General features: G+C 39.8%; 1 protein-coding gene across 1 annotated transcript; it reads left to right on the top strand.

Annotated features, from left to right (window-relative positions):
- Positions 1-37,547: 37,547 nt before the first annotated feature.
- SLC25A46 (solute carrier family 25 member 46) lies at positions 37,548-52,600 on the top strand. The gene is made up of 8 exons (XM_067315692.1): positions 37,548-37,916; positions 39,849-39,891; positions 41,864-41,921; positions 42,443-42,520; positions 43,292-43,392; positions 46,613-46,669; positions 47,231-47,288; positions 50,191-52,600. The coding sequence occupies exons 1-8, from the start codon at positions 37,664-37,666 to the stop codon at positions 50,767-50,769; spliced, it is 1,227 nt and encodes a 408-aa protein (XP_067171793.1). The 5' UTR covers positions 37,548-37,663; the 3' UTR covers positions 50,770-52,600.
- The last annotated feature ends 19,489 nt before the right edge of the window (positions 52,601-72,089 follow it).

Here is a 72,089-nt window from a genome sequence, read left to right as displayed (position 1 = left end):
GATGGCCCATGTCAGTTTTGCTCACCTTTGTGTCAGTGACAAAATCTCTCCCTGGTTTCAGTATGATCGGGACTAGGCACTCCTGTCCCTTTTCTTGCTGTTCATCCAGAATCTTGACACAAAGCCTTCAGAAGATGAATGGAGTTTCTGCTTTTGTACCTCAAACAGGAGACTGGGAGCACACCCCACTTCAAAGAGGCTACCTCATGTCTAGTATTAAAGCAAGAAATATCTGAGGAGCTCCAAACTTCTTCTGTTTTGGCTTGAAGAATTCAAATTACTAAAAAGAGAAATTTTGAGAAGGTAAATCTTTTTGCAGAATCCCTGGTAGATGCCTTTCATTGTAAATAAGATTTTCAGAGGAGGAAGAGATGTAAATTTACCAAATGACCAGCTGTTGGCCCTCATGGGCCCCTCTTACTGAAGTAAAAAAAAGAAAAAAAACAGGAAAGTGGAGAAATTTACTAAATGTATGTGTTGATCTTGCAGGCCTGAACCAACTTCTGTATGGAAGAAACTTAAGAGCTCACAAAATGAACAAGAGCTATATATCACAAATAAAGAGAATTGAGTGATCCCTCAACATTCTGGCAAATGGTATGTCTTACTGGAGTGTTTAGTAACCTCACAATCCACTGGAATTTTTACAGATTTTTTATCCTGGCAAAATAAATTTTCCATTTAATTTAGCATCGATGTATTCTGGAAATTTCAAGAGAGCTTCCCACTAATTTAAATCTAGCTGCCATAAATCAGTGGCTGATATTTTGACTGAAAAACAGTTTATCTGTAGCTGTCTATTTTCCATATAAAAATCTTCTCTTGAGATGAATTTTGCATGCTTGAGCAATGCTGAAAAGTGAGTATCTTTTTAAAGGCTTGGGTAAAATCCATTCAGTTTGAATAAACACATACTACACATGGAGCTTTCTCTCTGTATCTGTAGATAGATATAGAGAGACATACTTTATTTTCCATATTTTATTACTCAAAATAGATAACTCAGAAGTGGATGAACTTCAAACTTGACATATCTGAAAATTGTTCTTCCAGAGATGGGTGGGGACAGTAAATCTTTTTGTTGCAGATGACAAATAGAGAATAGCAGAACTTCTCTTGCCTAAACCTCCCCAAATAACACACAATTTAATGTTATTTAAATTATAAGCATAGTTTCAGTTTTAGGAAGCTTAATAGGTACTTAAAAAGAGAAGGTGCAGCAACACCCTATCAATGGTATGTCCTATTTTGAAAAAAGAAAAAAAGAGCATTTTTAATTGTTCATACAAGCCATTGAAGCAATCCTTGCTGGATTGTTTTTTTGTATTTCTTTATATTGCAGTTACCTGTCAAAAGAATCCTAAAGAATAATTTAGCAGGGAAAATGGAAAGATTCTGAGACTCAGGAAAAGATAAAGCGACACGTATAAGGTAAATCTTAAATTATGTTGGAATATTTGCTCAGATTTTAGAGGATGAAGGTCTCATTTGGATTAATCCCAAGTATATTGCCCCAGCATCATTCTTTCTGCTGAATGTATAGCCTTTTTGCTGCTGAATTTAAAAAAGGTATCTTGACATTCCATATCTCGATTATGGATAGTACAGATGGAAGAATAGAGTTCAAATGATTTACCAGGAAGGACTCATTAAACCAAGATAAAATCCATAGAGACAGTAGCATGCTTTAAGGTATCTTTCATATGTATTACTCTTCTAAATACTCTGTAAAAGAGGAATTTGTGTCTTTCCAGTATCTTTTTAGGATTCTAGGAATTTGAGTATGTAGCAGTATAGATAATAAATACATATTATAACATGAGCTAACAGTAACAAAAATCCAAAGTAGTCAAATGGAAGTACTCTAACAAATATGACTGGACTCTATTCACCTTATAAAAGTGTAAAGCCAGAGTAACTTCATAGGTTTCATAAAATCAGTATAAATTTGTCAATGTAGATAAGTATAACATATACTGGAAAATTAATGACAACTTTAAATATTACATAACCTTTGATAACTTGAGTTTGCAATATAAGTAAGCTTTCTATGCTGTATCATTGCAGATTTTAAAGTAGATTCTGCAATGAAAAGTAAAGCAGAGGTATGCTCTGAATTCGTTAGAGCATGGCCCAAAGAAACCAAAAGAATCCCCAAAGCTTCTAAAGTCGAAACACAATGGAAAATGAATTCATTAAGCTGACTCTTGAAATTGAATGCCTTGCGGTTTTATAGTACATATACACTATCCTCACTTCTCACAAAAATCAAATGCTTTCTAAATTATGAACAGGTAAAACAACAGGTTTCTGAAGTTCTCTCTCTGATAAACTGTATTGAACAATTACTGATTTTTTTTATGTTAAAGTGTTAAAAAATTTTATACAAAATTTTCTGAACATCAAAGAGTTTATTGAGAAGGTATAATAAAATCTGTTCTGAAGATAATGTCAACTTTCAAAAAGCTTGTGCAGTATCAATTTCTAATAGATGTACTGATTTTTCTACTATGTCAGTGAAAGCAGCCGTACAAAATTATGGCTGAAAAGGTAGGTTTGACTTTTATGGTTGAAAAGACAGTTAAATTGTTCTTTCAACTATTTTTTCTGAGAAAATAAATGATAGCTTTTCTCAGTTTTTGGCTAATAATTTGTGTGAATCTTATGTTCATTAAAGTGACAGATTTATAACTCTCACAGGCAAAATTTAGCCAGGCAGTTACTATGCAAATTTCCCCAAATTTGCCTGTCATTGTGCTTTAATCTTTACTTTATCTGTTTTATCTGCCAACTTCTCTGTAGGAAAAGAAATCACACACATTCTGCAAGGATGAGTGGAACCACAGCTCCACACAAATCTTCCAAGTTCAGCATATCATCTCCCCCGTCTTGATCATCCATATGTTATACGATGAAAGAATCAGTCTTTCTCCCAGTCAATTTCTCAACCTCCTCCACTTGTCACAAGAACATAAGAGTGCTATTATTATTTATAGCACAGTAGCACCTAGAGATCTCAAGTGAGATGGGAAGTCAGGGTGCAATTTATTTTGCTAAAAGTAGATTACTAGTACTGCCTTAGATGTTTTGTTTGGAAGTGTTTTATCTGGATTCCCCCTCTATATTCATGAAACGCATGCTATCTTCACCCATATAGGCCCCTACATTCAGATGTTCAAAATAAGAAACGTGTCTGGAGTGCTTCCCTTGCATAGACACTCCATACACACCCATGTTATTCTAAGCATTTAAACCATGGACAAAACCGGTCATGATTCATCTCTTGCTTACTAACGTCTACAATAAGCTTTTGCTCTTTACATAACCATTACTTTTCATCAGGCAAGGACCATTACCCACCAGTTGGGCATCTCTTGAGTGAGGTGCCTGTCAAGGTGATAGCAATCTATAAAGTATGCTCATTCAGGCACACCTGGCTTGGTGCCTGGATCAGCAACAGTGTGAGCAGCAAGAAAAAGGAAGAGAGAATGCCAGCAGACTTTTGTGAGAACTCTAGATCAGGTAAAAACAGAGAAAGCAAGAAAGGTTATACAGAGTTTGATGGGAGACAGTACTCAAGGGCAAGGCGAAGTTTCCATTTAGAGATGGACGTAGCTGGGCTAGCATGAGGGATGTGAGGTTCAGCTAAAAAAGCCTGGGCTAGTGAGCAGAAGCAGACTAATGTAGACTAGATAATGAAATGCTGGAGTCAGCCACCCAAAGCATGCCACCATGTTTGCCAGGCAATACATTCTTGTCATATCCCACTTGCAAGAAGAGAATGTGAACATTACACTCCAGGATGTCCTGCCCATGATCCACTGTTTTCAAACCCACTGACAAAGCCTGCATTGTGATTTCCCCCCTGCCCTCCTCTGAAACAGATCCATTCCTTCTCCTGACTTATCATCAGCATTGCCACCTCCATCAAGAAGAAAGTGAGCAAGAAGCATCATGAGCATCCTGGCGTTGTTTCCAAGATCATCTAGAATTTTGCCAGGGCTCTGGGAAAACTCTCAGTGTGTTTCGTTCACTTTTCAGTAGATCTGAAGCCCATAACCAGACCGTGTACCATTTCTCTCCAGGATAATAAAAGCAACAGACAACACAAATATCAATATCCACAGATAACTCTGTGAGTTCCATCTCTTCCATTAGAAAACTTCTGATACAAATTGATGGCTACTTTTAGCAACCAGCTGTTATCTAGAGATACATGTGCTGAGCTGCTTGGTCTGTTTACAATGCCAACGTATTGCAGTTCAGCATAGCAGAGATGAGATGGCTCCTGTAAGGATGCCCTGGCATGCCCATACCCATGCATACACCTTTCCTCCTTCAGCTAAGCTACAGGGACAGGTCTCAAAGATGTTGTTATGACCTGGTCTTTGTTAACACCAGACACAGTGGACTGACTGGGGTTACAGTGAAAGTGGTTTTTTTTTCCCTCTTCCCTATTTTTCCTTCCTCTTTAGGAGACTGTGCACTTATCCTGAAACCCTGATGTCTCACCTTCTTCTGGCACACTGAAGAGTGAAGCAGCACTAAAACTATTCACAATTGCCTATCCACTCCACAGTAGATCGCCTTTGGTAGCTTGAAAATATGGCTGTGTTTCTTGTGCTTGATTTTTAGGTACTAACTGTTGTTCCTGCAGGCCAAGAGGCTGAGGAAGGGCAGCCACCCTAAAGGAGGTTGAGGAAAAACTGGACTAGGGGTGAAGAGCATCTGTTCTGGAGCTTGAGGAAGATCCTGGAGTGGGGCATGTTAACCCATGGTTATACCAAGAGACAGCGTGGTGGATTTCCAGCGTTGCAGACACCAAAGGCACGACAGGTACTACAGTGCTATTGGGGCTCATCAGGTGCAAGATGTTGTCACATACTACTGCCCTAAGCAAGGGAACTCTGACTCAGTAGATGAAAAGGAAAGCACACATAGGTAAGTCTGATGAAAATAGAAAAGGATTTAATACGGGCTGAAAAGGTGAGGAAGAATGTAAAGAAGGGTTAAAACAGAAAAAAAAGAGAAAAAACAACCTAGAATTTAGGACTGCCTATTTATCTCTTCGGTCATTTGTTGTGCTGTCTTTTGAGATGGTCCTTCTCCTGGAGAAAGAGCCAGATGATAGGCCAAGCACAATTTCACCTACTTCAATGTAGTCTGGGCAGGCGCTTGTTCAGGGATAGTGTGGGGAAGGACTTTTCCTTTCTCACCTTATCTCCCTTTGCTTGACAAGCATGCCTGATAAGAGCCACAACATTAGTGGCATCATCAGGAGCTGCAGCGGCAGCAGGAATTCCTTCAAAGGTGACATTTGTAGTTTTAGTTTGTGCCAGTGTCATGCTGGTGTCAGTAATAGGAATCTCACCTGCAGGGTTTGTGCAATGAAGCTCTGAAAAGCCTTGTCTCTGACTGCTGGCAGACAGGGCCACTTGCCCCACACCAGAAGACATGGTAGACCAGCAGTCCTCTTTAAATAATTGCTAGAAATCATGAGCTCTCAGGAAATAAGTCTCTTGGACATACCTTCGAGTTCCTGCTAGTGCGACCACTGTACTTACCACTATTTAATGTAGCAGACATTGATAGATGGTCTAGCCAGGCACATGTATCTAGAGATTATATGTCAAGCTTTAAGCTGAATCACTTCCCTGGAAGATTTTCCGTTGCTGAGCTGATAACTTGGCCTGGGTGACGTAGCGCACCAAGGCTGCTCTGCACCTGTGCTCCTGTCTAGTGCCCAGGGCTCCATCTATGACATATGGAGCTAGAGGGAGAAGTGTTTGGTTGGTACAGCCATGGGCGCCTGTAGACCTCTGGACTGTTTGGGAAATGCAATTCAAGGAACTGCCTAGCTTGAGAATGGAGCACTCTTAACTGCATATAGGTATGCTGAATTCCCATGTCAGAATAGCCAGCTTTGATGACTGAGATGCTGAGAGTTAAAGGGATTCATGACAAATGTGAGGATACCTGACCTGACACACTCCATTCTAAGAAAGATGTGTCACAAGCCCAATATTTTGAAGTACACAGGGCACTCATCAGTTTCCTAAGTACCTCCATTTGAACCTGGAAGAGGCTCGCCATCTAGCAGAGAACTACTTGTGGCAACTATTATTATTGGCACAGTGCTGCCTGCATCAAAACATAACCTGGACTGGGATTTATCCTATGTCATCAATTGGGCAAAATCCAATTGGGGGCCTGAAGAAGGGGGACAACGAGGAAACAGAAGTTGGGGAAGCAGAGAGATGATGTTATTTTCTGGTGTGAGGCAAGATTTCACTGTCCTGTCCAAGAAAATGTCTGTATTACTACAGAAATCTGTCAATATTGTCCCTGATCTTTTTCCAATAAGTCACTTGAATGATGGTGTACTTCTCTGTAACATTATACACAGTCTCATTCTAGTAAAAGGTATGGGACATTTTTGATATGCTTAGGAATGTTGGAGATGGAGGCTTTGGCAGAGTTGCTGACTCTCCATCTCTTGTCCTAGCATTTCTCTTTAGACTGTGAAGAGCTGAGAAAGCATAGGTAGGTCGCTCTGCTCTTATTTCTGGTACAGTCCTAGCTACCCCACACAGCTCCTCTTATGTCCTGTGCCCTCAGCATTTCTTGGCCTCTTCCATAAATAAGCTCTCTATTCATGGCTCTATCTATATTAGCAAGTACTGTGACCCAATAGGAAGAGATCTGTAAAGCAAATTAGCTACTGCTGGGTACCAGATGTCAACTACATGTATTTCCATGCAAGCAGTTGGGTGTATGTGCAGGTACCTTGTGAAGGTGAATCACTTTGGAGAACTCAGTTGTTCAGATTGTCCCCTGCTGCATAAATGTGACAGATGAATTGAGACTCTGTTAGAAGCACTTTTTTAGGAGAGACCTTTAGCCTAAATATAGATGTCTACTCTTAGTCAGATGAATTGCACCCTCAGAGTTAGAACCACAGTACGAACTTACAATACAGTCCAAGCTTCAGTCTTGTGAACTCTGTATTACCTCCTAGGAGAAGATCTATAAAACTCTAATGTTCATTTCCTCTCCAAAATATCAATATGGAGGAAAAAAAAAAAAAAAGAATTCATCTTTGATTTCAAAATTATCTTAAAGCTTTCCCTGCACACAGCCACGGAAAGGAATGTTATTACTGAAAGATGGAATCAAGCTCCTGCACCTCCAAATAGGCATTATCTGCTTCAGGGGATTCTTAAGAGCAGAACATTTTTACAATTGCATATTCCTTTGTAGTCATGTGGCCTAAGAGACATTCATGCAGTTCACACCCAATGAACAAGTGACCAAAAATTGGATTTATGGCACAGTGAAAGCATACTGTTATTTTTTAAATGCATAATACATCTTTGTGGGCCCACAAAGATCAGATCCACTCTTTAGTTTGTTTTCAGAATTAATTTGAATTTAAAAGGTAGATAATTGCCTTGACAAGAAACAAGATCCATGTATTATCAACACAGTATTTCTTTCCGCCCCAATAAGATTTTAAAAAGGAGATGTCTGAGACCAATTACAAAAGTCTGTTTCACAGTACAATGGAAGTGTCCAAAAATTTCTACCATTAGTACAGTGTAATTATAAGTAAAAGAGAAATCCCTGAAATTCTTAAGTTTTACTCCAGATAAACAGATATCTTAACAATAATGTGACTTTTGTTCACCTGGGAGTCCAGTTTTTGTGTTTTCATCCTGAAGTTTTACAGCTATCAGTTTCAGTATTTTTTAAATGCGATACAATATTTTGAAAGCTTCCTCCTCAAATGTTTCTTTCCCGTAAGGCAGTAATTTTGCAGAGTATATATAAACAAATGCCACTCTGACTTGTCTTAGCTGACTCTGACTTACTGAATTTGACTTATTGATTATTTGATCACTTGCTGTAAACACATTTTTAATTTCATGCATGCTACTACTTTCTAAAAACAATAAAACTATCATAATCAAATACAGGTGTAGCTGAAGGACAAAAAGGCATTTTTCCAGTCCTACACTTCAGATTTTAGCATCTTACTCAAACCCTGCAAAACACTAGGAGAACAACATATGAGATTGCTCTGTATCACTAAACAAGGCAAAACAGAACAAAACATGAGGACAGAACTCCCTATTTAGATATTACTTTCACCATTGCACTATAGCTATATTTCCTTTTCTCTTATAGATTTTCTTTTTCATTTGCTTGAAGTACACTGAAAAATTAAACCTGTAGTAGAAAAGACTTTATGATTATGATTTTATAATGTAATAAGTGGGGAGAACATTTGTTTGTATTTACCATATCACAAGATGGCAAACCATCATTCCAAATGCAGACGTATTTGAAGTTCCATTTTACTTTGGAATGACCCCACATCTGAGACTAAAATAACACAGAGTACTATTTCTCCTACAGAATAAAAATAAAGTGACTTTGTTTTGTCCTACACATCAGCCTTGTGGACTATACATCGTAGATATTGTATATACATTCATCCATCATTTCTGTTTCCTACATACAGGAACAAATCATCCTTTTTTCAGTCCACCTATTGCGCTTCAGTTGCCAGAAAAGCAAAAGTATATATGAAGGCTGTTTTAAATTACTTAATAAAACTTTGCTTACATAAATCTTCTTCTAGGTAAAGTGCAATGTATAAATGAAGATGCTTTAGTGCGCAGGTAAGTGTATACCTTCTTCCCTTACTTGATTTTACCAGACCTGATTGAAACAATGTTTGTCTGAGAGTTATTCCATGAACAGCATAACAGGAAGCCTTGCTTTTTATGGATTTATGTTTTACATCTCCTAGCCACTTCCTCTATACCTGTAGTACCCTCCGCATCATCCTGTTGCCCTCACGTTTTCTTCATCACAGTATTTCCCTGCTGTTTCTCATGTCCCTGGCTGCTTGACTGAGTGATGGTCAGTATATGCTGGTTTTGGTTTGGAGTTAATGAAGAGCTGACCTATTAGCTGTTATGCACATGGTGACTGGCCATCTGACTCCTGCCTCTTAAAATGGATAGGGCTCTGAATTATAACTCTCCCTCAGTGCACACTGTAGTAAGGTCCATCTTCTTCAGCCAGCCACTGATTTTCACAAAACTTGTAAGAGCTTCATGTTATAAGACCTAAAGTTTGATTACAGCAGGTCACTGCATCCAGAAGTTTTTGAGGGGATAGCCAAATAGACATGATCACTGCATAATCATTTTTTGCTTGGAAAACCAAGCCAAAAAATAGTTAACATCTTTATTTTAAAAGCCTTCAAATGTAAGTCAATATTCTACATTTTTATTAATAAGACTAATTAAGAAAAAATAAAAACAAGATGTTATTTAAAGCATTTCAATTTGAGATCATTAAATTCTATTTTAATAATATTCTCTGTTATTACTGAGATAGGTTATAAGAAATGTTGCATAAAAAAGTGTAAGATGAAGAGTGCTTAAATGGAAATGATTTTGCAATTTAACAAATTAAACTTGAAAAGAGAAGGCTCCAATTAAAAATATAGCTACTTCATTGATAATGTCAGTATATTTTTCTAAAGTTTTGTTCTTCAAGTAGGATAGAAACCATTTTCATCTTGGCTTCATTCCAGATTTCATAGTTGAGAGCAATCAAGTTAGCTTTCACAGCTGAGTTGGAAAGGCTCAAAGTAATTAACAGAAATATAATTTAAGAAAATTGTACGTTCTTGAATATCACATTTGCACTGAGACAGCATAATGGCTTCATTCCAGGCTATTGGAAAATCCAGGTGTTTCCCAGAACCTAACATGCTAAGACCTAATTTTCTCTGGAAGGAAAATGGTAAAAGGGTAAAGAAAAGTTGAAAATTTTTTTGGCTCATTTAGCTGATGGTACCTCTTTCCCACAAGCAAAAACCACTTTATTTGAAGGAAAAGTGCATATTTTAGAGACAGCATTAGATGAGCTTGCTGATGCAAAACTCAACAGTAGGAGTTAATGAGACTTCAGTGCTAAATCTCTAGAGTTAACATTTAAGTAAGGACAAGCATTCATACCTATAATTATAGCCTTATTACCCATTTTAAATATCTACAACAAAAACACTTATTTACCACCTCTGGTAATGAAGATGTGACTTCAGTCACGTAGTGTTAGAATACTACACCAGCCTATGTAGCAATGAAATTGCTGGGAAATCTGAAAATGCATTACTCTGCATTATTTGGGGGTTTTGTTGTTGACATTTTTCTAGATCAAAACATTTTTTCTCAATAGATATATGTTTATGGAGTGTTTTGTTACCACATGGAATATTTTATAGTCAAAATGTTGGGTCATTTTTAGTCATTAAATGAGGAAAATATGTAATAATTAGATCTGTTAACATTTTGCACATATATAACAATTCCTGGGAAAAGTAGAAGCATCTGAATATTCTTTCCTTTCTATTATTATCCACGTTCAAGGACCTGGTAAGGACTGACACTATCAGCCAGATTTATGCACTAGTAATTCCCCCATTAAGGAATAAAATGAGCCTTTCCCTTCTCAACATTGGCACAGTTAATGAGATGGCAACACTTTTGGACACAGAAGATAGGACCAGCTGTAGGCTTAGAAAAACCACACAGCTGTCTACAGCAACAGCCTAACAACCTCGGGTAAAACTGTGCCAGCAAGGGGCAGACATGATCTTACTAATTTGTCAACACCAACGCCTCCAGAAGCTTGTCCTGCTGATGGTCCCAAGACAAAGATCTGACTGTGTGGAGTTAGGGCTACTGCTGGAGAAGGGCAGAAGTTTCACAGCAGCAGCACATCCTATTCCTAAGCCTCTCTACAGTAACGTAAAGAGTAGCTGCCCAGGACTTATTCATTTTATTCCCATCCTTAAGGCAGCAAAATTCAATTTTGTCTACACTGCTGAGAAGCTGTGAGCCACTTCCGACTCGAGATGGCAGAATTAACATTGTCAGTAAATGCACAATGCTGAGACTGTTATTTTCATCTCCCCATTCCTGTTCACTAAAGGAGGCTGCTTTTTTTACTACCAAATATTTTATAAAGCATTCTTCCAGTACTGACATGAATCCAGAGTTAATTCGGTCAAAAATGGATTGCTAAGTTCAAGCACAAGAAGAGCCAAACCTCACTAAGTTGCCCGTGCTAGGGTGCCAATTGTAAGAGGAGTTTGGGGGCTCTTTTAGCCAATGCTGCTTTCCTGCCAAGTTGAAGAACCACAGCACAAAAGATAACCCTCAAAATGAAAGACCATGACTTGTAAATAGGACCTAAGTGTGTTTCATAATGTCTGTATTTTCCATTTGGAACATAGGAGAAATTATATTAGCACCACAACCTTCTCTTTGGGGCTTATTAAATGCCAAGTATATTGCTTTTTTAATATCTTTTCAATCTGAATGACCACTCTGTTTCTACACATTATGTATTTTTGGCTTGGGAAGCCCACAAGGAATCATCTGAGGTCTCAAAATACAGTGTTTACTGTTTTCTCCTTTCAAAACAGTTGCAAAGATTTTAATGGAGAAAATAAAATGAAACATAAAATTCATCAAAGCAGCATTGCAGCTCGACTGCTTCTCATAATATTGCTAAAAATTCTCTTGCACCAACTTAGATTTATAGAACTATAAGCTAGTTAAAATCTGTGTATTTTTCCTGTTATATTTTAAAGGATTATTGAAGCATTAGGATTGGGACCTCAGATACAAAATTAGCCATTTGACTACATGTAAGCCATTTGCTGATTTGACATCTCATTATTATGCTGCGATAAGCTATATACTATTAAATCACACATATTTTCTAGTAGTCCCTCCTATACCCCAGAGCATTAAGATTGAAAAAGCTTGTGTTTTTTGTAAAACCTCACTCAAGCAGTGGTTTCATAGCAGTTTAAGCCAGTCACATTGCCGCAGTATCATCTTCTGAACAGGCCATGTATTCCCAGCCCCACCACTGCACTGAACACCTGCGACTGCATGGTAAACCAGTTCAGGAAGCTCATGTGAAAAATAACTCTAACAGAGGGGGGAAAAAAAAAGTGATTACTTCTCACACAGATCAGCTCCCTTCACCAGTTGAACCCCCATCTCACAAATGGTGGGGGAAGGCAAGAGTATCTAATACATGCCTGGGGGCAGAGGGGATGGTGGGACTCTGTGCCCAGGCTTAAATTAGCTACCTCTGCCACGAAACATCACCCCTTGTGCTCTTGGAGAGAAATGAAGCCTTTGAAACCTGGGGTAAAACCCTGGCCCTGCTGGCATCAGTCTGGGACCTCTGAGTTCTTTTTGGTGGTTGTAAGAAGTGTCCTGCCTTGATTGAGCTTGGAAGGACAAATTTTGCATTATGTGACAGTTTAGAGACAAAGCAGTAGATTGCTTGCTCTGCTTGCTGCTGATGTTAGATTATTGTAGATTGCTGGGTAAATAATGTGATGAGAAACACATAAACTCTAAAGATGTCTGATAGGCACAGTCTGAATTTGTTCGAATTTGAGGTCAAACTACACATGTATTCCTACCATAATAGGGTTGTGTCCACGCTGTGCATGGTACTGCTGCACTAAGGTGACACACTGGCTGAGAATGAGCTGCCTGTGGGACTGGAGACTGTTTTCGGCTTAACTAGCTCGGTGGTTGCTCTCCTTTCTGGCCTCTAGTTAGTGTCTCTGCAGGGCTCTGCACAATGTGGCTCACTTAGCACCAAGTCAGGTGTCTCATAATATTGTTGTGCTTTGCACAGTGGAGACATATCCCAGAAGCCTGTCGATTGATTTGACTGGGCTTCAGATGATCCCCTGTAAATACTAAGATAAATTTCAAAAGCAGACAATTCTAATTATGCCTGGCAGAAAAATTTCCTCTGATATCTAGGCACAACAATAGCATGCCTCACAATAAAAACTGTGAAAGAACTTATTAAGGAATAATGCCTTGCCTACCTCCCTGTAAGCAAGATCACAGCCTCATTTGATTTAGTTTCACTTATGTCACTACTTTTACTGTCTTAGCATTTTAATTATTAAAACTTTAAACCTTTTTTTCCTACTTGTATACAAAGAGTTGATGGATGTTGAAAACCACAAGGGAAAATAAATAAATAATGTATATGGTATGTAGATAGTACAGAAGTTGAGCTCTTCTTTCAGTACATACCTTGCAACTGGCAAAGCATATTTCTAGCTAGTTCTAGGAAGCATTCTTTATCCTCTGGACTTTCTGCCTGATGGAACTGCTGAATGAATTCTTTTGTTATTTCCAAGGTATACCTTGGAAAATATAGAAAATACAGCAAAAATGTAACTACAAAATTGCAGTTTTTATTTTTATTTCTTTTTGAATTAATTGCAGAGCACTTTGCATCATTGTTGAAAAAGCATTCTTATTCTCTTATTTAAAAATAAGATTTTAACTGAGATATGTCTTTCATAATGAAATTGTACTAAACAATGTAAATCTTCACAACATGCTTTATTTGAAAACCACTGCAAGGGAGAGCTGAAAAATGAACAAAGAATTAGTGTGTTGCTGAGGTATCACAGATATACACTCATTTCTATGGTATAGGAAATCCTCATCCTTAAGAAGTTTTACCATTATTTCCATAGGTCAGGATTTCCTCTCTTTTTCATGATATGGTAGTGGTTGGGAGATTAATAACATATACGAACTCGTAAATTGGCTCTTCCCACCGTAAGATCGTGTTATAGTGAGGTGTACCTTGCAGGGCAGTTAAAACTGCAGCAGTATTCAAATAATGCTGAAAACATGGTTCAAAGTACTGACTTCCTGAGCCTGCAGCCAGTCAGCAACAGTATCTCTGACAGACCTGTGAGTAGCTCTTTTTGCTTTGTGGTGTCAAATCTGTAACCTAACAACTTAGCTGAAATTCTAACAATATAATTTACTGTACTGAATGCCAGGAGACAGCCGAACCCAGGCCATCTCCTGAAAAGCAGAGCTTTGCCTCCACACAGCTCCAAGTGTAGATTCACCGTACACCTAAGCCAGTCTTACAGCCTGTGCCATGAAAAACGAGTCCACCCACACCTCCGGCCATGTGCTCTGCCTCCTGCCTGCACGCCTTATGAGTACCCTGGATATAAACTAGTAGAAGATTCTTCCCATTTTTTGTAAGTTTAGTCACGTGCTGATTTAGCTGCCCACTGTGCCTTGCCGTGGGGCTAGATGCATGCCAATGGTAACACAAGGGAAGAGGCAGGAGCACAAGGCTGGAGGTGGAAGGGGGGGAATGAGGGAGCACCACAGTCTTTCCAGTAGCAGCTGGTCCTTAGCTGTGTTGCAAAGCACACCCTCCATCCCTGCAGTGTTGGCTTTGTCAGCCTGTTTTCTTTGCCTTTAAAAGCTCCAAGCATCTCAGGTGCCCTCTGCTAGCTGCCACATCCATAGGTTTCCTCCTTTGACATCAAAGTATAGTCAGTACAAAGTTTTGTATCTCGTTAAATATTGCACTGCAGGGACAACACAACGAATTGTAATTTCACCCCCAGGTTAAAGAAAAAAAGAACACTGTACAGCTTGCAGTACTTTGCTTCATGTTTAATTCAATTAAAGTTTACATTTTAAATATAAATGAAATGGCCAAAAAGTTTCCAGTCTGCTGCACTAATGTCCCATGGAATTTAGGCCCCGCTTGTACACAGGGCTTTGATAATAACCAGAAGGTACATTTTGAAACGGAGCATTGAAATCAGCAGTTAAACAAAGTGGTGAATTGAAACTACTATCAATAAGTGAAAAGAGGCGGGAAATAATCAGCAAGTGGCAGAAGGAGAGATACATGCAAGGCAAAATCGAACCCAAAATCTGCTGGAAAAAAGGCATGTGGTATGTAACTTGGGATACAACAACATACACAAAAGCCTAGCTTATTCCCTGACCATCCCTAGGGCTGGAGAAACAAAAGGCTGGCACAAGGCTGGCCTTGGTCCTCTTACTTCACCTTTGTCTTCCATTGAGAGCAGCTTAGCTGCTTGGAGGAGATACCTTCTGGGTCCAAGAGGTTCATTATTAGTGATTATTCAGCACTGTGTCAGAAGCAGTTTATAATGTGAGGTGTGTCTACACTGCAGATAGAGAAGTGGTTTGAAAACACATGCAGCAAACCCTGAGCTAGCTTTAATTTCATTAGCCCAGGTGCCAGAGAGGGGTCAGCAGCATGGGCCGATCCTGGGAAATCAGTGAGACGGATGGCCCCATGGGCAGGTCTTTGCCAACGCACCTCCATATTGTTGCTGAGCCAAGCTCAGCTATGCCCACACACACTGCCTCCGTGCATCTTGCTGCAGCGTAGACACACGCTGTGAAACAAGTCTATGGGTGCATTAACATGCTAGCAACAAAGTAAGATATACTGGAGAAATCAAGAAAACTCGCTCTTTCCCATAGCAAAGCCATATTTACTGTCCTGCGATCACAGAGAATCGCTGAGGTTGGAAGGGACCTCTGGAGATCATCTAGTCCAACCCCCCTGCTCAAGCAGGGTCACCTAGAGCACATTGCACAGGATTGCATCCAGGCGCGTTTTGAATATCTCCAGAGAAGGAGACTCCACCACCTCTCTGGGCAACCTGTTCCAGTGCTCTGTCACCCTCACAGTGAAGAAGTTTTTCCTCATGTTCAGATGGAACTGCCTGTGTTTCAGTTTGTGCCCGTTGCCTCACGTCCTGTCACTGGGCACCACTGAAAAGAGTCTGGTCCCATCCTCTCGACACCCTCCCTTCAGATACTTGTACACATTGATAAGATCTCCTCTCAGCCTTCTCTTCTCCAAGCTAAACAGGCCCAGTTCTCTCAGCCTTCCCTCATAAGAGAGATGCTCCAGTCCCCCTAATCATCTTTGTGGCCCTTCGCTGGACTTGCTCCAGTAGTGCCACATCCCTCTTGTACTGGGGAGCCCAGAACTGGACACAGTACTCCAGATGTGGCCTCAGCAGGGCTGAGTAGAGGGGGAGAATCACCTCCCTCCACCTGCTGGCAGCACTCTTCCTGCTGCAGCTCAGGATACCATTGGCCTTCTTGGCCACAAGGGCACATTGCTGACTCATGCTTAACTTGGTGTCCACCAGCACTCCCAGGTCCTTCTCCGCAGAGCTGCCTTCCAGCAGGTCAACCCCCAGCCTGTACTGCTGCATGGGGTTATTCCTCCCCAGGTGCAGGACCCTGCACTTGCCTTTGTTGAACTTCATGAGGTTCCTCTCCGCCCACCTCTCCAGCCTCTCCAGGTCTCTCTGAATGGCAGCACAGCCCTCTGGTGTATCAGCCACTCCTCCCAGTTTTGTATCATCAGCAAACTTGCTGAGGGTGCGCTCTGTCCCTTCATCCAGGTCATTGATGAAGAAGTTGAACAAGACTGGACCCAGTACTGACCCCTGGGGGACACTGCTAGCTACAGGCCTCCAACTAGACTCTGTGCCACTGATCACAACCCTCTGAGCTCTGCCATTCAGCCAGTTCTCAATCCACCTCACTGTCCACTCATCTAACCCACACTTCCTGAGCTTGTCTATGAGGATGTCATGGGAGACAGTGTCAAAAGCCTTGCTGAAGTCAAGGTAGACAGCATCCACCGCTCTCCCCTCATCTACCCAGCCAGTCATTCCATCAGAGAAGGCTATCAGATTGGTTAGGCATGATTTCCCCTTGCTGAAGCCATGCTGACTACTCCTGATCACCTTCTTGTCCTCCACATGCTTGGAGATGGCCTCCAGGATGAGCTGCTCCATCACCTTTCCAGGGATGCAGGTGAGGCTGACTGGCCTGTAGTTCCCTGGGTCCTTCTTCTTGCCCTTTCTGAAGACTGGGGTGACATTGGCTTTCTTCCAGTCTTCAGGCACTTCTCCTGTTCTCCATGACCTTTCAAAGATGATGGAGAGTGGCTTAGCAATGACATCCGCCAGCTCCCTCAGCACTTGTGGGTGCATCCCATCAGGGCCCATGGATTTGTGGCTGTCAAGTTTGCTTAAATGATCTCTAACCCTGACAGGCGAGTGAAGAGTTAACAGGACTGAAGTTTGTCAATTGATATGCAGAAGAACTGATAGCACAAGAGCTGACGTGCACAAAGCTGCTGAACAGAGGACTTAACAGGACTAAAGAAGTCTACCAACCGATATGCGCAAGGACTGATATGAGCAAGGCTGCGGAATGATTAACAAGACTGGAGAAGTGAAGTCTGCCACCTGGAATCTGCACGGACTCCAGGGAGGGAAGAAACAATACGGAGGTGTTGGGGTCTTGCCTCGCTAGCAGGGTCCTCCCAAGCAGACAAACAGACAGTCTTGTGATTGCAAAACTTGCTAAAAGTCAGCAAAAGCAGTGTTTGCCCAGAGCCCCAGCCGTATAAAAAGAGACTTGGGAGCTAGGAGAGTTTGAGCAGGGACGGGAATGTGACCTGATCATCCTCTCCGGCTGGACCGTGAGTATCCCCCCCCCTCCCCTTTTCCTGGGACGCTGGGTTAAGGTAACTCCTCGAGGTTGAGAGCCCTCTCACTAGGAGAGTGAACAAGAAAGCTTTCAAGTAGGGATAAGCAGTCCTTCCAATTAATAACGCAGTAATCGACAGTTTCAGGTTATCCTTTCTAAATTAGTAACTGATGGTTTTGTGTCATCCTTCCTAAATTAGTAATCGCATTATTTTAATGGATGTTACTAATCCAAGAACTTGTGTGAGGAAATAAACATCTTTTTTTATTATTATTATATTACTGTCTCAGTCGTTGCTATTGAACCTTCATAGCACGACAGCGTGACAAACCCAATCCTCCTCCGCCAAGGGAAAGTCTTCCTTTCTCCAGACTTTCTCTCTTGCCTCCAGAGTCTGGGGCTCCTGAGGGCTGGCCTGAGCAGTAAAGACTGAAGCAAAGGCGGCATTCAGTAACTCTGCCTTCTCTGCATCCTTCATCACCAGGGCACCCACTCCATTCAGCAAAGGGCCCACATTTTCCCTAGTCTTCCTCTTGCTACTGATGTATTTGAAGAAGCCCTTCTTGCTGTCCTTGACATCTCTAGCCAGATTTAATTCCAAACGGGCCTTAGCCTTCCTCGTCACATCCCTGCATACTCTAATGACGTTCCTATATTCCTCCCAAGTGGCCTGTCCCCCTTTCCACTTTCTGTATACTTCCTTCTTCTGGTTGAGTTTTGCCAGGAGCTCCTTGCTCATCCATGCAGGTCTGCTACCTCCTTTGCTTGACTTCCTACTCATAGGGATGCACCACTCTTGAGCCTGGAGGAAGTGATGTTTGAATATTAACCAGCTCTCTTGAACGTCCCTTCCTTCTAGGGCCCTAACCCATGGGATTCCTCCAAGTAGGTCCCTGAAGAGGCCAAAGTTTGCTCTCCTGAAGTCCAGGGTTGCGATCCTACTTAGTGCCCTGCTGCCTCCTCGCAGGATCCTGAACTCCACCATCTCATGGTCACTGCAGCCAAGGCAGCCCCCAGCCTTCACATCTTCCACCAGTCCTTCTTTGTTTGTTAGTACGAGGTCCAGCAGCACACCTCTCCTTGTTGGCTCCTCCACCACCTGTGTCAAGAAGTTGTCACCAATGCTCTGCAGGAACCTCCAGGACTGTTTGTGCCTAGCTGTGTTGTCTTTCCAGCAGATATTGGGGTGGTTGAAGTCCCCCATGAGAACCAGGGCCTGGGATTGTGAGGCTACTTCCAGCTGTCTGTAGAAGGCCTCATCGACTTCCTCTTCCTGATCAGGTGGCCTGTAGTAAACACCCACAACAGTGTCACCCATGCTAGCCTGCCCTTTAATCCTTACCCATAAGCTCTCGACTCGCTCTTCATCCACCCCTAGGCACAGCTCAATACATTCCAGTTGCTCTCTCACATAAAGAGCAACTCCACCACCTCGCTTGCCTGGCCTGTCTTTCCTAAAAAGCACATAGCCATCCATGACAGCAAAAGCACATAGCCATCCATGACAGCATGGTGATGGCTTTGGGTGAATAAAGTCTAAGAAGTTTTTTCCATCTCTGATTTCGAAGATTCAGTGATACATAATACATGTCAGAAACAGAAAATATTTAATGATTAGATAAGGCATTTCAGCTTTCCCCAGGCTACGTAAAAATTAAATCAAAGAACGCTGTACTTTTCCCACAGTCAGAGGAAGGCCCCAAGGCAAAATCATCCTCTCTAATCTACTTTTCTACTTCTAGTATGTATTTTACAAATACTTTTTGCCTTATCAATTATTTTACAGATACTAACTGCAGCCTGTGATGCATTATTGAAAAGCAAGAAGACTGCTCATTTGTAGCCTTATGTGTAGAAACTGAACTGCTTAATTGGATGCTTCTCACAGGCTGCCACAACTCATTTTAATGAATATTTAATGACAATATAATGTAGCTATTCTTAACCAATAGCTGACTGCTGCAAAAAAGGAAGGATTCACAAATACAGGCTTTGGAGTCTAACAGTGCGCTGCAACCAAAAGAAAGTACAAAACCAGAAACCCTAGCAAGCATCTACAAATCAAGAAAAGTCATCGCAAAAATATTATTAAATATATTTTCATCACTGTGAGGACCAGCCACAAGAATATTAATGCTACTAAAGCATTCCATAAATAGCTCAAATTTAGATTAAGGTTATTAAGAATCACATCACATTTATGACCCAGTGCTTTGATGATTTAATGGTTTATCAGATATATTCCATTGCAACACTTGATTATCCATGCAATTATTAAAAGAAAAGTGATGCAGGTATCAAAATCAGAACACAGAGTCTTATTTTTACATCCTTTTCATTTAATTTTCTTCTCCCTATCCTTTTGTATTTGCCCTTCCTTAAAGACTGCTGCTTTATTCCACACAGCCCTGGAAGAACTTACCATTGAAAAGCCCCAGACTGTTTGCAGAAATACATGTGACCTCACAAGTCCAAACACCATGAGTAACATCTGGATAGATACACTGCAGCTCACCCATGAGGAGGTCAGGTGCAGAGGAAATGAGTGGATTTGAGGGCAGTCTGTGCTTACAGCCGTTCTTTAACCCCTCAGGTGTGAAATGTCTTTGCTTCATTTTTGTACCTCCATTTTTCCACATTCCTCCCCCACACACTTTTTTTTTCAAGGCCAATCTTGACTCATTCATCTGCGGAGATCTGCAGCAGTCAGCTTCCCATCTCATCCCTTTGAAAGGGATAGCTAATAAATCTGATGCAAATAGAACATAGGCTCATAAATAGTGTGAAAATGACCTGGGGCTAACATGGTTGTCAAGCAACCAGTTCCCTGCTAATCACTTCAGCTAGTGATGGAAATAGTTTAGTGTTGGCCTGGTGAGTCTTTTCTGAGCACAGGAATTGCTATCCTGCTTTACTCTCCCACGTGACCCATGTCATGTGTCTATCAGCAAACTGCATGAGATATTTCAAAAGTGTAAAAATTCTGACAATTAGGAAATGACTCATGCACTGGCAGCTTTTTTCTAACTCTTAATTTTTAGTGATTGACATAACGTGTCTTGTATATATTTATTCTAATGCAAAGATGAATGTTCTCTCAAGACTAACATCTTTCTGACAGTGGTATTATTTGTCAATGAGTTTCACAGAATTAACTGTGTTCTGTACATTTTAAACCCTCTTATTTCAAATGTAGTTCCTTAAGATCTGTTTGTTTATCCTCTCTTAGGAAAAATGCCAATTAAAAGTGCACAGTATATCATCTCATTTATGACTTTATGTTCTTCCTTTCCATTTTTTTCTTATCTAAGCTAACTAGTTTTTTCTATTTCCTGACACAGGGAAATCACCTGAAGTCCCTCTTGTATTATCACTTTGAAAAAGGATTATCAGAACTGAGTACAGCATTCCAGCTGAGGAAGTCTGTATCTATGCTATGTATATGGAGAAGATACTTCCACTGAATCATTCATAAATACCTCTGCACCTTTTCCTCATCAATTTAATTAATTTCAAACCTAATACTGTGGAACAGTAGTAGAAGTATTTCACGTTTTATATTTATAAGGATATTTCTTCTAAACATTTGAAAACATATCTCAAACTGTTTTAGAATTTTATCATTAGCATTTTAACATATTTTTCTCTTATTTCAGTATGCGTTCTTTTGCCATCATCTCTTATCTACTCACCTAACCCCACCGGGTCTCTGAAATGCTTCACATTTTTCTTTGATTTTGCCTACGCGATAGAATTCTGTATTATCTGCAAAATCTATCATCTCACCATTGGTGTACTTTTACCAAACGATTGATTAATTCATTAGGCAACACCACTTCCAGTGTGCCCCAATAGGACTTCTGCAGTGCTGAAAACTATCCATGAACCATCATTGCTTTGTTTCCAATCTCTTAGCAAGTTTCCTATCCAGGGCAGTCATTTACCTCTGACCCTATGAGTATCTGGTTTCCAAAACAGGATCTTATGGGAGACTTTTGTCAAAGTTCTTTTGAGTCAGTAATTAAAGCTGGTAGTTCTCCTTTCTCCACTGCCTTGTGATGGTTCAAAAACAATTATCTGAGACTAAAAAGGCAAGGTTTTTCATGACAGAAATAGGGATGGTTAGTCTTTGTATGTCAGTGCTATTTTTGTTTCAAGCTACGCATATGGCAGTTCAAAGAAAGCTCATTAAAGTAAAATTTTCAGATTCCATCTCTAGTGCTTTTAAAAATAATATTTATTATTATTTTATATCATTTTGTTATTTTATATAATAAAATTATGTAAATATAAATAATGTTGTTTTATAGGATTTTTGTATTATTTTATTAAATATTTATTATGATTATCTTGAAAATCTGCACCAATTTTATTGAGATTATTCTTTCTAGCAATTCTTTCATATTTTTCCTGAATTTTTGGATGATTGCCATGCAAGATTAAAGCACAACACAAATTTTCCACAAGATCTCACTCACTCTTTCGGAAGTTATAAAAGTTTCCCCTTTTTTTTCTCCTATGTATTCCACTTCCAGTAGCAGCTGCAGAGAGCCAGCGCACTAGTGCTGTGATACAACTGTGGGTCCTTCTTCCCGAGAGAGGGAGCCATGACAGCACAACTGCACACAAAGTACCTCACCCTCAGATACAGCTGCAGAGTGAAACCGATGTCACCCCAGGTAGGTCACTTTTCTGAAGCCTTGCTGCACTAGCCCATTTCTGAGTTAACTGCTGGAACCTGTTGTCCTGCTGGCAGTAAATGGAGTAGAGAGGAACTCTGCTATCTGGGCAATATGCTCCCAGGCAGCCACACTGCCAATTTGTTCGTTTCTGATATAGAACTGCTATGGAGAGCCTTCCTACCATGCTAAATTTGATTTGAGAAAAAAAATGAAAGCATATCATGTTAATATCAATTCTATGTTAAAACAATTGTTTTGATTTTTTTTTTTCTGTGTTGATAGAAGAAGAATTATTTAGACCAGTGGACTGGCAGATTTTGAGGAGTTTCCATACAGAATTCGTAGCTCTCTCTAGCTAGTTGACTCGCATTGTATGTCACATGCCTGATTTGGGATTGTATCCTCTATAATTTGATTTCCTTTTTGGCTGTTTACCTATATAATCTATGATCTTAGATTTTTGAAGAATTAACTTTGCTGGAGCAAGGTAAGTTCTGAGCAAAAGAATTCAAAGCAAAATAAAAGGACTGCTGATCCTGGGATGCCAGAATTGAGCAAAAGAAAGAGGATCTGTCTAAGTAAGTAAAAGACTTTTACGGTCAAAAGATCTTGTAGTTTCATTCTAAGCGACCTCAAGCCATTTAGAAGTTAGCATGAGATTTATATTTTATTTTAACAAGAGATTTATAGTGGTTTATTGGCTTAGGATTTAGACAGTCAAAGGTCCTTCACGGGGCAGTCATACATTCATACCAAAGTAATGCGAATGAATACCAGACATGGTATATTCAATAAAATCTACTAACTTTACAAATGGATAAGAAAAATCAGACCTAATAGTACACGCAATCAGTTCTAGGTTTTATAATCACTTGTCCAAATTCTCCAAAAAATGGCAGAGGGGAAAAGGATTACTTGGAACAGACATCCTAGGAAATCTCTCCATTTTTGTACCTCACAGGTAGCCTAATTTTGCTTTTAGCATGGACACGCTCTTTTTTTCAAGTCCTAAAACCACAGACTGCAGTGGTTAAGTAGATAATGCATTAGATATCTCAGAAGCTCTGTGCAGGAAGTTAATGACCTATAGGAACTGAAATTTTAACCACATGCTGTTCTACATACATAATAAAATGATTTTACAGGGGTTTATTTAAACTTCACTTACTTAGGCTTTCCATTCTTGATTTTGTGCAAAGAACTTTGAAAATACTCTTTCAAAAATCTCTTCTGAATTTCTTCATATTGCTTATTAGATAGGATTGCAAATCTATATACTGCTGGAAATTTAAGAACTGGAATATTCTAGTGCTACAGCTGATCTAAAGAAAACAAACAAAAATACAGATTATAATACAGCCCTCTGATTTGTTTTATTTAAATGTACTCTGACAGCAAGAGAAATTTCCATTCACAATTGACATATAAAAATGTAAGTATGCTGTAATGTTGCCATACTTTTTAGAAAGTTACACTTTTGAAAAGATATGATTATAATAATATATATATGTGACTTTGAATGAGTCACTTCACCTCTCTATGGTGTATGGTTTATTTTTTTCTCTATAGTATATAGTTTATTTTTATTAATAATATAAAATCTATGTCCTTTTTAATGGCATGGGGATGGAGGTCTGAGGAAGTAAACACAGGGTATATTAGTTTGGTTTTGTAAATCACTGTGAGCGCCTTGGATGAAAAATGCAGTATGCTATGGGTGCAAAGTATGCTTCTATAGATTTAAAATATGCTGTAATAGAAACTTATTGTAATCATTGGAATACAAAACAGCAAAACAGGAACTCTATGTCAGTACAACTTTAAAGGTCATGTTTACAAAGGTCTTTATTCTGACTTCTATACTTGCTCTCAGAGTCCTTTCATGCCTCAAACTATGCATATATCTGATAAATCAGAGTCACATAAATATATCTAATCCATTGCAGTTGCAAATTATCATGCACAGACAACTGTAGGTGCAATCTTAGACACCAGACTTCCATTCATATAGCTATAATAAAGATATCAGTCATCTAACAGAACTGGCGTTTCAGCTTCTAGACTGACTACATTATGATTCCTTCCTAAATCAATGGCTCTGTACTAAATCAACAGAAGATAGAAAATTGACTATGAAACTAGGATCTAAACCTGCCCATGATTTGGGTCAGATTCAATAAAAATGAATCCAATTTCTGTAAAATGCAGAAATTTGGGAGCAGAAGTTTTACTGACCCATTCCCCTACTAAAAAGAGCATCTACTGAGCACAGAGATAAAGGTAATTTCTACAAGAGACACCTCCACAGTTTTAACTCTGGCTTTCTTGGGACTAAACTATTTAAATAAAATCAAGTAAAAATAATCTAAAGTACCTTTTTCTTTGACCTTATTTTATCTTATTCGTTTTGAAGATGTGCATACACAAGTGTGGCTAGACAGCTTCAGGAAAGATTGCTTCAAGAGAACCATCCTTACAAAGTGACTAACAGGCTTAGAAACAGAGGTATTTTCTAGCTGTGACCACATGCAGCTGGTAGCCAGTTACTGCTCAGCACTGGCTGTAACATGGAGAAGAAGGAGCAAGAAAATGACTCACAAGATAGGACTATTAGTAGGGAATCAAAATGATAGTAAGCAGCAAAACCCTGAAACTAATTAGAGTTGAATAAAATGAACTTTGGGAAGAAAACAGGGCAAAATGCAGCCTTCTTTTGGACTGACCCTCTACTGAGTTTGTGTTATACATTGACAAAAATATTGGTTGTGCTGTTCAGGTTCAACAGAAACGGAAGTCCCTATTCATAATTAAATCTGCAAGCACAAATCCAAAGGAAAAAGACCCTAGAAACAGAATAACAGAAATTCCGTTGGATTTGCCAAGAGACTTCTGTTCAAGCATCCTCACAAATTACATCATTATTTATATGAGTAGTGACTGATCTCTAATTTACTTGGCTGGGTGTTGAGTTTGTGTTTAAGGCTTGCCTATTGCTAAATATCAGCCGCTTTTGTATACAATTGCCAAGGCAAACAGGAGAAGAAAGAACAAACTTGAACTACATAGGTGAGGAGAAAGCTGCTAGACAACTTCAGGCTTAGCATTCATTCTTTTCATGGATTTTTATGGCTTGCTAGTATTTAGTCAGTGTTTATTACTATTAGCGAATTTTGGCAATTGTATACGAATTGCATGTTCTGAAGACTAGCAAATGTTTACAGCATAACCACAAAAATCTAGGGACTGCTTTTATTTCCCTGTTTTGCCACTGGCCAAAAAAAAAGGCATCATAAATAAAACTTAACTATCTTCCAACAAGCCTCGCTAATTCACTTATGCAGAAGGATTTTGCCGTGACTGTACTGAAATTACTAACTCTTCATATGCCCATCTGTCTTTTTGGCAAGAGAGGACTTCAAGCTTTGGTGCCAGCCCCTAGACCTCATGACTGAGTATCTGTTTATGGTGGAAGCCTGAAATTGGTTTTCTTTTTGCATACATCTGTTAACACTGTAATGGGGGGGGGGGGGGGGAATTTTGACAACATGCAGTTTACAGTATGGTGTTTAAAACTAATACATGGAATTAAAAGTAAGTTTGATAGATGAAACAGAAAAGCTTATATATCAAACCAGAACCTTACTACAATACATTTTTATGCTTAGCCATAATCAATCTTACACAAATTTTTAAAATCACACTGAGTTTGAAGAAATGAGGGCTCTACCAGCAAAGCTGGAAGCAGTCTGAAGGGAGAGCTATTTCAAAATACTGTATATGATTCGCACCTGGTCAGCAACTAAAATAGCAGGTGCAGTTACGTAATGTCTTAGATGCCATATATGCATCTTACATAGATCTCTTTGCCTTGTTGAAAATATATCATCAGAGATACTGTAAGATTAGGTTAAAGATTGCCTTTGGCTCTGGTCGATCAAAGAAAAATGTCAACACTCACATTTAAAAATCAGATAATTATTTACTATAATGCCGAGGTGGATTTAATTGGGAACATAAGTCAATTGACTATCCTGGCCTGCTTATGCTTAAGGCACTTATGCTTAAGATACAGTCTAAAGCACCAGTATCAAGAAAGTCAGTGGTACTCTCTCAGGCTGAGGCCCTTGTGTTTCATATCAGTAAAAAGCACAAACTTCTGTAGGCTTTGATATGCCTTCTGCATAACAATATACTGTATTAAACAGAACTGAAAGCATGATTCAAACATTTTGTTATTGTTTTATAGAATTATAATGATTACTGTATCATACTTTAAGAGCAATCCTTCCAGACTAATGGAGGTTTGGGGCTTTAGGAATTAAATTGCAACAAAAGTATTAGGCTTCCTTATGGCAAACTGGGAAACTCCTAGACTTTCCACATATAAAGCTAATCTTCTGCAGCTTAGCTCAGTTAGCGTCTGATAAGTTTCTTTAGTACTTCCTACCAAAAAAACAAGGACCTACTTGCATTATCTGTAGATACAATATTTGCAGAACTGCATGCACTGGGGAGAGGGCAACAGGCCAACCTCAGTTGTACATATAAATGTTATTGGCAATAATACCGTTTGGAAAGCAGATGTAGGTCTTGTCCAGGAGAGTCATCCATGAGTTCCTAGACATGCAGGTGTTGTGATGGGTGTTTGCGCTTAGAAACCTCTTGGGGTTTTTTGCCACCATGCCTTGTGGAATGATCGAATGACAGCTTTTGCAATTTTTAATAATGGTAAGTGCCATCTGAAGAACAGGGGATAAATGACCTGTTCATAGCACTGCCACAGCTGGTTATGTTGTTGCTTCTGCAGACTGGGTTGGTACCTGATACACCCTGGCTAGCTCCCAGGCATGAGTACCAGGGAGATTACGGCGTGCCAGACTTGCCATCCCAGGCTGATGGACAGTTGATAGGCATCCATAGGGTAATGCCCGTTTATTTCTGCAGTGAGAAGATGCCCTTAAATGGGCAATTCTCCACTGAGGCTTCTCTGAAGAATGGCAATGCAAACAGATAATATGCTCTGGATACTCCCCGCATAAGGATGGAGGAGCCAGCTACGACAGTTCTGCGCTCGCCATGACTCACACAGATCAGGGGCTTGCAGGTGATACCTGGTCTCTGGGTGTCACCTGCACAATGTGGAGAGCTGAACAGGAGACAGAGTCTTTCCAATAGAAATATAGATGGTGTTAAGAGGAACGCTGTGGCAGAAAGGGAGAGATGCACAGCAACCGCTGCCTTGGCTCAGGAACAAGCATGCAGCGTGCCAGGCAGCAGCAGTGAGAGGCATGGGGCAGGCCTCTCACCTCCTTCTTGCCCTTTAAAAAAGCCATTCCTGAACAGTAGTACCCTTGAACTACCCTGTAAGGTTATCCTTTCCCAGAATAGAAAAGCAGTTGGGACTGAGACTTTTTTAAAAGTTAAGTCTTTTTAAAAATTTAACAACTGACATTTAACACAGAACTCTTGGTATTTTAACCTTCTTTTTGACAATGGCTAAGTATTTTCAGTTTGGAGAAATGTTGCAATTGTTGTACTACAAGTGCAGTCTCTGCTTTTCAGTCCAGTTTTGATTGTGCTTTTTCTTTTCAGAACTATACTGTCTTAACTTCATAAAATCTTCTTAAAGCACTTGGCTGACGTTGCATAACAACACCAGGAACTCAGAGAATTTGTCAGTTCACATCTAGTGAGGCAACTTATTATGGCTAACTATAAAGGTAAACAACGTCAAGGCAGCTCATTATAGTGTGAAGATACTGTCAATGTCCTAACATCACCCTTTTAAAAAGAAAAAAGAAACAGAAATTGATAGTAGCATAAGTAACCGCTATACAGGCTTTTAGCTCTTCAAAGTTTTTAAACTACTTATGCTTACAGAAGCTTTAACTAGCATATACAAGCAAATAAACATTTCTGTAAGGTTACCGCAGAACTGGAGAGCCACCCTTATTTTGGCTTGAGGCTTCACATGAATCGCACCATCCAAAAGCCTGTTTGTTCACTAGCTATGGGTTAGCCAACTGTGGGAGAAAAGATTTGGCCTTTTACTTTCAGAGATTTTGAAGACTCTCTGAAAGTAAGATGACTGCTACCTTATCAGAGTGTGCTAGGAGAAGCAAATGGATAATATACATTGCTGCATTGAGTGCCCTTGACAAATGCATCTGTGGTTTGGGGACAAGTGTTTTTATTAACATGGGGAGGATTTGCATGCAATTGGTGGTCATCAGTCAGAGTTGCATTAAGTGTTGTTTGGGTTTGTTTTCTGGGTTTTTGTCTGATGTGACAGGATTTCTTTGGAAAAGGGTGAACCAAATCTCTATTTAATTTGATCCCAGTTCCTCTGGGATGGATGATTAAAATGGTAGTTTACAGAGACAGCCTACCCAGTGCCTATTATACTTGGTAAAAGTTTCCAAAAATTATTACGTTTTCTGAAAAAAAAAGATGTTGCTTCCAAACATTTTGGATTTCACTATGACGGCTAGGGTTAGATGGCAGTGGCATAGGGAAGAGCAGTTATAACTCCATTACCTTCAGTGGGAATAAACAGACTCTCAACCAATAATGACTTTATTTGTTCCTTAAAAAAAAAAAGAAAAAATCCTGATTGTGGAGGAAATAGTGGAATCAACTGAAAGGAAAACTTTAGGCAGAAAAACACGAGTGAAACTGAGAGTCATCAAAGGAAAGAGAATTAAACGACTCTATTCCTCCAAAAATCTAAAAGAAGAAAATAGCAAAAGACTAAACGAATTCCAAGAGAGTCTAAAAGCAGAAATCAGGGGGGATTTAAGTATGCAACTTGGGAAATGTGAAAATAAACAGCTGTCATCAGAAGGTACAAGTTAGAAAATGGCTAAAAAGGTACCAGCTGAAGAAGGGAGGCAACCAGCATCACAATAAAAATCGTAAGTGCCAGGGAAGATGAAAATGACTCAGTAGTATATTTTCCAGTTTAAGGTTCCTTGGTCAAACACATTTACCCAGTAACATTTTATTACCTTCTTTATTTGATACGACAAAGCAAACCCAAATATTATAAATAATTGGAATGGAGCAAATATAGAGAGAGTGCTGACTGACGAACTGCATAACCACTATGCTGTGTGCATGAAAGCGCACTGTGTACTAGTTCACAGGAACTCTTAGTAACAAATTTAATATAAAGATATTGTAATGCAGAAATCTCTGGTATCTAAAATACCATCTAACTTAACCAGCAGCAACTAGAAGTAAAAAAGGAGGAATAATATTACCACAGGAAAGGGCAGTTAACCTGGATTTTTCTGATTTTCTCATTGTCCTGATGAGGAATCAAAGTCACCTGTGCTAAAACAAATGAAATTAGAGATTTTTTCTCTTGCAAAATACCATAACATATTGTACCATAACACATTGCTAAATGTACTTTGTTTCACCTCAGACACCATAAAGATCTACCTCAATCTATCTGACCAAAATCAATGTTGTTCTTTTCCCACTGAAAAATTTATATGTCCTAAGTTTATAGTATTTATCTACATTTTTATATATAGATAAATTTATATGAAGTAATATAGTGATTCTGGTATATCTTTCTATTAACTAAGGACTTCACTGTTATAATGAGGTAAAAGGAAAATAAATTCTGTATCTCTGTACTTATACAATGACTCTATAAAGCCTTTATGGCTTATCCCTGAATACATGGAAAAGTGTATAAACATGAACTTATACTGTCTCAGTTTTCAGAAACTTTATGTAGGAATCTTTTAAAAATTCTTGGTAAGCAAATTTATCTTTACAAATACAAAATTTAAAAAAACTAATAAAACAGATCAGCATACTCCATGTGAAATCTTTCTCTTGTCTTCTCCCTTTCATGCCTATGTTATACAAAGATAATGAGATATTGAATGGTCTCATTTATAATGAATAATTACAAAGCCTAAGCAGAACTAGGCATGGAAAAAGAGTCATTTCAGCTTTTAACTCAGATTTTTCTTTGCTCTATTAGTTTGTGTCACACTCTTAAGGGGAGATATTTTTCTTGGTTCAAGAAAAACAGTGGAATATTCATGCTAATCTCCAGTGACGCTAAGAAGATTTATGCTTAGTAAATTTCTGTGCAGAATTTGCCTTTTGTTCTATAAAAAAGCTCTTGAAATAAATAAAAGTAATGACATTTTTCAAAAATCAAGAAAGCCATAGCATATCTTGAAGCAAGAGATAGATGTTAGATAATTTATTTCTCAGCCAGTTTAGGATTCTTCCATACTGTACATATTCCAGTGTTGTACATTCCTTTTAAACTTTCCTTGGAATACTACTGTGCATTTTATTAAGATTCCTAGTGATCAAATGTTTCAATTTTTCAAGAAAAAAAATATACTATGGGAAAAGTCAAAGAAAGAAACCCCACCAAAATTCCTTCTGTATCTTTTTGTTTTAGAAGGAGAGAAAAGAATTACAAGCTTGTCACACTGCAAAATGGAAAGGAACTCAGCTCGTCAGGAAGTGTGGTTCTTCCAAAATGCCTCCAAGTTCCCTAAATCCCTTCAGTCCCTTCAGTTTTCTAAAAATAGTCCAACTACATCTTTGATTGCCAGCTGACTCCTTGGAAAGCAGCTCCAGCAAAAACCAAGGTCCAATTATCTAGAAGCACCTGAAGAACCACAGTAGTGAGTATGGTATTACTATAATGTTACAATGGGCTATATTAAAGAAATTTAAATAATTGCTGACACATAGCAAATAATGCTGACGTACAGTCAAAGCAAAGCTGGTCTAAATCATCCAAAGGTCAGACCATGAAGCACCAGTGAAATAAAATCTGTTTACTATTACAACCAGGTATCCCCTTATCTACAATGTTTAACAGAGGTTTCAGAAAGCCAGGCAGATCGTTTATCCCAGCTGTGCACCAACTGCCTTGAATGCAAGGAAATAAAGTTGTTAAATCTGTATGTTCTATATTAGATGCAAAATTAGAAAAAAAAGAGATTTTGATGCTATAATCACTTATACGTGTATATCCATAGCCTTGCTAATAATAATAATCCTATGGCAAATTGGTATTTGCAAGCAGATGCATTAAAGTGAACTTCATTACAGAAAGAATAAAGGTAATTTCACATACCATTTGTGCCCTATTTTTCCTCTCTTTTATTTCAATTACTTCTGGTGAAAAGACCTATTAACAGAAAACAAAATTTACTGTCCACATGAGTAATCAGACAGTCATAACAAACTCAGAAAACTGAGAAAAGTATTTTAAATTAACTTTTTACTTGCTGACTTGCAAGGCCTTAAGCACATACTTATTTTACTACCCTGAACAATTCCATTAATTCCAAAAGGATCATTCGCAATAATGAAAGTAAGTATGTCCTTAGGTACTTACAGGAAGCCTACAAATCTGCAGACTGAGCAGTTATCCTGAAAGACTTCATAAAGTTGAAGTGAAGGGGACAACTGACCACATGACCCTTTTCCAGATCAAATTTGAATTCCCCCACTCTGCAAGTATTTAAGCATGTATGTAGCTTTATATGCATGAATAGGCAATTTCTTTGGCTTCAAAGAAACGATAAACCTCTGTGAAGTTAGGTAAATATGTATTTACAGAATCAGAGGTCTATGAAAGTAACAGAGCACAAGTTAATGCTATACAGAATTGCAGAATCACAGAATGGTTGAGGTTGGAAGGGACCTCTGGAGATCATCTAGTCCAACCCCCCTGCTCAAGCAGGGTCACCTAGAGCACGTTGTACCTTCATTGGATGAACAACTTTTGTAAGAGTTCAGTCTATTGGTTAAGCAGAGCCAGGGAGTGATGACAAGTTGCATTTATACAGCTTTGTAAATGATATGAGAAGAGCAGGGAGTTGTCAGATGAAATTTTGGGGATGTCTGGAGCTTCTTTCTGAAGTCATTCCACATTAACAAGCAAATATCCTCCCATGATAGCTCTGTTACAGTTTGGCTTAGTGAGATTAAAAGCAACTGTCAAAGGAATTTATGTGCCTTAACTTAACAAATTTCTTACTATGATAATAGCATTTTAAACCTGTTTAACCTATAAAGCAAATAATGTTCAATACTAAACTGAATAGAAAAATCAGATTATTATTGATAGGAAAAATAGAGATAATGAGGCTTAAATGTCCCCCAGGGATTGGAGGCCTAACATGGAACTACGGTCCTAGGTGGGCTTAGTTGATGCCAGAGCTGAAAGAAAGCAAACGGAGAGGCTTTTGCTCCAAAACCACCAAAAGGAGATGGCATAAGAAAGCAAGGAGGAGAGAGGCTGCCTACTTTTCTGCAGGAAGGGAAGGGGAACCAGTCAAAAGCTATCTCAGAAATTATCTGCTGGGGAGCACAGGCAGGATGAGGAAGGTGAGAAATCCCGAATACCAGACCCAGCTGTGCTGAAGCAGTTGGTCTCACACTTGCCCTTCCCAATCCCTACATAAAGAATGGGGCAGGAGGGCCCTGGTCTGGATTTGGATATTGTATTGTATTGTATTATATTATATTATATTATATTTTACTAAGCCTCTCCAGGGTGAACCCCACCACAGCCAGCCTTTGCTGGTCCTTGTCAAGGAGGTCACAAAGCGCAGAGCTACATGAGAGCCCCCAACCACCATGCACCTCCTCTCCCTGCTGTGCGAGCGACTGGGCTGTTTGCTCTGGTTGTGGCTGTGCTGGATCCAGGCCCACCACTATGGGGCAGTTGCCAGGGACACAGCCAGCCTGGGGACAAGGCCGGCCACGATGGGGGCAGGCAGAGGGAGCAAGGCTTTTCCCCCAGCACGGATGCTGGAGGCAGGGTCACAAGCAGGAGGGAGGCGGGAATGTGCTTCTCTATCAGTGTCTTCTCCACTACCACTGCAAGGTAGGAGGGAGGGAAAGGTGGGCAAGATGTGTGGGTGGGAAAGTGGGGAAATAATAAGCTTGGTGAAAAGGTAGAACGAGTTTGGGGTGGGAGGCATTTAAGGATCAAGGGAGAAGGCTGGAAAGGCTGGGGCAGTGTGGCAAACTTGTGGTGTGCCCCTTCATGCCCATGCATACACTTCTTCCTGCTGGTCTGCCTGAGCAGAAGCACCAGGCGTGACCTTCCTCTGTAGTGTGTCCATAGGAGCAGGAACCTCCTCTAGCCCCCTGACGTGGCACAGAGCCTGGGGAGAGGGATGGCCGGTGGTTCTGAAGGGTTTCTGCTGCTTTCACTCACCCCTTCTCTTAGGCTGCAATCCTTAGAAAGGGGTGAAACATGCCTCTTGCTCCCTACAGACCTGCTCTCCTCTCTCATAATTTGTGACTGTTTCATAGCAAATGGTGGAAATCTGGAAGGTTCTTACACTAAAAATGAATCCCCAATCATGTATGAATCACAGACTCATATGGTAATCTCGTTCAAGTTGTGACAAGAGGCAATGACAAAGGCTCTAGGCAGACTGAGTGGCTGGCTTCACTTTGTCTTCAGCATCCTCATCTGGGCCAGAAAAAGCTAGTCTTGATCTGTCATTTCAGCAGCAGTACCACTACAGTAGTAGGCTGATATTTTGAAATTCCCAGTGGTTCCTCTGCCACTCTCTCAGAGACTGCTGTCTGTACATGTCCTTTTATTTTGGTGTGCTGGATTTTTTTCTAGCTGCAAGCTTGCCTGTGGCTAATTCAGTAAGAAAAGTCAGCAAAAATGTATCATTTGCTCTCTTTTATTGATCTGGACAGACAATACTAGGCTGTAAGCACTTCCGTCATCATATTCAGAATTGTAATTTCTCTTTTTCATCGTTAGTGACATTTTGTGTCCAGCCTATCACAAATTCGTCAGTGTGTTGAAGACAGAACTGCAGTAATAACTTTGGAAGAACATGACATGTATTATTAACTATGTATGACATTACCAATTGCATTTGCCCATTGTTATTGATATTCAACCTTTACCTTCCTTCTACAACTTAAAACTGCTTTCCAAATACATTTACTAAGTGATCAAACAAATTTAGATAAGGCTGACACAGACAGTTTCTTTGTTTGGTATTGATTTTTCCCTACCAGAAATACTGTTAAATTAAAGCAAAAGACATTTTTCTTGTGCACAGTGTTAGCACTTCAGTTGATTGAATTCAAAAGTCTATACTAATCAGTACAGTCCTCAGTGTAAATAAATGTGAAATATTTTACACCTACAGAAAGTTTTTTGCCATGTGAGCACCACATGAGGGACAAAATAGCAGTGCGTGCATCTTTGGCATGTAAATTATCCAGATTTCTTCCCCCTTTGCATTGAATATGCAGAAACTAGTGCTTCTTTCACTACGCTTGAAGCTTCCTAAATGACAGTTTGGAAACGGGATATGGGATAGAGAGAGTGCCTGTGTCCCTTAGTGGCACTTCTATTACTGATGTGCAGAGCATGTTTGTATTCAGCCATGCTAAAAAGCCGTATCTGTGCCTTTAGTGTTGCCAAAATTTATGACTAATCTACTTCACATGAAGTTCCCTGATCTAGTTCATACCACAGCCACCCAAACAGTTGTACCAGTACAACTGAGAAGCAGCATAAATCCTGCCTTAGCCTGCAGACTGAAATGAGTCACTGGGGATAGGGGAGACAGAGAGACCTTACATCAGTGCTGCTACTGAACACTCTGTAATATGAAACCACATCCCAAGATGCATTTTCTTAATATTATCAGCCTAAATGGCACAGAATATTTTAAAACCAGTTATGTATTTCTTACAAAACAGTGGCTCATCTAAGGCAATGGTCCTACTGCATGCTTGTTAAAAGCAAACCTTTAATGGCATGCAGTTCCCTAAAGACCACTTCCTCCCCTTCCTCCAGCAATCTATCTATATTACTGTAGATTCTGCTTGGCAAGGATTACTTTTTTCCAGAATGGTCATAACAAGAAAATACATAAAAGCCATAAGCAGGGCAGATAAGCATTGTTATTGCCAGTTATGTCCACATGGCATCAAGCATAGGGAATTCTCAGGGGTGTCCCTTATCCCACAAATCCTTGCTTCACCCATAACCAAGGTCTCCTACCATTTTTATCCAGTCCTGCTTATCCACACTAAATGCTTATCAGCAATCCCATCCACCATTCATATAAATGAACCAGCTTGTGCCCTGATTGCTTCTGGCTGTTGGGAGAAAAAGCTGCAGTGGGAATCACTATTTCTGGCTTTGGCGGTGGGAAGAGACAGGGTGACCTAACAGCTGTGGAGGCACTAAGTCTAGAGTCAAGGCACATCCTATCTTACACAACAGCTTCTCCTGTAGTTCAGAATAAAGCAATCTTTGACCTCCTCACTTAAACCCTAGAAGAAAGAATGAAGCCTTCAACCAACTCAACACAAGTCATCTAAAATCTGCACATAGAAGGATCTTTCATGATTACTTTGAAAACAGTCAGTTTACAGATAGACAGGACTGTGCTTACTGGAGTCTTAGCCAAGGCTCTTGAAAATACAGGAAATAAAAGAAGTTTTGTAATCAGGGCTCTGATACAACTCCAAATTGCTACCATAGCAAGAGTACTTGGTCCTACACACAACAGAGATGTGTCAGAGAATGCCACCATCTACTCTGTCCTGTAAAGTCAAGCCTCAAATCAAGATTTAAGCTTGTCTGTTTATGCCAAGCTTATGCCATTTAGTTGCCCTTCACAGAAAATATAAGATTCTCCATAGAGAATACTAGGTAACACACCCTCCAAATTGCAAAATAAGACTACATTAGCACACCCAAACATTACTCAAAGCTCAGAGATTTCTCTGTACTCTACATAGTCTTCTGTATGACAGATGTTTCCACTACTCCACGCTCATGTAACTTCATGTCCTGCTACTTGCCAGAGGCAGCCTTGGAAAAGGGCTGAAGGAAATGTGGGGAACTGCCATTTCACAGAAGAAGGATCTTCTGAGTGACTGGATGAAAAGGCAAATTTCTCCATGTTCTTCTGCCAGCCAAGGTCAAATTTCCAGTTTCTATCAGGTCTTCTCTGCTGGGCTATTCCTTTGACAGAGATGCTTCAGGGAGTCTATCATGAAAGTAGATTGAGCAGCATGAAAGCATGAACTGCAATAAGCTGCACAGGTCTCAGAAAGGGGAGAGTGTGTTTTCTGTCACTCCCATTAGCCCTGGAAGGCAGCCTCACAGACTCTTTAAGAAGGAGAGAAGGAAAAAAAACTCAGACTGAGGATAGAGCTAGGAAAGCTTCAGTGAAACATACAGTGATCTATATTAACCTCTTCTGTCCCCTGTGCTTTTAGGCCACCAAATTTGAAAAGGTTATAGTCAGCATGACAACTCATCAGGTGCCTATGTCAAGATCCACCCTAGTTTACAGTGTGAGAGCTAGGCTAGTGGCTGCACTGGTGGGCCCTTTACCTGGGAGGCGCTGGGCCAGGAGGTGAATCAGGGGATTGCTGCAGCATCATGTGCCACCCCACCCCACCCCTGGTGTCACCCACACCTGCAACACTGAGGCGTGGCTGCTTGGCTGCTATCTCAGCACACAAAAGCATGTTTGGCAGGCCACAGCACCTTATTTATTGAGCACCTTGTGCTGGACTGGCTCCAGGGAGAATCTTGGTCCTATCTCGGCTTTGTACTTTTGAGTCGTGTGTATCCTACTTTCAAGGTCTCGTTGCATGGGATAAAAGCTGCCTGAGCAAGGGGACCCAGTGAGGGAGGGTCACCCAGTAGGACATTAGGGGCTGCAGGCAGGCAGCGGGGAATTTGGCAAGGGATAGCCACCAGCCACCACTGGTGCTTCTGCCCAGATCAAAAAAGCTAGTAGGGGATGACCCGGGCTGCTTTAAATTGCGTTTTGGACACGAGACAGCAGCTGTCCTGCGAGGGGGCACATGGGCAGGACTAACGCTTTGCCTCACCACACGGAGGGTGGGGAAAGGCGGCCGGGGCGGCACGGCAGCTCCCCGCCCGGCCAGCGGCAGAGGCACCCGCCGAGGCCGCGGCCGGCAGCGCCGTGTCGGGACCGGTCCGCGCTCGCGCCCCGCTGGCGCCGGCGAGGCCTGCGGGGGGCAACGGAAACGGCCCGGCCAATGGCGGCCGGCAGCGGCCTGGGGCGGCACTAGCGGCCCCCGGCCCCGCCGCCGCCTCAGGGCCTCTGCGTTTCCGCGGCTCGTGACCTAAAACCAGGTACCTGGTGCTTAGGTCAGTTTGTGTGTTTGTACTTTTAGTGCCACCGACACCAACTTCCACCGGCTCAACGTCTTCCGGCCCGCCCCCGCCCCGCGCTGCCGGCGCCGCTCCCCGCTCCGCCGGCGCAGCAGGGGGCAGCACCGCCCGCGCCGCCGGCCGCTGCAGGAGGAGCGAGCACCATTGGCCGCCGAGCCACCGGCCCCGCCTTCTCCCTGATCACGTGGCCTCACGCTCGGCTTCGGCGGCGCACGGCGACCGCTCCCGGCCGGAAGTGGCGCGGGGGAGGCAGGTGCGGGGCCCCGCTGCCGTTACCGCCGCCGCCGCTCCCGCCCGCGCCCCCTCCCCCCGCCGCCATCATGCACCCGCGGCGCCCCGAGGGCTTCGACGGCCTCGGCTACCGCGGGGGCGGCCGGGAGGAGCTGGGCGCTGGCGGCAGGCCCTTCGGCAGCGCCGCGGAGCTGAGCCACTGGGTGACGAGCCCGCCCGACATCCCCGGCAGCCGCAACCTGCACTGGGGGGAGAAGACGCCGCCGTACGGGGCGGGGACGCCGCTGGGGGGCGCCGCCCTCAACGAGGAGCCCTGCCTCGGGGCGGGCGGCCCCGGCGCCGGTAAGGCGGGGCGGACCCGGGTAGCGCCGCGCCGCGCGGGGCAGCCGCACCCTCGTCCCCCCCGCCGGCGCTTGTGCGGTTCCCCCGGCCCCCCCCGGGACCGGCCGGGCCGCCTCGGAGCGCCGCGGGGTTGCGAGCGCTGGCGGCTCCCCCTTGCGAGACCTGGGCGGGGGCGTTTGGTGGCCGGGGGCGCCGAAGAGCGAGGGGAGGGGAAGCGCCCTTGGCAAAAGGAGAAGCTGCTCCTTTGCCGGTCGCACTCACATACCCGCGCCCTCTCTCACCGCGCGGGAACGTGCAGGTGTGATGGAAAGTGCCAGAAGCCGCCCTGCAGCTTCTGCCAAGCAGTGCACGCTCAGCTCTTTACTGCCCATGTAAACTATGATCTCCTGAGGAAATACTTGATCTCTGGTAACTTGCAAGACCAAAAACATCTTCGGGTCTCGCGTGTGTTTCGTAGGGCTCATGTTTTCTGTTGTTGTGTGGTCAGTGTTGGTGTTCCTGACCTTGTGTCTCCTGGCTGTTGGCCGTCTTGTTGAAATAGTCACTAGGGCACGAACTGCCAGAGCGAAAACAACTTCGGTGCGTGACAGTGAAGGAATTGTAAAATTGGTAGAGTCTGGGGAAGCAACCACATTCCACTCCTCCCAGTTATTACTGGGAAAGGGAACTGAAGCCCTCCTTAATACAGCAGTGTTTTACAGCCTTGTGAAACTGAGACGGTTAAGAGAAACGTACTAAATCAAGAATAGTGAAACAGAACCCTGAGTTGCCTGCATTACTTTTTGTCCTTTAATTAAAAGGATATTCTGGAACAGTTTATGTACACTTGTTTATCAGAGTTTTACAAAAGTCTAACTTAGTTACATTTACACTATATTTCTTGGGGTTTTCTTTTTTTCTTTTTTTTTTTAATCTGTAACGCTGTTTTTAGGTCTTTGTCTTACAGGAGCCTGTGTATAACCCTTAATTTATCCATCCAAGCACTGATAAAAAATTGTTAGATGCTCAGGCTTTAACTTCTTTTGTCCTAGTTGCTCATGCAGGTTGTTGATTCTGCATTTTAGAGGACTGATAAAGATTTCCTATATCATTGAGTCCAGTCCCCTGTTGATGGGGGGGCATTATCAACCCTCTTAGGAGAGCTGTCATGTCTGTGTGGAGCTCCACTGAAGTGACTGAGATTCTGCATGTACACAGTCTGCTTGCACTAGTAACTTACAGGGTTGAGCATTAATTTTCCATTTGCCTTTACAATTATGACACTTTTAAAAAACCTTTTCTGAGTAATATCTGTCTAAATATCTGTAAATACCTGCCTGGTGATAGATAATAGAGAGCTGAACCCATTTTCCTGTTGGTGTTTTACTGGTTCTCTAGTAAAGGTTTTGCAAAGAAATGGAGGCAAACAGCTAATTTGAAAATTCACATCATATTGATGTCCACTATTATGTGGTGGCATTTTGTGTTACCCCCACTTAAGCTTCTCTTTTTGCTGTCTTTGGTTTTAAATTAATTTCTCCTTAGATATATACATTTGCAATTCAGAATTGTTGCAAACTGTCATGCATGTGATTCTATGTCACTGATTTGAGTTAGCTTTGTTAGATATCAAAAGATGATGTTTTACTGTAATTGTTCACTTTGTCTCACTTCTTCTGTATCTGACATTTCATTGTAAGTAAAATGTTTCACATGCTTAAAGTATGCACAAACTTGGATATGATCCAAACTGCAAGTATACCTCGGTGAATAATTTTTAATATCCTCTCTTGCTGAGTTGACATAAATGTTGTGGTTTAGTGCTTGTAATTTTCTGAAGCAATATGCTTCAGCTTTATGCTATAAAATTGGTTATTCGAATGATCTGCATTCTGGCATTTTTTTACCCTTCGTGGTTATCGCTGCTGTATAATCTATTTTCATTTCTTTCAGAGCAATTGAACAGATTTGCAGGCTTTGGTATTGGCCTTGCAAGGTAAGAGTTGTGTAATATTTTTCAGTGATTATGTTGCAGTAAAGGTATAGCTGTCTCTTATAATCCCTGTATACATTTTTGTCTTGTGTTTTTATGTCAGTAGGCTATGTAACTGAAGTGCATGTAGAAACCTGCTACCTAAAAGTAATGTAGGTTTCTGTTTCTCTAACTGAAGTGTTCTCTCTGAAAATTACTCCATTAGCAGTGAATATAAGAAACAGTTTTTTTGTATTCTATGCCCGATCTGTCTATCTACCCTATCACAGCAATCTAAAAATAGCACAAGAAAATTGCTTCCGCATTTGCTACTCCTACTAATCTTTTTGAGTGATATGAATCTTCCTAAGAAGGTAATAAAGTCTTTAAGTTTTATAACAAAGTATCCTGGAATAGTAATCTTGATGTGGCAAAGTGGTCTAATATCCATTTTATTCTTTATTTATGGTGATTCTAATTACCGATACTATTTTTTGAGAAAGCAGTGGACAGCTTTTTATTATTATTGTTTTATTCCTTGTTGATCTGAATGTGAGACTTCAGAGAGAGGGGCTTCTCCCATCAGAACATCAGAGTGCTTGTGGCATTTTTCCAGTTGGCCCAACATGAGAAACTAAGGTTTCAGTTTCATGGACAGTTGAGGTGTGCTGCTGTTTAAAGAGGAGGACCATAAAACTGTCCCCCTCATCCCATTGTTATCACCCTTGATGCCTAGCAGAACCCCTTTGAGCCAATATGACTCACTAAACCAGAAGGCAAAGTCAGTGAAGGTTCTGGATGTTTTTTTGCTGTTTCAGTGAGTCAGTTGACTAGCTGTTAGAGGCAGCAGAGACCAGCTAAGGGTGGGAGGCCAGGAGGGAAGGGATAAAGAATAGGAACGACTGCTTTCAGCTAGTAATGAGCTCCTTAAATTTGATCATCACATCTCATGAAACTGCCCACCCCCCTTCTCCTACTGCTTCCCTTGTGCTGGCTTTGCTGCTCGTTCAGACCCCCTGATGAGCATGCTGTGTTTATTAAAAGGGGGTTGAACAAGCCACTACAAGAACGGTTTATTAGGTAAGAGAGCTGGAGTACAGAGGAACTTTCACACCTTTTGGGAGCAGCAAACTGCTAATTAGTTTATGGTTTGTGAAACTGCAGCCTCAGTACTTTTCTGTTCCAATTAATATTTGTTTATCCCAAGTAAAATCTCTCCAACAGAGAGCTGCCCCAGGTGCGCTAGCAGGTTGGGGGTCAGAACTGTTACCTGGGATGCTTGAGACAGAGTCTGGAGGTTTTGCTTCCTAATCCAGGTCACAGATTTGAACCCCATACAGATCAGGGCTCACTTGGATGCTTTGGGATGAAATGAAAGTTTCTCTACGTGGCTCTGAGCACAAGTCCTGTTTTAGAACTAAGAGAACTTTAATCTGAAAATTTCAGTGAAACGCTATTGGGAGCAGGGCGGAGTTGGTTTCAGCCAGTAGCATTCTCTGATGAAAACTGTATCACTGAAAAATTCCAAACTAGCTGTTAGTACCAGTCCTCTCGCTTGTGAGGGAAGGTCTTGATTAATCATGTGTGGTATGTGGGATTAGCATAAAACTGGAAAATAATCCTCCTGATCCTGGCTCTGCCCTGATTTTTGTTTCCTCATGTTTTGAGGGGGAAGGGTTTAAGAATTTCCATACTTCTTGTCTATGAAAAATGGTGTATATAAAGCCAAGGGCTTTTTCTTAGTGAATGTATGTGTCAGAGGTTTGGGGTTTTTGTTTTTGGTTCTGTTTTTTTTTTTTTTTTTTAATGCTTGTCCCTTTGTATTATTGGCAGGCTGTGTGGCAGCCCTCCAAAATACCTCATTCTTTCACTAGGTATAAAACTTGTATATAGTTTTTCCAAACACTGATCTAACATTGTTAGAGAAAAACAGCAAGCATTTTGAAATAAATTTACAGTTACTTCCAGTGCTTTTAAATACACTTTTCTTTTAAAGCCTATTTACAGAAAATGTGTTGGCACATCCCTGCATTGTCCTGCGTCGTCAGTGTCAGGTATATCTTTTATATTACTTCTTCCAGGCAGATCTCCTGTGTTCTGTAGTGTTTTTATGTGCTTTCATTTTCTGTAGAGTATAAGGAAGCTTTACAATTTTTAACAAGACACTGCTAGATTATTATGTTTTTATTTGTAGCATACATGTTTTCCATTCCAAAATTTAACTTAACTCCAGCCTTCATGTTATTTTTCATTTGGATAATGGGAAATAAACTATGGCAAATAAGTTCCTCAGCATTTGTGAAACAGCTTTCAGATCCCCATTTATGAGCAGAATGCTTTGTCTCAAGTATTTTTTCATTTAATGCTTTTTTGTTGTTCGTGTTTGTATGCTTAAAATGTAAACAAGTCCTGCCTTTGTTTTCTTAAACTTCAGTGGAGAATTTATTAATAATTTTGGTAACTTTGGCTGACCTTTATAGAGTTTTTAAGTCCTTATTTTGTAAGTGCTTTTTCCTTCAGAGTTGTACCATCTGCAAGTGTGTTTATAAAATGCCATAATTTATATTTTTAACAGGTTAATTATCATGCTCGGAACTATCATCTCACTCCATTTACTATTGTCAATATTATGTACAGCATCAATAAGACACAGGTTAGTATTTGGTGTCTGGCTGTAGCTGTGCAGTGAAGGTTACTAGAGCACATGTATACTGAAGCATCTTTAACTCTTGATGCAATTGGTAGTTAAAAAAGCATGGGTGTTGCAAGGGGGTATTATTTTTGTTACAGAAATCTTTCAAAAAGATGGCAAGGGGTTATTATTTTTGTTACAGAAATGTTTCAAAAAGATGACTGTAAAATTATTTTATCAAGCTTAATATTTACTGGTGAAAGGTTGTAGATATTAGAAAACAAAGTTCTCTAATCTTTCATTAAGATCCATAAAAAGGAAAAAAAATTTTTTTTAATGGGGATAAAGAGATTATCCAGAGTTAAATGACTACTTCCTAAGACAGTAGTGCACAAATTTCCAATTCTGCATAGTCCTTGGGGGGGAAAAAACCCCTGAAACTCAAGATAACAAAAAAGTAGGAAAGGGCTTCCTGGATTTCTTACAGCCATGCTTTAACATCTGAAACTCATTTTGTCTAGTGGAAATGGCGTTAGATTTATGGTACAAAGTATCAGCAGAGAGAGAGATGCCTCTAAAATTACTGACAACTATTTGAAATTATATAATAAGGTAAAAGTTTCTTCAGAGTTGAAAAAAGTTAGTTGTCCTCTGAATTTGGAAATACTGAAATTTAAAGTTAGATTTATAAAGTTAGATTAGGGATTCGTTGAAACTTTACGAAAACGAGCAAGAAGGTGAAAAGATTAAGTTTTATTTTGCTTGACTCTAACTGCATACCTCAAAATACAGGGTCCAAGAGCTCTTTGGAAAGGAATGGGCAGCACTTTTATTGTTCAGGGTGTAACCCTTGGAACAGAAGGCATCATCAGTGAATTTACACCTTTGCCAAGGTATTGCATGGTGTGTGGGTGTTTTTTTTATTTGTTTGGTTTTTTTACTGCTTCTAACAAATTGTTCATCAGTTGTTGGCTTATGTTCAAAGCATTAGAAATGTAAGGTTGTTTGAAAAACTTGAATTGTTTAGAGCAGTCAGGCACAGAATAGGTGGTTTCAGAACAGTATGGTTATCTTGGCAATTGTAACTTGTAAACTGTATGTTTGGTATGTCTGCCTAGCAGTCTGAGTATACAAATAATGTTGCAAATTAGTATTCAGTACAATTCTACTGGCATGAAAGGACTCGTAAGTTTATTTGGTTTTGTACGTATTTTGTGTTGTGTGGTACTAGCAAATATCATCTCTAAAGTAAAAAAGTCCTTGGTTTCGTTATTCTAAATAAAGAAAACTTGGTTAATGAGCCAGCACTGACATCTTGCTGAACATTTTCACTGTCTTTGGAAGGTGAGAAAATAAAATGGCCTGCATTACTAAATTAAAAGACATGTTAAATTTGAGTCCACGTGGCTGTCGGCTTTGTCTTCTGTCCTCCTTTACCAACAGCTATATGTACATTGTTCAGTAGTCTCATAATAATAAAGGGGGTCCAACTAAAAATATGAGTGACTACATTTAAAGATGTATTCGCCATTCTGCTTCACTGTGCCCATCTTATGCTATAGTAGTCTTGTAATCATTTTATTTTGATTTGTAACTTCACTTAGTTTGTTTGCTGAATGATAATTCCAGGATTATGGTAAAACATTATGATGTTTTTCTGCTTTTAGACAGTGTAATTAAAACCTTTTTGTCTGAAGATTTTTTCCTCGGTGTTTCATTTCATAATGGTCCAGAGCTGACAGTAATGGCTGACTTTAGTAATATATATTGTCAGTTTTGTTATATATTTTAAGTGTAAGCAGTGTACTGTGTGTGAGATTTTATTACATAAAGTCACTAAAACTTCTAGGGAAATGCAAGCCGATTCTGAGATGATCAGTAAGTCAGGAAAAGATACTTAACAGTTGCAGGGCTAACACTGAGGCTGGTAAAGACCTTTCTTGGAAAGGATTTTAGGAAGGCAGACAAGTGATTAGGTTTTGAGGCTGGTTTTCTGTACTGAAGTTTGAATGGACCAGAGAGCTTGAGAAGCAGGTTAGCTTTGAGAGGAGACAAGTGGCTGAGTTCTTAATGTGTGGACGATCACTAAGTTTTTAGGGACCTGGAAACTGAACTCTCCTTAAAAATAAGAAATGTGGGCAGGCTGAATCAGGGCTGCTATGAAGCATGCATGCGTACTAACAAAAGAAAGTCCTTGCAGGTTCTGGCAGCTGTCATAAGCATTACAGTCATTCATGCTTAAATTATATGTGGTATGTACTTAAGCTTTTTGATCAGCTTTGTCTCATAGGTAACTGAAATTGCTAGGAATACACTTTCCTCTGAGTGTGACTTGGTATTCATATTTTTAAATACTGCTGAAGATGATGTTTTAATTCATGAGTAGTGATAGAGTGTGTGGTTTCACAGTTCTGATTTCTATCTAGTGTAAGCAACGATTTTCTTGTGGGCCAGTTGTTTAGCAGTTTGAAAAATAAGCTGGTGCTGCTGCTGAAAGAGTCAATCCTACCTGCTAGTAGTTGCTCATTCTTTCCTGAGTGCTACCCTCATCCTTTTGCCAACACAGCAGCTGAGTAGTTACATCGTGAACTGGATTGAGGAAGTGATCTGGCTGGAATGGTCATCTTTACATGCACCAGCCTGTGCAGTTTTCTACTGGATCAGCTCCCTTTCTTATTTATGGCAGCATGCATCCTTGGGCTGGCACAGGGAGGTGAGGTTATTACTTGTAGCAACTACTGCCAGCTTAGCTGATTTAAAAGATTCATCAAGCTCCAAAGCAGACAAGAAGGGGACTGAGACGTCAATTCCAATTCCTTATCATACTACAATAAAGGCATCCCTCTGTTTTAGGAGAGGGGGCCAGAAGTGTACATTAACATTTCTGTGGCAAGCTGGGTGCGGTGCTGTACTTGACAAACTCATTCTAGTTTTGTTCCTTTAATGCAAGAATAGTTCTGCCTAGTGGATTGACAAGTTAGGCTTTCGCAGATCGCTTAGTTTGGCTGGGTGACTGGTTTCATTTTCCACATCTTTTAAGTATTATGGCTCAGTGGATGTCATCCAAGTGTCCATGACACCCAATGATCTTCCCTTCCTCTTTAATGATTGGCCTATGTATTTAGGAAAGTGATACCTCCTAGTAACACACAATTCTTCAGGAAAGAGTAAAGAGTTTCCTTTCTTGGATTAGAGTTGCTGTAACTACAGGCAGAGTGGGTGAGTGTGATTCTTGGACAAGAATTGAAGCTGAACACTTTAAAGCTCGTTTGAAAATTCATAGTCTAGTATGTCCAACATTTCAGACAGAAATATCTTTACCTTAGAGCTAGAGTATTTACCAAATGTATGGCTGTTGGATGTCATCTTGAGTTAGTGTGGAATTACATTTTCTGTCAAATGTACTGTAGTTAACATCCATTACTCATATTTTGAAGTGTGCAACTAGAAAATACTACTGTAAAGGGTGTTTTTTTTAACCACCTTTGTATACAATGCAAATGTTTTGTTTTGACAGGATATGCTGAAGACTAGTCATAAGCCAAAAAACTTGAGTTAAGTCTGTACAGAAATATTATGCAGCTCCTAGTCTCTGTCCTTTCTCCATTGTACTTTTTGGTCTTGTATAACTGTATTATAATGTGATTTAGGTTTTCAGAAAATAAACAGCAACTGGATGAACATAACCTCAAAGAACAGAAAAGGCATAACCAAACCAAAACATAACCAAAAATATGTGTTGGTAAAGGAAGACTACCGAGATGTAAAAATTTCAACGTTCCCTCAAAATTGGTTTTAAGAAGTGATATATAAGGTTACTAATAAATGCAAGTCACTAAAGCTAGTAGCTATGAGAGCTACAGAAACCTTATTAATCAGCAAAGCTATTTTTGTTAGAATATCCAGCAGGGCGGAATAACTTCTAAAAGTTAAGCATGAGCTGTTAAATGATATGTGTAGCTGATTGCAGAATTTCCCATAGTAGAAAGATAAATTATATGTAGACTGTTAGTAGAACAGCAGTATGAAAGCTGGATATAGAGACCCATGAAATAAATGCTTGAGAGTAACTGTTTCTATCAATATTAAGGGAAATACTACTTTTCTTTCTAGAGAGCTTTCACATAAATGGAACCTCAATCAGATAGGTGGCCACCTTCTGCTCAAAGGGTAAGTATAAGTGTAGCATGTGTTATTACCTTATGTCTTATTACCACTTACCATTAATATCAGTTTTTCATTTTCAGAATCTTATGTGCAGATCTTAACTTCGAACTGTGTGAGTGATCACAAACCACACAGGTCAAGCAGTAAACATACAGCAGTTTAATCTGCAGCTGTGTTTACTTGACAGGGGTGCTAATGCTGATTTTCGTAGTTTGATTTGTGAACAACCTTAATTGTGTATGCCAGTTTCACAAATTTTTTTTTGTTACTAGATTCCTTTGTGTGGAGCCTCACTGATTTAAAAGATCAATTTTTTAATAATTAAATTCTGATTTCTGTGAAACTTCAATTGATCTGGTCAAATGGAAATAAATTTAATGCTTACTGCAGTTCAGACTGAAGCTTATCTTGACTTTTTAATATGCACTGTAGTAATTGAGTTATGGTTTGTTAGTTTCTGTCAGGCATGACTTGATAGGTGACCTGTATCAACTTTCAGTTACAAATTTGGCTAATACTGTAGTATTGTCATGACCTTAATTCTTATTTTGTTAATTTTTGCAGCTTAACACATGTGATAGCAATGCCTTTTTATTCTGCAAGCCTGATTGAAACTGTGCAGGTAATTTACATATATTTATAATATTGTAAAAGATACAATTATTTTCTTTATAAGTTAGATTATGTGGAGAAGTGAGTCCTTGTCTTTGGATTCAGGTGTATGTTGCGGTAGTTATATTTATTTTGCTTGAGACTGCATGACTTATTAACTTGGAGAGAAAAGTATTTATTAAAATGGGTTTATTAGTTCTACTATTTTACGTAGAAACCTAGGATAAGAAATGACATTTAATAGAGTTGGAATACATTATCTGTAAGATGAGAACAAGTTACATCTGTATGTTCTGTAGCAGATAAACCATAAAAGAATTATACAAGTCTTTGTCATGTAAAGGTTTTAAAAGGCTCCCAGAAAAGTTATGGCAGTGACCTTCCCCCTATAACAATTATAAATTGTTATGATTATAAATGTTTTCTAATAATTCAGCTTTATGTTGTTAAAATACTGAACTCTATTATTTCAGGGCTGCTTTCATCTAGTCAACTTTCTGCTTTTAAATTTTAATCTAGTTCTTCCTTAGCTGTGAAAATAAGTTTCAGGAAAATATGGATATGTCACTAGGGATATAGCTTAACTTGCTTTGTAACTGCATAAAGTAACCCATAGCACTGTATTGCAGATTATCTTTTAGTGAGTTGAGTTGTTGCATCCCTTTCTGGAGAAGCAGACAGGGCTTAACTGTGGGGAAGCAGCCCAGGGTAATTCTTGAAGCTAGTTCCCTATAATGGGTTGCTCCTAATTAATGTGAAAGCATCTTTGAGCACCTAGTGGAACTCTTCTGTGACGTGAACTCTTACATGGAGGATTAGTGCAAAACAGTCCTTCTCATGTCACTCATTTAAAGTAATTATTTTGATTCACAGTGTAGACAAGCTGTAAGTACTGATTTAGAGCCAACTGTTTAAACTTACAGTTCAACTGTTGATGGGTTTTCTGCACAAGAGCCTGTAAGGGGCAAGAGGCAAACAAGGCTGACTTCTACAGCTTCTTAGTTTCAGTGTGTGTTCTAGAGGCAGGGACTGGATTCTGCTCTATGCAGAGGATCCAAACTCCAAAGAGCCAGAAGGCAGTTTTGTTCAGGTATTTACATTGCGTATATTTTTGTCTGAAAGGATGTTAGCTGTGTTGTTGGAAACAGGAACATGTTTACTGATAAATGGTAGAAGTGGGCATGATTTAGATCCTGTCTTAATTTTCGAAATAAGTAAGTTACTTGTGCTAGGTAGCAGCCTAATTTAAAGAAAGAAGGGGGGAAAAAAAAAAAGCGCCTCTACCCCAGCCTTGTAAACAAGTGAGCATCTTTGTAAAGAGTTATTTATGAAAGTAATCCCAGTGAAAATTTGGAGGATTTTAGGCTACAGAGACTAGCTGTGGACTTGGTACATAGTGAACTCATCTATGTGTGAGTGCTCTGTGAATATAAAAATGCAGCATGAAGTGTATTCTCCAGCTCCTCAAAACATCATCATAAACCTTCTTATTAGAAACACAACAGAAGTAATGTGAGCATTTGTCAAGACTTTATTTATGCTGTATTAATCAATGCAGAGGAGCATCTTGACTTACCAGATTTATATTCCTGTATTTTACATTACTGTACATTATATTCTTGTACTGCAAGAGGGCAATGACCAACCAAAAACTATAAAGATTGTGGGGTTTGTTACTAATAGTTTTTTATATTAACTGTATTTGAATATTTTAATTCTGATGAGATATACTGTTCAACAATGTTAATTTGATACTTCTTATATATAATATAATTTCATTCCTATATATACAAAAAATACACACATAAAATACACACATACTTCTCTAAGTAAGTATACTTCAAATTTCTATTTCCAGTTACCTGGATGTAGCTGTCACATTACTGTGTTTTCGTCTTTAACGTTTCAAACCACATGGTGGCGTGTTTGACAAAACTAAGTGCAGCTTTGAAGTGCAGCAACTGTAATGATATGAGGGAGATGAGGACTCAGTTGCGGTTATAATGCAATACTTATGCTTAGAGTCAGGAACAGCAAAATACTTTCAAGTATTTGAACCAGTTTCTGTTCTGTCGTGAGGGCTTTGCAGGTTATTTCCCTGAGGATCGGGAATGTTATGTCTCATCCTGACATGTGGTCAGGACACAGCTGACATGGACACAAAGACTTGGGCACTGAGAACTCCCAAATTAAGTTTGGATGTAACAGTGATGATGAAACATTGAATCTGTGTAAGCATGAGAAAGGGAAAAAATGTCTTAGTCCTATAGTCATAGGTGGCGTACAACAATAAGAGAATTACTACATGAATTCTTTATTTTCATTATATGAAAAAAATTACCTCTTTTGTAAGGAGGTAGCATGAGTAAAGAGTGCTATTTTAGATACTAAGAATGGAATGAAAATATCCATAGCTGAACCTATTCAATTCCAAGTAAAAATGATCATTTAACTCAAATTTAGTTATGGAAGTCTTTATATTACGCACATCGAAGTTCAAAGACTTCAGTTAAAAACCCTAAAAAACAGGATTGTTAGGTTAGATAAATGCTTCCTAGCATTTGGATTCTAAATAGGCATTTCAGTACATAGTGGTTGTTGTGCAAAACGATACGTTTTGTAATATGCTGAAAGTTCAATGTCTTTGGTAATAACACAAGTAATTGGGATGTAGATTAAATAAAAGATGCTCAAAATATAGGTTCACTTTTAAAAGCAAGTTTACTTGAACATTACTGAGAGTGTTAGAGCAAAAAAATTTATAATATCAGTATGGCTGTTTAGATATGGTAGCATATAAATAGGTAACTTTCTTATGAAGATGAAAAAAGTTGAGCTGTGGTAAGCAGAATGTTGAAGTGGATGTCAGTATGGCTATGAAAGGGGTTGTAACTCTTCCCTTGTGCTTGTAGAGTGAAATCATTCGAGATAATCCTGGAATTCTGGACTGTGTGAAAGAAGGGATCGGCAGAGTTGTAGGAATGGGAGTACCCCATAGCAAGCGTCTCCTTCCTCTGATGGTGTTGACTTTTCCAACTGCTCTACACGGAGTTCTTCACTACGTCATCAGTTCCATCGTCCAGAAGCTTGTTCTGTTTGTTCTGAAAAGGGAGAATTCCCACAACCTCCCGACAGAGAGCTCCGCTTCTGTGCAGAGCATGCTGGATGCGTATTTTCCAGAACTTATTGCTAGCTTTGCTGCTAGCCTTTGTGCTGATGTCGTGCTTTACCCACTGGAGACAGTTTTGCATCGCCTTCATATTCAAGGGACACGCACAATAATTGACAATACAGACCTTGGCTATGAAGTGCTTCCCATCAACACTCAGTATGAGGGCATGAGAGACTGCATAAATACTATAAAACGGGAAGAGGGAATGCTAGGTTTTTATAAGGGATTTGGAGCTGTTATAGTACAGTATGCCCTGCATGTAGCTGTTTTACAGCTCACCAAAATAATTTACTCAACACTGCTTCAAAATGTTTCTTAATTTGTTCAGGTGTGGATTTAGCACAGTGGTCTAGTTATTTACCAATGTAATTATTGTTAAAAGTGGCTTAGAAATGACATTGAAGAATACACTCTATTGATTCTATCTACATAGTAAAAGAATTTATTTTAAAATTTGGAATTTAAATTCCTAAATGTCATTCAAAAGTACTACTTAAATTTAAAATGATAAACACCAATTGAATAGTATGTGTGGTCATACAGAAGGGAATCAGATTCTGGTGGGAATGAGGTTTTACCTTTCCTCTTACCAGTTAACTAGCATGAGGAATGGATATGAATTTTTCGTCTCTGCTTTATAAACATCACATCTGATATTTAATTTGGACTGCTAGGCAGTTCAAAAGAATTTGTTTTCATGAGTTGTAAGAACCTGGAAGTGGGAGAGTGATGGGTTTACTGATCTTTTAAAAATGTTTTCACCTTCACTGTTAATGGAGCTGCGAGCAAAATGGAAATTGTAAAACTTTACTAGATGAAAATGTCATAATTTACAGGTACATAGAAGATTTTTCTTGCTTTCACTGCTGCAGTGTGGCAGGAGAAGATGAGGTAAAGTCCTTTGCTTTCAACAAAATACTCCATAACCAAAACTTAGTTTTAGACAAAGCTGAACAGAATGCAGAACTTGGCTGTCTTGCGGTTTGTTAGCAGGGCTTACAATAACTGAAGTGTGTGAATAAAGCAAGTTAGAAGCTGATTATGTGAATGTGTAAGTACCATTTTTAGTCAACTTTCCACTCAGAACTTGAGAGTTTAGTTTTACTCTGGTACACTGTATAAGAGTAGAATAATCATGCAAATGTATTTAGTATCAATGTGTACCCTTGAGTACCAAGTACCAATGAAAGCATAAAAGATTAATTGGCCTTTTCTAAAGTTTCGCTTTTGTTAGATTGGAGAGGTATATGCAAATATATTGAACAGCCATATATATAATGTCCACTTACAATTTAGCACTGATGTCCTTTGTTTAAAGTCTTTGTTGGATTGGATTTTTTGTGAAGCAGAATTAAGTGTGTTAACATGTAAGCTGACTGCTGTTATGTACTACTTTTTGCCCTCTTTCCCTGGTAAATCAAGGCTTTCAGTCTGAAAATGAGTTTTGATCATTCCAAACAACTTTCAAGCAGTTACAGAATTCTTGGTTTCATCAGTAAATATAATGAAAGCTTGAAGGGGAAATGATTTTAGCAAGTAAAACAAGTGTGTGGAAAATCACTTTTAAATTATATAGAAGGCTGTTGTCTTTTCACACTTCTGTATGGCAAGTCTTTATCTCTGTGAATACTGTAAATTGATATGCATTTAACTAATCTTAAGCATTGTATAGTAGTCTGCCATGACTGCTTTCCGTAAGTGAAAAATAATGAAAAGATGTTGCTGTTCATACCTTCTGACTATACCGTTTGAAAGTCTGCTTTGCTATCATTAAACAAACTTTCATGTATTTTAAATAAGTGTTGGAATGGAAAGTATAGTGAACTTGGGAACTGGTTTTATTTTGAAATATTGTTAATTGCAAATTTAGTGTATAAATGGAATCAAATAAAGTGAAAATACACTGTAAATATTTTGAAGAACTAATTCACTAAAGAAGCATAAAGAGGAATCCTGATCTACATGGTATTTTGTTGTATAGATTTTCCAGTGGCTTTTTTTAAATTCTTGAACTCTTCTGAATGCTATACATAATGGAGGCTATAACCTGCCCTTACATATGCTGTGAAAGATAAGTTCTCAGAATGGTGTCATATATTGTGCTACAATCTTGACTTGCATTAAACGCTTATGCTTGCTGTCATCACCAAGAGTTTCCCAGTTCTGTGCTACACCACGCTTCTACTTGGTACCTCTAAGCAGTGTCAGCAGGAACGCTGTCAGCGTGCAGCAGCTCTTCGGTGGTGGGGAAGCAGTTCTCTGTGGGTTGTTATCTTTGGTCGTCTTCCCATCAAATAGAATGAACGTGTTTTGAGTCTTTGTGTATACTTATTCTACTTTCCAAAAAAATTAGTTTTCTGCTGTGTCTAAAGTTGCTATTTTTACCCATGCAAATAGGTGGGGGGAATGGAATTGGGGGGTGGGGCTTACCTTTTAATTGCAAGTCTTCTGTATATGCATTTTCTGTTTTCATTTGGATGTTAATCTAGATTTAAGAGAGCAAGTAAGCAACTTTTATCTCAATTGAGTGATCAGTAGGTTATTTTAGCAGGCTATATCACTGACAAGAACTATAAAATGTTGACTCCTTCATTGCCATAGAAAGTTAAGGTTTAGAAGTTTCAGGAATACGAAAAATTCTTGTATACTCCGTTCTATCTGATACAAGCTTAATCTGTATGTTATTTTTGATTTTTCCCCCTTTGTTTTTAAAGGGCTGATTTCAAAAAGATAAATGTTACTGAAGAGAGACTGTGTATGATGTTCCCCCCCAGCAAAGAATTAAAGGCAAGCTTTGATGTGAGGTACCTTACGATAGGCCAGGCAGGAAGCTGAGGTTAGGCCTGCTGGAAACCATTGCAGTTATCTGGCCATGTTGTCTCAAAAAGTGCTCTATAGGTCAGACTTCAAACTTTCGGCTCAGTTAGAATAGAGCTTTTAGAAGGAGAGCCAGTGTTGATGTGAATAGTTTAAGTCATGCAGAAGTAGCTATTCTTCAGCAAGGTATCAGCTACTTCGTTTCTTTTTAAAATTCTGTTTTGCTTCACATGAGTTGACATAGGTTGATCTAGCTCTGGTTTCTATCTGTAATACTTGATGTAAAGTTTCTTTTGTGTGTGTTTTTCAGATTTGTGCAGAAATAGCAAAACTCAGTATCAACTGATACTATGCTTTTCTTAGCCCTTCTGAATCTAACAGCAAGTTAATGGAAAGTGCAAGGCAAGTAAGCTAATGTCCTTTTTGCTGCTTGTTCCATCTGAGATGGTACAGATGGATACAGTCCTTCAGGCACTAACAGGAGCAATAAGCGTGATGTGGATGAGGCCTGTCTTTGCATTAGTGTACAGGTTCTTGGTGCACTATGTAAGGTATTTGCTGGTGTAATTCAGGGCTAAGTGGTCACTTCCAAACTACTAATGGTTATAGCTGTTTCTGTGAACTCCAAGAAGGAGAGATCACATACTAAATTTTTGGACTAAATGATCGTTAACAAGAGATTAGTGGGCAGCATATAATGGCATCATTCCTTCACATGGAAGAGAGAGTGGTAGTAAAAAGTGAATAAACTATTTGCCTAATTTTGTTCTGGAAGATGTAATAGAAATTTCCAGTGAAGGCAGAAGAAAGTAAGATTTTTATTTAATGATGAACTGGTGGCATCTGTGTTTTACAAAATGAATCTACTGGTTTTAAGGAGTTGGATAAAACTATATATTTTAGAGACTGGTTTTTGGATGGCATAAAGATCATTTGCTCTTTACCTTCAGCACTCCAGCCTTTTCACAGAGGGTTTGACAGATTGTGAGCTAGTTGGATTTAACAAAATTTGAGGGTGAGAAAGAAGGAATGTTAAAAACGGAATGTAGAAATTGCCCAAAAATGCAAGTTTGTGGCAGTCAATGATTAAGGTTTTCAATTTCACCTAATTAATAAAAGAAAAATGTAAACACGTTTATATTCATGAAGGGTTTCATTTGGAAGTCTATTTCAGTCTTTAAAAGAAAAGTATTTTAAAGATAAGTTAAAATTGCAAAACATTTGAAGCTCAATATATCTTTTTTTTTTTTCTCCTGACATTTGGAAACTAACTCAACTGAAAAGCCAGTTACTCTTCCAACTCCTTTTTCAATATGAAAAGAGGCACCTGCATCTTACCTTCAAATCAACGCACCTTTTCAGTGGATGTAAACACAATCATGCAACAGTATAGCAACTTAATATTGTGGTCTATAGGGTTTTTTTATTCTTTTTTTATTCAAAATGCGAATGAGTTGGCTGCAGAGCATGTTGCCTGTGGCAGCTTGATTTGGGTGAGGTATTGAAAATGAGAGGAGACTGGTGCAAACTGTTGGGAAGGAATGTGACCTGCACCCAGCAAAGTAATAAAATCAGAAAAGATGAGTTAGCTGTTATCTGAAATTCTGAGTCTTGCTTTTGTTCTGCAGTCTTGAGCTTGGCATTAAGGCAAGTTCTGAGCTAAAGGACCTGTTGGCTGGACTTCATCCTCTTCTCAGTAGGAGCCTCGTGTCTTTGCCCAGACTGAGTTTCTAGTGGCAACAGGCTTAAATATTTATATTCCTGATTCTTGATCTTAGGACACATCCAGAAAAATTAGATTTGCTATTCCTGTAACAGTGAGCATAACACACTAAACTTTTTGGTTCCTGAAGCAGACTCCTGAATTATGTATGTAGTATGTGAGCTTTCGGGTATAATACGTAGGAAGTGTGTGCTCCTGCCCTAGAGCATATTCCAGAAGCACCAGTATGCAGAGTTGCCTTAATTCCTGGCTCCTAGCTGATGACAGCTCTGTTCAGTGCCATTCAAAATCTGAGCAATGCCTTTGATGTCTGTACGGACTACTGATGTTTTCATGGTCTTTACAGGTACAAGAAGCAGTCTAAACCTGTTGAAAAATACAAGCACAGGCAGGCTTTCCAGAGACACTTACCCATGGCCTAACTTTATGTAAGCAAAATGAGGCAGAAAAAAAGTGTGTATAAGAGAATGCTTGAAACTAAGTATACACTTTCTGGTGTGAGCACTTTGTCAAGGAGGCACATGTTACTCTAACAGCTATTAGAGCACAGTAGAGGGAAGGAGGCAGCTTCTGTAGCTAAATGTGTTTCAGGAGTTTAAATATGGCTATGATGCTTTGTTTTAAGGTTTTGGTTTAAGGTTTTTTTTTCTTTCCATTGTAAAGAGAACACTGGCAAACAGGCTGCTGTGCTGCAGTTGCGTAATCATTCTGGCATGTTTTGAAATGTACTGAATTACATTCAGTTGGCTAGTCTAATTTGTTAATAAAAAGCAGCTAATTATCACCTTTTAAAAGCCTTTTACTATTACCAGGAAATTGAACGTCATGTCCTATTTGGCCATTTGACTTCGTTGATTTGCCAGCATCATATATTCTGCTGAAACTAATGTGTATACTTTTCCCTTAATTACTTTGTCTGATAACTGAGGAAACTCCATTATTAGAGAGTGTTTATGCCCTTCGATTTTCAAGAATGTGGTGCTGCTGAAAAATTGCTGATGTTTTCTATGCTATAGAAGGGGAAATAATTGCATATTTTAACTAATTTCAACACTTTTCTCAATGGAAATGCTTACAGACATTTTAGGTCACAAAGGAAGCGTTTACTGATAGGTAAAAAAGTTAAAAATTGTTGAACTTCCTAAAATGATCTCTGCAAATCTCTTCTAATAAGTGTGCAGTATTGATATACACTTATTGATTGGGATATAAAAAGCTAGAATCATATACTTAAGGGCTAACTGGAGAGTCCTGTAGCTGACAGTGCTTGGTTAAGTAATGCTACCATTTCCATAATAAAACAACCGCAAGCACTTTGGCCTTATCCTGGAGGCGAAAGGGAATACCGAGAAAATAACTGAAAGTTATGGGTACTCAGCAGCGTGCAGAATGCTGCTCATTGCATGCCATAGAGTACATGCAAAAATCTTCATCACCAGACATTACAAATGGAACTTTACATTAAAGAGACAGTAATTTAGACTCAGCATTAGTGAATTCACAGAATAATGGATCTTCCCTTAATTGTTCAGATGGATGAGCTTCAAAGTCTTGTAGATCAGTCAGTTTGAAATATCTCTTGTTCTGTTGGCAGTTCTTGTTCTATTTTTTATTTGTGTGTGTGTATGTGTACACACGTATGTGCACGTATATTATATTCCTATGCATTTTCTTATATGTGTGTATATATGTACATATATATACAAAAGAATGCATAGGAATATAATAAATGTATAGGGATACATGTGCAGATTGTAGAACTTAGAAAATTTTAGTTTCCCATTCTTTGTAGCTCTTGAGGCAATCTTCTAAAAGTTACCTAATTTTCTATAGTTACAGTGTTTGCCCCCAACAGTTTTTACTTTGATAACTGAACCTAAAGAACTTCTGATTAGGGAGAGAATTAGCATTCCAAGAGCTGGCATGTAGCCATCGTAGCAACGGATTCACATCTGGGATTACAAAAATGTAGCTGTGGCATATAAATATTTACTATACCCTCAGTGATGAAGATAAAAATTCTGATTTGCCAGTTATTGCACTTGATGAAATTCTGGATATATGTTACTAGGAGAAGTAATAGTGGTATCTTCAACTGTGATACATCACAATTGTATTATGCTGCTAAAATCAACAGAAGGGTAACCAGTTACTTTTTATGACTACACCTGTGGAAAACAAGCACATAGTAGAAAGGAGTCAAGAGTACTACGTTTTCTTGTTTTTGTTTTTTGGGGGGTTTTTTTTTTTGGTCTGTAATTGATTTTTGAGGTCTAGCATTGAGATGTGACTTTCCTGCGAGAGCATCTTTGTTAATGACTTGGAAGTTAGCACCAAGTCTTTTTTGGCCTATCACTGCTTGCAGTGTGGCCATAGATATCTTGTGCTCCGGCTTTGCTGAGGCACTGTTTTTTTTTCCCTGTCCATTTCTGTTTTTCTCACTGGAGTTCTTAGCACCTTGCAGCTGAATGCTTCAGGTACCGGAAGCAATATCTCACCATTAATGTGGCACTTTGTCCAGGCTAAATCACTGTTGAAGAATTGCCAGGAGGAGTGTAATAGTATAATCGAATCAGCTAATCAGGCCAAGCAGAACAACATCATAATGCTGCCACACTGATAATTTTTTTGGCAACTGTTTCTAGTTAATTATGACATGACTCATAGTAATTAGATTTAAAAGTGATAGTCTTGGTGATTGATTACATAGCTGGTTTAAAAAAAAATCAGTGCTAAAATTGAATAATATGAAATACATTTCAAGGAAAAAAACACTTATGCAACAACTATACCACAGAGTGATTTTGCAATGTAAGAAAAAGAAATGTTATGTTGTTTAGATACCTCTGTGCTCTGCATTGTGACGTTCATGTGAAGTTGTTTTCTTTTGCATCCCCTACTTGCATAGTACTGCTGGCTCACTTCTCCAAATATATATGGCTTCCTAAGTCTTCATCTATTTATTTTCTTTCATCTGTTCTGACCCTGCAGATTGGAAGCTTTGAAACAAGCAAGGCAATAGCTAGAAACCAGTACAACTATAATTTCTTTGGCAAACGCGCTGAGATGGTTCAAAACATGACTGACTTTTCAAGAGAACATTAAAAAACATTCTCTACTGAAGAACAGTGGGCAAGTGTAAGTCATGAAAATCTGGAAGTAGTAGTATTTTTTTTTTAATCTTATGAGCCTTTGTTTTACAGCAAAGCTAAACATTATATTAAGAGCTGACAAGACTTGTTTAGACTTAAGAGACTTAACAGAAACGCTTGGAAGATCAGTGAGTATGCTAGGGAAAACGTAGACTCACTTTCCATTCTTTAAGCACTTCTGCAAAAGAATGTTACTAAGCTGCCTCACAAAATTTATATTTTGCTTGCCTTTATCTTTCCATTTTCTTTCCCATGGAAAACTGCAGCTTCAATCACCAAAATTCTTGGTCACTTTTTACCAGGTGCCTAATGAAGGCACCTCCTGGATAGCCTGTGCTCTGGCATCCTTCTAACAACATCTAGGCAGTATTACAGAGGCTTTTAGGGCTGGAATCACAGAATGGTTGAGGTTGGAAGGGACCTCTGGAGATCATCTAGTCCAACCCCCCTGCTCAAGCAGGGTCACCTAGAGCACATTGCACAGGATTGCGTCCAGGCGTGTTTTGAATATCTCCAGAGAAGGAGACTCCACAACCTCTCTGGGCAACCTGTTCCAGTGCTATGTCACCCTCACAGTGAAGAAGTTTTTCCTCATGTTCAGATGGAACTGCCTGTGTTTCAGTTTGTGCCCGTTGCCTCGCATCCTGTCGCTCGGCACCACTGAAAAGAGTCTGGTCCCATCCTCTCGACACCCTCCCTTCAGATACTTGTACACATTGATAAGATCTCCTCTCAGCCTTCTCTTCTCCAAGCTAAACAGGCCCAGCTCTCTCAGTCTTTCCTCATAAGAGAGATGCTCCAGTCCCCTAATCATCTTTGTGGCCCTTCGCTGGACTTGCTCCAGTAGTGCCACATCCCTCTTGTACTGGGGAGCCCAGAACTGGACACAGTACTCCAGACGTGGCCTCAGCAGGGCTGAGTAGAGGGGGAGAATCACCTCCCTCCACCTGCTGGCAACACTCTTCCTGCTGCAGCCCAGCATACCATTGGCCTTCTTGGCCACAAGGGCACATTGCTGACTCATGCTTAACTTGGTGTCCACCAGCACTCCCAGGTCCTCCTCCGCAGAGCTGCTTTCCAGCAGGTCAACCCCCAGCCTGTACTGCTGCATGGGGTTATTCCTCCCCAGGTGCAGGACCCTGCACTTGCCTTTGTTGAACTTCATGAGGTTCCTCTCCGCCCACCTCTCCAGCCTCTCCAGGTCTCTCTGAATGGCGGCACAGCCCTCTGCCGTATCCGCCACTCCTCCCAGTTTTGTATCGTCAGCAAACTTGCTGAGGGTGCACTCTGTGCCTTCATCCAGGTCATTGATGAAGAAGTTGAACAAGACTGGACCCAGTACTGACCCCTGGGGGACACCGCTAGCTACAGGCCTCCAACTAGACTCTGCGCCGCTGGTCACAACCCTCTGAGCTCTGCCATTCAGCCAGTTCTCAGTCCACCTCACTGTCCACTCATCTAACCCACACTTCCTGAGCTTCCCTATGAGGATGTTATGGGAGACAGTGTCAAAAGCCTTGCTGAAGTCTAGGTAGACAACATCCACTGCTCTCCCCTCATCTACCCAGCCAGTCATTCCATCAGAGAAGGCTATCAGATTGGTTAGGCAGGATTTCCCCTTGCTGAAGCCATGCTGACTACTCCTGATCACCTTCTTTTCCTCCACATGCTTGGAGATGGCCTCCAGGATGAGCTGCTCCATCACCTTTCCAGGGATGGAGGTGAGGCTGACTGGCCTGTAGTTCCCTGGGTCCTCCTTCTTGCCCTTTCTGAAGACTGGGGTGACATTGGCTTTCTTCCAGTCTTCAGGCACTTCTCCTGTTCTCCATGACCTTTCAAAGATGATGGAGAGTGGCCCAGCAATGACGTCTGCCAGCTCCCTCAGCACTCGTGGGTGCATCCCATCAGGGCCCATGGATCTGTGGGTGTCAAGTTTGCTTAAATGATCTCTAACCCACTCCTCCTCCACCAAGGGAAAGTCTTCCTTCCTCCAGACTTTCTCTCTTGTCTCCAGTGTCTGGGGTTCCTGAGGGTTCCTGAGGGAACCCCATTCTTCCCATTTCAGTTTCAAAAGAAAACAGTCACCATGTGCTTGGCTATCAACAATTTTTTTTTTCTATGGTAGCTTTCATGAACACTGTTACTTAAGTTAAAAAGAAATTTTCTCCTGAAAAAACTGGTTTTTTGAATAGAAAACATCAAACAGTTGCCTCTATGTATATTTGGTAGCATTTAATAGCTTTATATTCAGGTGATTATCTCGTATCCTAGGATATTATAGCTCCCTAAAACAGTGTAGAAAGAACCAATCTTTAGGATTTTGAATATTTCTTATGCCTTAGCTATTTGGATACCCATCATGTAAAATAAATGAACAGTAATAAAAGAATGGAAGATAGGGAATCCCTCAAGTCTGATTTTTTTTTTTTTTTTTTTTGGTACCAGAAATGCAGAAATAAAAACAGTCTAGAACTGGAAGAGACCTAAAGAGATCTGCCCTTCAGATCTGAGATAGATCCAAGACTGATTAGATCAGCCCTGATAAGTTCTGTATATGGTTCTTTTTGTTCCCCAAATGATGGGAAACTTGGTGGCTGTTCCAGTGCTCAGTTACAGCCACTGAAAAGTTCTTCCAATTTCTTCATTGTTCCAAAGAGGGCTGGTTTTTGACATCCTCAAACTTGATGACCATTGTGAGCATGATAAGCTTATGTGAAATTGGAAACTTATGACTGTTTTCATTCTTTTCCTTTCTAGACTAAACAATCCAGTTAATTCTCATCTCACATCCTTATTATAGTTCTCTCTGAAATATGATTGTGAAGAGAAATCTGTATCAAATGGAAAGACTTTTTACCAACAAAATCTCTTTAATATTAAACATTTCTTTACCATAGTCAAGCTGGTGGGTTGATTTAGGAGCTTCTAAAGATGCTCAAGCTTAATATAAAGTAAAAGGTATGCAATTAGTGATTTAAAAATGGTGAATTTGAGCCTTGACAAGAATCTAAGAGAACACAGCTGAAAATCAGTTCCTAGGAGGCAGTGTTCTCATACCAATTATTTCTGTTGCTTACCTATGAGGATGTTATGGGAGACATGGAGTTGCCATGGAGTTGGCTCCGGCAGCGTGGTGGGTAGGCTTCAGGAATCTTGGCCAATTGGAAAAGGCCCTTGTGGAATGCGTGTGTGAACTGAACACTTTCCCTAATAATCTGAAGACCCAAGTAGGCTTGTGCCAGGAGTTCAATGCAGCAGCTAGGATATCTAACATAATACATTGATTGGGTTTAAAAATGATCTTGTGACATTTGTCTGATCTATAAATTGGGGGTGATTGAATTAACTTGTTACTATTCCATTTTCTGCCATACAGCTTCTCTAGTCTCCCGTAACACATCGCCATCAGTGTAGTATCCTGGAGGGTCAGTTAATAATACAGACCCAGTGCTCTATTTAGATGAGGAATTTCAGCCCATAGGGATTACATGTTACTCATTGGCACAAATAGGCTTCTCATCCCATTTGTTCCGTGTGGCCTTTACCCCTAGCACTATATCTGCGTTTTCAGTTTTCTGTATACCTTATAACCCTGGTATTGCAATGTCCCATCTACTGTCTTTCATTAAGTTTCCAGTATGATAATTATGTTGATGTCCTCATTACAAGTTAGTCATTCCAGTTCCCCCACCTAATGTCTTAGATTTCTGGCATTCATGTAGAACCATGTTTACCATGGTTTTTTTCTCATCTGTGCCTTGTGTAGATGGCCTTTACCTGGGAAGCAGAATTCCCGTGTTGCATCCGGTAGCATGCTTCGTACTGAACCGGGTTCCCTTCTGCACCTTCCCCACTTCAATTCAAGAATGCATGTTTAACTATCTTAATTTTCAACTAAAAAGGTTTACAGGAATTTCTATATGTGCCCCCAAACCTGTTTGTTGGTTGAGAAAATGAGCTGTAGGAAATCAAAGGCTTAAATGAACAGGAAAGTTTCTATGGAATAAGCAGAGGACTGAACCTCTTTTTCAGGAAGTTCAAGAACATGAAAAACCTAAAGGTATGAAACAGTTGCTTTGAGGAACACTGGAATCTCCTGTTATGGTTTTCATCACTGTGGACTGAAGAGAGGCAGATTAAAAAGATTCATCAGTTGACAGAAGACAGGAAACAAAGAATCATACGTTATACCTGCAAAGGACACTTTGTGTAACTTGCCTTTTCTGTACAGAAACTGTGTATGTACACTGGCATATTCCTATTATAACTACATGTGCTATTTTTATTAGCTCTTTTTTTTATTGTTCTGAGGCAATCCATGAATTTGCAGATGAAAACGATGGTCTTGATGAACAGAATAGCTGTGAAAGAATCTCTTTAAAAATGTCAAGACAGGTCCTTGCGTAGGCCAGTATTTAACTTTCCTTTAGAGTTTTGTAACACCTTACAACAAACAGAATGACAATAGTAATGAATAAGAAAGAGATGCTCACACTTATGAATTTTACACAGACTATATTTCTTGCAAGAATTTCTCAGTCCAAATATGTATGGAATGACTTGCAAGAGGTTTCTTTAAAGAGCAAATCCATTAATAACTTCTAAGGAGTCCTATGAGCTTGATTAATTTTTGAATTGTAAATTTTAAAGTCTATTTTTTTGTGGTGGTTTTGTCTGGTTCTATCTATTTACAACACATTCAGTCCAAGTTTTCCAGGAAAAGCTTGTGAGATAAATTTTTAACTTGAAAAAGCAAATAACTTAGCAGTGTGTTAAACTATAGTCAAACAATGATTCTAAACAAACTGATGAAAAAAATAATCAATTCACTATTAACTGTTGTCCATGTTAATGTAAGCCAATATAATTTTGTGGAAATAAGTTTCCAAGGCCAAGTTCATGTGTTTCCTAAGGCAAAACTTAAAACGTAGATGCTGTTGAACTCCTCAGTATAATAATTTTGTATTTCTAAGACATTTGACATACTCCGCTCTGCCCCTCGCAGTATTCTAACAGACTTACCAAGTTAGCACCATATTGACTGTTGCAGATGATACTAAATAAATTACAACCTGGAATCGCCCTGATCGGATGTGTCTCTTCAGTGTCCTTACAATTTTTTTTTTGATTGGGTGGTTGGTTTTTTTTGTTTTTGTTTTTGTTTTCCATCCAAAGCTATTCAATATTTTAGCAAAAGCCTGGGCAAGTATACAAAGTCATCCTGGCACCATTTTAGGATGGCAGAGGACTGGTAAGCAATCAGGTTACATGCTGCTTTGCGTGAGAAGGTGGTATAATTTCAACAATTTCTCTTTGGATATTGCCAAAAAGAAAGTTACATAACGAGGAGCAGCTGTGAATGACTTTCAAGAAAGGAATTGTGCTGTGCTGGTGAGACCTTGGGGATAAGAGTAGGTGTCTAACAGCACAAGCCCCAGCTGCGGCACCCAGGCAATTACGGAGAATCCTTGCATGCTTTAGTAAGAGCGTAAAGCTGGAAAGTTGAATACAGCTCTCATGTCACTGCTTCCTATCAGCATTGGCCGCCTGACGGGGAGAGACTTCTGAAACTCTGCTGAACAGGTCTGTAAAAAGGTTAGAGTGTGACAGTCGCCACCCACAAATCTCAACAAGAGGTAATTAATGAGCACTGTGTGATGGAGATGTCCATTTTGTATTCTTTTCAGAAAGACACGCTATCTCTGAAGTCGCATTTAAGGGCCAGAAGCATGACATATCAAGACTGCTTCTACTGGCATGTTTTGGAGTTAAATTACATTCATAAATCTATTATTCTAACAGCTTTATACATAGGTTATGCTATTAATCCTCCCATGTATTCTTTTCATAGAGTCTGAACCAAAACTTACACAAACTGTAACTTTTTTTCCCATTGATGTCAAAGGGACTTTTGGATCAGTTGGAAGGATAAATTACTACCCTTCATGATCTCTAGTGAGAAACTTTGTTTCCTTAAAGCAACATGCCTTGTTAAGCTTACAAGTCATTCAAGAAAGAGCTCTTAAAATTTGATTTTGGTGAACACTAAAGGGAACAAAATTTGAATGCTCAAACGTCTATTAAAAAATAGACATTAGGGTTCTGGTCAAAACCAACAACAATCAAGATTTGCATTGGTGAATGTTTTTTCTGGATCAAACACCAAGTGTAGGCTAAGCAAATTCCTTTCAAAAAGTGAATGCACTGGTGCTCCCACTATTATGAACAATACTTAAAAATGGTCTGTCTTTCATGGCAGAAGAGTAAATGTAAACAGCTCTAAGAGCTATGTAAATAGCTCAAAGGGGAAGTGAAAATTCAGTGTTTAATGTTCTATTTCAGTGACTTAAATATTCTTTCAATACCGTAAGAGGTTATTTTTTAAATAACATGTCTTCTGATAACTTATTCTTATTATGGAGGATTTATCTGAGATGGATGCACCTATTAATTTGAAACTCTGTTATAAAAACATTCTAAGTAGACCTTGGAACTTCCTTTGAAATTGTAGGAGAGTTTAATACCTGCTTTAGAGATTTAGGGGTTATTTCCAGGGTTTAATCAAGGAACTTGTCACCTATATAAGTAGTTTTTGAATGACAGGCTTCAAATATTTCATACCTTTTACTCAGTTGTTTTTCTTTTCAAAGATTATTACCCAAGATGTGTTGAGTCAGTGGGTTATGGATATTCATATTTTGGAAGATGAGAGGATTTATGCTTATCCATTAACTGGATAATCCAGTCTGGATGTTGTAGTCACATAAACTGGCACAAGTAACAGTGAGTGTAAATATGACAGCTGAGTTTAATGGTTAGTGTTAACATTGCTAAAAAGGCTTTTTCCTTATCAGGTGGTATTGCACAGTTTTGAGTTGATGATAAATTGGATTTTAGGCCACTCATCTATGCAATTCTTTACAGTAAAAAAAGAGGCCTTGTGATACTGACAGCAGACATGGACTTGACTCTGATTCATGATCGTTTAGTGGGATTCCTGTGTGACAACATGTAAAGCACAGCATTTTCTCCACCCGTTGTATGCCCAAGAAGGCACAAGCCTTTCTTGAAAGAGTTGGCTGCCTCAGCATGCCCACCTGCCTCTGGGACAAGGGAGAGCCTCAGCCCACAGATGGAGGGGACACCAGCCTGCCAGTGGTGGGTCACTCTCCCATGACAAATGAGGGCCCAGGAGGGGTCTCGATAGTCTGGATGCCAGCAAGATGCTTGTGTACCCTTTCTAATCCCTGCACATAGCTCTGTCTGTACACTGCAGGCACCAAAAAGTTCGGTTGCTGTTTGCGTAGGGGAGGGAAGCAGAAGCAGGCTGTTTTGTCTTAATAGTGTGCTTTTCCTAACCCTGCCTTTTGTTTACTTTGCAATGGCAAAGCATGGCAAGCAGTGAACAGCTTCCAGATGTCCTACTTCTGTCACTGATGACTTGTCCTTATTCACCAAGGTCGTAGAGATGCTGCAGTGCGTGATGCTGTTTGTTTCTAACTTCTCTCATCCCCACTGCCAGAAGGTACATTTTTTTTAGTCTTCTCGATGTCTTTGGCCATCTCCTATCCAGTGACTGTCCCTTGTCATTGCTGAAGGTTAATAGTAACAGATTGTGCTAGTTTTTGCAGCCTGTCCCAAAGGTTGCCAGATTAAAGATGGAAGATGAAGTTAATGAAGATGGAAAAAGGAAAACCTGTACTTTTGTTAGCTTCTAGTGAGCACAGCCCTGAGAGTAAAGCAGACAGGTCTGATGACTTTCACTACTGCCCTGGGATCAGGTGAGTGTCACAGACAGACCTTGTGAATTTGGCACAGATGCTTACAGAACAAAGATGGGTCACCATAGCCACCACCACATTTGTGGCATACTTCTGCTGGCAAGAAATAAATATGGTGAAATTTTCTCATGGGGGCAGGAGGAACAGTGGTTCTGGTAAGAGCCATATGGAGCCATTGGCACCCTAGAAATATGAGCTGCCTGGGAGGGAGGTGCTAACGGCACAGTTTGGGGTCTCCAGTTCTGGTGTATTTGCAAAGGGCAGAAATAATCTTCCCAAGGGGCCTGGAGGCAATGTCCTGGCTGATGTCACTTGGTAGCCCAGCCCTGCTCTGGAAGAAGCCAATGGCCCGGCTGCCTACAGTGGTGTGAACACCGGCACAGCTCAAGGTGCTAGTTACATGATTGGGTGCCAGCCTGTCCCAGACAAGATTACAGAGGTCCAGAGTGGCAGCTGAACTTTTGGAAGTAGGTCCTACCCGCACAGCCTGAGAGGCTGGTGTGTGGGCAGAAGTGTGGTCTTCTCCAAGGCCTCTCCACTTGGTTCAACATCATAGTGCAGTGGTCTTGTCAGGGCAGACGTTTTGAGGTACAAGCAGGTCCTGTCCTGGACACTTCCGTTCTTGTCAATGCTCCCCCAATCCCAAACCCAGGCCTTACCCCCCTCTATTTAGACACTCAGCCATTCCATAACTACCCACAGCAGCCCTAATCTTGTCTCTCCTAAATCTACGCCACCCATACAGCCCTAAAGCTATTGCACAGTGCTCCTTAGCTAATCTGCCAACTGTCCCCATTAACTTCATCTAAAGGCCTTCTGTTTCCTCTGTTTCATGTCTCTCTCCACTTGCTTTTTGCTATCCAAGGCATAGTAAGATGCATGTGTATGGAGACCCAGTTTTTACTGAGGCAATTGGGTCTCATTGCTCTTTCAGAAGTATCGATTCCAGCTTGTCACAATGGCCTGACCATAGCCAGGGCATGACTAAATACAACTGCTTGGTAGCAGGCAAGGCTCTCTAAGATGTGGGAGCTGCTTCTAAGGGACCTAAGCCATGAGTTAGAGGTGCAAACTGTCACGGATAACATAAGACTTAAAAGCAAGAAAGGTACATTAGATGTTGGGAAGCTTATAAACTCCCTTCTTGGTGATTTAAGCCCAGCATTTCTCAAACTGCCCACCACAGATATTCAGCCAGAATTCATAGAATTTCAGCTGCTTTTTATAGAAGACATTCTCATGTCTCTCCTTCCTCTTTGCTAGATGGGACAACCTTTTTTCACAGATGCTTTCTGTGTGTATGTAGAGTCCTTTAATCTGTCCTTACAGGGTTATGTTTCCTAAATTTCTGATAACTTTTACTATTCCCCTCTGGAGAGGTCCTAGAATCTCCTCTTAAGAATTTGCAACGCTTTTAAGCACAATTCCAAATTGCATATATTATACAATAAAAAGCATTAAATGAGTTTATCCACAATAGATATGGCAAACTGAGTAAAAAGAAATGTAAAATTCTACTCTTTTGACTGATAGTCTTAGTCTGCTAATTTTCATCATTAGCTCTTGCCCATAACCAACCATTTTTGAGGAGCTGCTGAAAAACATGCTTCCCAATGTTATGGTGTTATGTATATGAGATAAGAAGTTTTGGGTTGCCTTTTTAGCATTCATGACATAGCTGGGGTTTTTTTTTGGGGGGGACATTTTTTTCTTTTTTTTTCTGTTACAAAATCATGCATACTGAGCTTCAGTAGCCCTTTTTTATTTCATGCTAACATTTCTCCATTCCTAATTTGCTCTGTTTTCTCACATTATTTTTTGTGATTTGGAAGAATGAATAGGAAAAAAAAAAACATGAAAACCCTCCAAATTATGTAGTTATCAGAAATCATTTATTGTTTAAAATATGTTCCTACTGCCTTTGTAAGTGAGTAGATAGTCCTTGAGGAAAAACTCTCAACATAAAAAAAAGATTTAAGAAAAGAGTAAATTTTGCATCTTAATTATTCCCTAAAGACTTGATTCTTGTTTAGCCTGAAAACACTGACAATGTAACAGGTCTCTGAAGAACTCATTTATAAGTGAGACCCACTGGGGCTATGATTTGAATTAAGCCACTCAGAAAAGATGTGCACATGAGATGGTGAGAATAGGAGGAATTTTAGATACTAGTTTATATTTTTAGTAAGTCTAAAACAGAAATAGATTTATCATCATTTGGTTAAAGTTTCTGACTAAATGAAATCTAATAAAGGGAGTTGTTCTAATAATGACTGCAAGTAAACCTGAACGGTATCTGCTAGAGCTGTCCAAAGGCAAGGCTGAAATCAGAAATTTCTTAAATGAAACAAAGACACAAACCTTACTGAAACAGAGCAAATACTAGCACTGAAACATGCACCTATCCAATTTCTGATTTGTTTGAGAAAAGATTATTCCAGGTAATTTGCAAAATTGTACAGAAAGCAAACTGGAATTCCAGTCTGGTCTTGGTGGTTACTCAGAACGTTAATTATGAAAAACTGATGCCATTAATTCTATATGAATGAAACTAATCAAAATTACTTTAAAAGACTCTTGTATGTAAAAGCGAACAATTTGGATTGTTTGGGTTTCATTTTATATCCTGTGCTGGATTCAAATGCTGTACATATGATTAGATCTACAAGTTGTTACCAGATGGAAATAAAGCTTTAAAACAGAAGTCATTTTTCTTTTATTCAAGAGATCTGACAGTTTAAGGTAATATCTGTTTTGCTAATGAATTACCAGAGCTACTTCTAAGACGCTTTTTAAGTAACTGCTACTAAAGCGGATGAAAATTTGTATTCTGGGGACAACTCTTTAGATGAAAATGTCTCTTTTTGACTAAAAGTCAATTTTTGAAAATACATTTTTCCTGATTTTATTACAGTATCAGTTTGGAGGTTTTTCTAATGAAAAACCTACTTAACACAAAAGCATATATATATATATATATATATATATATAGTATGTACTAAAAAAAGCTTTATGGGGTGTGTGTATATATAATATTGCTAAAAAATATTTCTTTTCATTACGATTTCTTTTGGTGAAATAAAAATAATTTCACAATCATTTCCAGCCATCTCCATTATTACATGATACACCAGTTGGTTGTATTTGAATGTCAGAGTTTAAGGCACAAACATATACATCTTTGTTGCATTAATAGAGGATTTTTCGACTGACAAAGAAATTAAAACAGTATGTTCCTGGTCAACTACCCAAACACTTAAAGCTGTCTGGAGCTTTCATGGTTTGCTCCAAGCATTCAGAGGGTCATTTCTGGAGGTGCAAAATACTATGTAGGTCAAATAAGAGTGTCAAACCATCTGAGCAACTGCTAGAGTTTGGTATCTGGTGAGTTTAATCTGACAGGTGCTTCGAGGGATTGAACAAAGAAAAAAAATCAGTTTTGACCGTTTGACAGGTGGGAATTTTAGCAGAGAGAAAAAGGACTCCTTTATTTGTTGAAATGTTAGAATTTTATCATCGGGACTTGCCCACAAGTTCAAACAGTTTGAAATTCATGCGAGTGAGGCCCTCCCTGACCAAGTTGTGCTGAGGAGCCACAAAACAGCCACAAAAATGTACCTGCTGCAGCTCACTCCTCAAGACTCTGGATCAAAATGCATTCCAAAGTGCTTGCATGGCTTTGCAGAGACTGGCTGTTTACTCAGCATCCTCCCTGTCTCCTCCTGAGCATCAGTCACTGTAAGTGCGCGCACACGCTGGGGAAACGGACCTGACTGCAGACACGTACATGCTGGGCAGTGAGGATTTTGTTGTGGGAACTACGAGCTCTGCTTTGCTGCAGATGTGGCTCCTCGTTGAAGCCGGAGAAAACGCTAGCAAGGGTTATGGTGGTTCTAGTGAGACCCTTCCTAACCAGCCACAAAAAAAAAAAAAAAAAAAAAAAGCAGTAATGCTGTGGACAGGTTGGGTGGGACTTCAGTACACCCCCAAGCTGTAGTTCTTGAGGGGGAGGCAGGCAGCCACCTTGAGTAAATGTGTTAGATCTTGGGCCTACACACTGCTCTAGCTAGCACAAATGTCTGGGTGGGATTCAGCAGGTGGGGGTGAAAGAAGGGTCAGGGTAAGTAGACACTCATATATATCAGATGTTTACACCAGCAAATAAAAGAATTGCAGCATGGCCCAAAAAAAGGCATCTCAATCTGGGACTTTTAGCATCTGGTGGAGTTCTGAGTTTTGGCTTGCAGGCTCCTCTTTTGAATGTGTTTTCTAGATCTCCCTTCAGAGTCAGGATGGAGAGACCAGAAACAGCATGCTTTGGTGGTGACAAACAGTCTCTCCCTGGCAACTATTTTCTTTTGTTCATTAATTACATGAGTTAATTTGTATGTTGTAATCTATTGACTGATTTTTCACTCACAGTTTCCATAGCAGGCTGTTGAAAAACACAACAACAGCTCTTACCTCAGCTCCTGATCTGCTCATATCAAACATGCAGGGGTCTTTTTAACCCCATCAGTACCTCTTTCTTGTCTGCTGAAATCTGCTTTGTGTCAGTCGGCAGCTGAGTGTCCGGATGTGCACTCAGCTGGGCCAGCTGCTAATACACTGACTGTCTGCCTGGACCTCTCCCGAAGGACCACCACCTAGCTACGTCGTGGTAACACCAGTCCCCTGACCTTTTTTTCTTATTCAGAGGTACACTGGAGTGCTGCTATGCAGATTTTTGCTCCTCAGTATGATTCACTGTAATTAAGCACAAATGTGTCATAGAACTGTTCTGAAGAAATCGCCCCAGTGTATTCTGCCAAGTCTTCTTAACAGGATCATAAAATCCTGCTTCCTATTCATTCTTTTGGGGTTCATTGCCCTTTTTATAAATAACAAGACATCAAGATAAACTGGGTAGTGACAGCAAAGGAGCTATGGTAAAGAACTGAGGTCCAAGTTTTAATTTAGAGACAGAGGCAACATGATGTGTGTGTGTGAACGTTGCTAAAAAGACTTTCATTTCTGAGATTTCTGAACGAATCTCCATTACAAAGCTCAGAGAAAAAGCAGCACTGTGTAATCGCAGTGTTTTGTTGCAAATTAAAAAGAAACAAACAAACAAGCTGAGACTTAGTCAGACAGTGCGAACACTGGCTACTGTGACCTTCTACTACAACAGGAATGACATTTTACATTTTTCAAATTCTTATGAATTGAGTCAATACATGAGTGGATTCATATTGATCCTGAATTATCAGATAATTAAATTTTACAGAGCCAGTAGACAAGTAAAGAAACAATCAGTGCTAACACATGTTAATCCAAAGAATAGAGAAATTCAGCTGCTGCTGAGTTTTAAACACCCCTTAATGGTCATATTAACAGAGGGTCAGCAGAGCTGAGGGAAGATGTTAAACTCTGCCTCAAACTACTTCAGCTGTCAGCTCTGAAGGCAAAATGGAGACTCCTGTAGCTTCCGCGTTTCGTACTTCCAGGCACCTTGGGTTTCTCCCGTGTGCTTTTCTTCTGTTTGCTAGTTTCCTCACGTGGAAAAGGAGAGTGTTTCTCAATGCTTTTATTGCAGGACTGCCTAGATGTTGTATTGGGAAAGGATGAATAACTCTTTTGTTAATATGAGATCACATGCCAGTGCTATCACATATATACGCACAGGTGTAAACCTCAGTATTTGACAGAGACAAAGGGATGCTCAGGGAGCTCACAGTGAACTGGAGTTTAGGTGACCAGACAATATAATTTCTAAGCGGTAGCATACGCTGGCAGGCTCCGCTGTGGACTGAGGCTGGCATAAGCTACCAGGCAAGACTGTCTTCTTCTGCAATAGAACAAATACTGAAAGATTGGAATGCCAGTTTTCCCTAGTTCTGTGGGCAATTTTACTTGACCATTTGAAGCTATGATTTAGGTTTCCACCCTGTATACTCAGATAAGAAGCAGCGCATGTCCCAGATTCCAAGAATCTATTCACATCTGGCTCCGGTTTGAAAAACCTCACCCACAATCAGTTGGAAAGTTCCCTCAGCTAAGAAGCCTGTTACCATGTATATCCACAAAACTGAAAACCAATAACAACTCCAAACACATCAAAGAGGAGAAGAAAGTTGGAGTTTCTGGAAGCCCTCTCAGTAATGTTCTTTGGGGGATGGCTGGGAGG

Source organism: Apteryx mantelli, chromosome Z (genome assembly GCF_036417845.1).
Source record: "Apteryx mantelli isolate bAptMan1 chromosome Z, bAptMan1.hap1, whole genome shotgun sequence".
Classification (NCBI taxonomy): domain Eukaryota; kingdom Metazoa; phylum Chordata; class Aves; order Apterygiformes; family Apterygidae; genus Apteryx; species Apteryx mantelli.
Note: the sequence above shows the minus strand (reverse complement) of the source record. Positions and strands in the feature narration are given on the sequence as shown.

Bases quoted from the DNA above. Each gene is read 5' to 3' on its own strand.
- SLC25A46 (XM_067315692.1), top strand. From the start codon at position 37,664: ATGCACCCGCGGCGCCCCGAGGGCTTCGACGGCCTCGGCTACCGCGGG. The intron at 37,917-39,848 runs GTAAGGCGGGGC...CATTTCTTTCAG, and splicing joins GGCGGGCGGCCCCGGCGCCG to AGCAATTGAACAGATTTGCA. The intron at 39,892-41,863 runs GTAAGAGTTGTG...TTTCTTTTAAAG, and splicing joins TTTGGTATTGGCCTTGCAAG to CCTATTTACAGAAAATGTGT.